At 37.8% G+C, this 72,089-nt stretch overlaps 1 protein-coding gene across 1 annotated transcript; it reads right to left on the bottom strand.

The window, feature by feature from the left end:
- Positions 1 to 23,262: 23,262 nt before the first annotated feature.
- Positions 23,263 to 59,477, bottom strand: LOC131034810 (protein SYM1). Its single transcript, XM_057966409.2, has 5 exons — positions 59,002 to 59,477; positions 24,455 to 24,610; positions 24,134 to 24,266; positions 23,994 to 24,033; positions 23,263 to 23,725 (listed from the first exon to the last, which is right to left on the bottom strand). Exons 1-5 carry the CDS (start codon positions 59,257 to 59,259, stop codon positions 23,635 to 23,637), a joined length of 678 nt encoding a protein of 225 aa, XP_057822392.2. The 5' UTR covers positions 59,260 to 59,477; the 3' UTR covers positions 23,263 to 23,634.
- Between the last annotated feature and the right edge of the window lie 12,612 nt (positions 59,478 to 72,089).

The following is a 72,089-nucleotide window of genomic DNA, read 5'->3' on the forward strand; positions in this document are numbered from 1 at the left end:
ATAAATCTTTATTTATATAATTAATTCATTATCTTTTTCTACCCATGACACATGTCATTCATCTCTTAATTCATACACTACCTACCCCTCTCATTATTTTATTATTTCTTTTACCTACCCTCTAATCATAGACGACCTCTTTTTACACCTCTCAATCTTATCCCTCCATTTCTTATGGTGTCTTCTATATAAGGAGATGCTTCCTTCATTATCAAACCCTGGCTAATCAATTTATTCATTTGACTACACTACGCTTTTCATATGTGATCCTACTTGCAACCACATTTTCGTTCTTTGTTGAGCTCTTGTGCACACATAAAATCTGAGAGCAAATATATCAAGCAAGATCAATGGAGATAGGAAGAATGGAGATTCAAACCCTATTGGACATGTGATGGTATAATCTTTGTGATTTCATTTGATTTGCATTGTCTTAGGTAATCTTCATATGTTATGGTGGATCTTTGTTGTTGTTAGGCTGGGGTTTTGTGGTTGAATTCATTTAGCCTTTCAATATTGTTGTATCCATTTTCACCGTAAACAGTATGTAATCAAACATTGTGTTGAGTTGTAACATTATGTAACTACTTTTTGGTATATTGAGCATAATGGATTATTCAATAAAGTGAATTCTTAATTATGTGTAAAATTGTTGTAATTATGCAATTAAATATTTTGATAATATGGAGGCCTCTGCATTGATAATATATATCATTGATGTTTTATTTAATATTACATCATAATTTACAGATTAATTTAATATTATTTTATAAATAAATAAATAATTTTTATTTTAGTTAAAGCAATTAGAGTGTAGAAGAAAATTGTTTAGTAGAGTTTCATATAAATGCCTTGAAATGACTTTTTATGGTTGTAAAATATGCACAAAATGGACTTGTAAAAGTCGTTGGAAACTCTCAACCAAATAAAACATTTAGCATGTATAAAATTGGTCCTAAAAACCCTTGCATATATTCTATTCTCTCTCTATTTCAAACATACCATAAGCCTATTGGTAATGGAGTTATATTATCTTTCTCATTTTTCAAAACCCTATCAGAGGATACATAGTTGATTTCAAACTACCACTTCTCCATTGATACATTTTTTGCAAAACATCATTTGTTAAATGATCTACCAATTAATGCCATGTATTACATAAATGTATACAATAATTTTTTTGCAAAACATCATTTGTTAAATGATCTACCAATTAATATCATGTATTACATAAATGTATACAATAAATAGACCATTTTTTCCTAATTGACTTTCCACACTTGTTTGGCGTACCTATTGCACACCAAGGTGCAATTGCTAGTTTTAAATAAAATGTTTGCATGTTTTTTATTAGTTTTTTAACTAAAAAAAACTTCTTTGATTGCATGTATTTTTGGATTTTTTAAATCATTTTTTTTTGCATGTATTTTTTTGATAAACAAATTGTTATTTTTATCTTTTTTCAAAAAGTTTTTTTTACATGTGTTTTTTTGGTTTTTAAATCAATTTTTTTTGCATTTGTTTTAAAATAAAAAACATTTTTTTTTCTTTTTATCAAAAAAATTTTTTAGGGGGCATTTTTTATTAAGAAAATTTGGGAACATGTTTTATTTCAACTAACTTGTAGGCAATGTTCTTCAACCGGCAACCTTGAGGGGGGGGGGAGTTTTGGCTTCCTTAATTTCACGCTTCGCTATATTCTAACCAGAAGACATATCATCTTCAATATTTCTATAGGACATTATTTGGTGGTAGCCTCATCTACATGTTTTTCCAGTTTTGCACAGTTGCATTTCATGTTGGATCTTCTTCTTTGAGCTATGTTGTACACGCACTATCATAAAGTGCCACACCTCTTTGTCCTTCGTCTTTTTTATGATACATATGATGCAATCCTTTGGTATTGTAGATTAGGAATTTGATATCAAACCTTTGACTTGTCTCCTCTATTGAGCATGTTAGTATGTTTGTGTAATCGATGGTTCCCATACTCGGTCTGCATGTCTGATCTTTATCATCTGCAGCAAGTGATTCATCGCCATCGACATTGGTACCTGGTTTTGTCACACTTTGGCATTTTTGGTGCAGCATTAGTTCTCATTCTTCCTATGGAGGAACATTTACAAGAGATTCTACATTTTTTGGAGGGCTTCATGGTCTTCCTTCATCTCTTTTTGGAGAGGAATTTTGTTCCCCCTGGGTTTTCTCCTTTTCTCTACTTTACAAAGATTTTCATGTTGTAATTGGGTACTTCATCGGGCCTTGATGTTGGGACCCAAATTTGCATGTAGTTGTCTTTGTTGCATGTAGCTGCATTCATGCAATTAGCTTTTTAGCTACACCCTAAATTCATCTTAAGGGGGCGTGTTAGAGTAAAAGGTTTTATTTACTTAATTAATTTAATCATATTGATTAATTAATTAAGTCACCTTTTCTTTTTTCATTAAAGCTAAATTTTGGAAGTTTTTCAGGCATTTAATAATCATTTAATATGCATGCATCTCTTAGGTATATTAATAATTAATTAATTATTAATTATTAATTGATTTTTAGGGTTTCTATCTTTAGAATTAGATTTCTTTATAAGGACGACATATCCTTCATTGTAAATCAAGCAATATTCAATCAAGGATTCAGTTCTTGTTATTGTCTTCAATATTCTTGTTTGTTGTGCATTTTCTCCTTTGTATGTAACATGTATTCTTGCAGATGATTATCTGGGCTTGTGGGAATACAACATTCATGAATTCTAACATGGTATCAAAGCTCCAGACCTGATGCACCTTGTTCGTCAAATTTGAGATTTTTCTTAAAGCGAGGTTTTTTGTGCATCTTGGGTCAATTTGAATCTCAAAAATCAGATCTGTGAGGATTTGAAAATTCAGATTTTTGCGATCTAGGGGGGCACCTATTTTTTTGGAGCATTTTGGGCCAAAAAGGACATCACTGTTGGCTTCCAGAGGGCATTTCCAATCTTTTTGACATATTACTCGACCTATTTGGGCTACAACAGCTTATGAGGCAAAAAAAAATTACCCGCGGGTCGTACAGGTACGGAATTAGCAAATTTTGTCAAAAAAAAAAAAAAATTGGCTCGTAATCGACTTACTATCGACGGTTAGCAGCAGCTACCACAGCAGTGAGCTCGTTTCTTCCACAACAGCTGCTAGGATAGCCGCTAGCAACTTTCCAACAACCACCATCGACGGCAGCCCAAACTGCCAGCAGTCAAAGAACCGTCGCCCAGCCTGTCGTGCTTCGCCCCGCCACTCCACCACTGTGTCGCCCGCTCTCCGCTCCGTTGGGCCGCTCCGCCAAGTAGCCACCAGGGGGTGGAATTTTTTTTTACCAAGTCTTATTGACAACCAAGTGGTTTTTTCGCGATATCTTGAGCAAACAGAGGCGAAATTGGACAAACCATATATCGTCAGAAAATTCTTTCCAAGATGGATCTAAATTTGAAGGTAATATTTTCTAGTTTTGTCATTTTGCCCCTGGTTTTTTTTCAGTCAAAGTCAAAACTACTTTTTGGCGCTTCCGGGGGCATATCTTTTGCAAATGAATAGGCGTTGGAAAGGTGTTGGAACGCTCCATTAAGATCTACAATCAATTTTATCAAAAAATTCATCAAGTACACAGAGATCAGCCATTTGTGTTTTTTGTTTTTTCGCACTTTCCAACTTTTAGATTTGTGCTAGGGTTTGGGTTTCTATATTGTGGGGGGCATTTTTCTTCTATTTCACATGGCAGACCTTTCCTCTATTGAGTGGCTCACTCCACACAGTTATTAGACCTGGAAAGAACATATGACTCGCCTTCTCATGGCGAAGGGGTTATGGTCCTGTTTGGATGAGGTTCAACCTCAGTTGACTCGTGCATTTGAGATCATGCGGCATCAGAACCACATGGATGAGGCCATGGGGATGATTTCCTTGAATATTTGCACTTCACCTCGGGCCATGTGGATCAAGTTTCAGACTCTCTTTGGCACCATCAACAAGTTTTGGGCTCTACAAATTGAGGCAGTTGACTTCTTGGGCACCTGATTCCTTTCCTACCATTGATGACTTCCTAATGAAGCTCAAATCATTGCGATCTTAGTTGGAGGGTGTTGGTACTACAAAGACAGATACAGAGTGCATCTACCTGATTCTCACTAAGCTTCAATGTCATTTTTAGTTTTTCTCTTCTTGTTTTTTCTCCACTATGGATGCTATGGGGGCACGTCATACCATGCCCACTTTTGAGGTGACTTGTGATTGTCTGACTCGTGAGCAGGCCTAGAAATCCCAATTGGACTCTCACACTAGATCACAGAACCATGCCTTGGTTGTACAGTCATCTCAAGAGTCACAGAAGCAGAAACAGAAGTCGAAGACCAAAGAGTCTGGGAAACATTCTAGTTCACAATAGTCCTCTAGCCCACCTCCTCCTAAGGGGGGGAAATCGAAGAAAGGTAGACCTAAGTGTGCTTATTGCAGCAAGTCAAATCATGATGAGTCTCAGTGCTATGAGAAGAAGATTGATGGATATGCAGAACAAGTTTCAGATTTGACAACTCTTCTTCAAAAGAGCAACATTGATATTCCTTCTTCTTCTACTTCTTATAGGTCTTCTTCTTCATTCCAAACAAATGGACAGGATAGAAGTAAGGGTCATGCATTATGTGCCACAGTTAGTCCACCTTCTTCTAGATGGTTACTTGATTCAGGTGCTTCACATCATATGGCATCTTCTCAGGATATTTTCTCATCTTTTCAGGGTTCTCCTACACCACACATTTTGATGGGTAACAACACTGTTATAATTGTATGTGGGAAAGGTTCTATCAACATTGATGATGGTACATTTCATGATGTATTATGTGTTCCATCTTTGTCCTCTAACCTTCTCCCCATCTATTAGATTACTTACAGTGGGACAAGGAAGACAGTTGAGTTCACCCGAGATTCAGTACACATCAGAGATAGTGAGACTGGTAATATTGTTGCAACATGGACAGTTGATCATTCTTCTCGCTTGTACTCTTTCTCTCATTCTGGTCCACCATCTCCACTGCCGGAGAATCACTCTCTTTCTTCAAGAGAGCATGTTGAGGTGAAGTCAGTCACTTGAACTTATGTGTTGTTCCTGAGACCAGTGTTGTGACTTCTACACATCCACCTCATGTTGAGATTGCTTCTATTCAGTAGGATTCCTCTTCAACATTGCCTGACATTGTAGCTCCATGCATCGAGCCACCTATTCCAGTTGTTGAGGATATTTGAGAGGATGTTCATTCCCTCTCAGATGACAAATTAATCACATCTGTTGTTCCACCATCATTGGGGATTCCATTACAACATCATCATGCATTCTCCTTTGAGCATCATCCAGGCCTTCTAGTTTCACTTATTGTTTAGGGGTATCCCCTTCTTTGTCCACAACCTTTGTTTCTTCCATATTGGAGACACATTGGTTTGACTATCGACATAGGGTTTCTATCATTCTAGGGGAGCTTTGGAGTCTCAAACCTCTCTCATGGGGGGATTGGTTGTACACATGTTCTTGAGACATGCACTTGCATATGTACTTTCTTTTTTCCATCTCTTTTTGGAGAGGAGTTTTTTCCCACTGGGTTTTCTCCTTTTCTCCACTTTACAAAGATTTGCATGTTGTGATTGGGTACCTCATCAGGCCTTGTTGCCAGAACCCAAATTTGCATTGTTGCATGTAGCTGCTTTCATGAATTTAGCTTTTTGGCTACTCACTAAATTCATCTTAAGAGGGGTGTTAGAGTAAAAGGTTTTATTTACTTAATTATTTTAATCATATTGATTAATTAATTAAGTCGCCTTTTCTTTTTTCACTTAAGCTAAATTCAGGAAGCTTTTTTAGGCATTTAATAATTATTTTATTTCATGCATTCAACCCTTAGGGTTTTGATCTCATTTATTAAAAGATTGATCTCAGTGTAATTAATTCATTCTAGCAAGTTAATTCAATTTTGATTCTTCTTGCAATTGTCTCCAATTATTCTTGCACTCCCTTGTTTGTAGGTTTTTCTCTTGTACGTGGCAGGTATTTGCATGCAGGTGATTATTGGGCACTGTGGAATTCATCAATCATGAATTCTAACAAGTGTAATTACTTTAATTGTTGGAAATTAACTTTCAATTAGTTTTGATATTTAGAAACGTTCGTTGTGTTCATATGTTTTACTTCTTTGAAACTATAAATAACTTTATACATCAATTATAACAAAAAAAATCTAAATCATAAAAAAATGGAGGGAACACAGAATGCAGTTAGAAATTTGAAATCGAGAAATGGAGGGAACAGCGAGGTTAGATCCTCTGGTTCTGAATCCACCGCAGCTTAAGGACAAGCAATGGATGATGAAGATGGAAGACAGGATGGGGACCCACGGCTACAGGGCCCTCCTCCTGACTGCAAAAAGATGAAAGATTCCCAAGAATCGAGCCCCGAGACGATGAAATTTGACTCAGAAAACAACAAGGAGGGACAAGTATCCAAACCCTGGAGTAGTCTTTTTGCAAGGAAAGCATCTGGAAAACCGACTGGTAAATCGTCTTTCCCCTTTGTGAAAGATATATCAAATATTAAAACGGGTAAACTTGCTATTGAGATTCCTGATTTAGTTATCAATCATAGTATTTCTTTAATGGCTTTTACTCTGGTGGGGAAGTTTGTTGGACCTTGACCTAATATTGAGGATGTTAGGTCTTTTGTTAAGAGAAAATGGAGAATGAAGGTCAGGTTGATGTCTCTGCCCTATCCAGAGGTTTTTTTGTATTCTCTTTCTCTTGTGGGGAAGATATGGAAGCTGCTTTAAGTGGTGGCCCCTGGATGTTTGGTAAATCTTCTTTATCTGTTAGAAAATGGTCTCCTAACATGGAACTCAATGACTCTTTCTTTGAATCTGCTCTGGTTTGGGTAAAGCTGCCAGGGTTGCCATTGGAATACTGGGTGGAGGATGTTTTCTCAGTAATCGCTAACTCCTTTGGGGAGCTTGTTGCAATAGATCCAATAAAAGTAGCTCGCAAGAGAGTGGTTTATGCGCGAATCTGTGTCAACATTTTGCAGAATATGAACCTTCCTAGTACTATTGATATAAGCTCCAAACCTGGATTATGGGAACAGTCAATAGAGTTTGAATCACTCCCCTTTGTGTGCTTTTCTTGCAAAAAAGCTGGTCACTGGGCTAGGACCTACCCCAGCAACCCTTAAAAACCTGTGATGACAAACATCCACAAACAGGTTTGGAAAGAAAAGAATAATAACAAAGAAGGTAATAAGTTAGAAGGAAAAAGCGGAAGCTCTGTCAATATATCATAACCATCAGAAGGAGATAGAAATGACCTTCCTAAGAATCCCCCTATGAAGGAGAACAAAAAGAATGAAATTAGGGAGTTTGAGATCAAAACAACCAATACCTTTGAGGCTCTACAGACACAGGAGAAGGAAAATGAAATCAATGAAGAGACACTTGAAGAGGGTGAGATTGAGAATATCACTGATTATCATCATGAGGCCTCTCAAGATTCTATATCCAAAATAGATGAACAGTGCCTAGATGAATTTGAAGAACATGAAATTAAATTTGGAAGGAGTAACAAGTTTGGATCGCCTTAGGTAAATTTAAATGCTTTCTTCTAGAATATTGGAGTTGATACGCCCACATCATCCCAGAAAAGAGAACTATGGAGTAATATGAAAGATGAGCCTAGTAAGGAACAAGAAGAAAACATAACAGGAAATGGAAAGAAAATAAAAACCAAGAAGGTAGGAGGCCTTAATGGGGTGAAAACTAGAACCAGGTCCAAGGCTGATTTTGGTGCTTCAAAATCCCCACCAGGACGTAAAACTATGAAATGGCATAGGGACCATGAGAGCAAGCAAAACATAGCTGATGGAAGGCAGCGAACTATAAAGGAATCCTGCCCTCAGGCTTCCAGATGAAGGTAATATATTGGAATATCGCAGGCCTAAATGGTCTCAATAAACAGGATATATTAAGGAACCTCACTCGAGATGAAAATCCGGATATTATCCTGGTACAGGAAACCAAAATGAGTAAAGAGAAAGTGGAGAAATTAAACTTCTTTAAAAATGGAGGAGTTTGTGGCAGTAGCTCAAATGGAGCATCTGGAGGGGTAGCAATTTTCTGGAACAAGAAAATCATCTCTGGAGAAATGATTGATGAAGATGGCAATATTTTATCCCTGAAAGCTAAAAGCATCTATGATGGAAAGGAATGTGTCATTACTAATATCTATGCCCCTAACTCCAAATCTGCTAGAAGCAAATTCTAGGATAAAATCTGGCAAAAAAGAAATTCTTTCCCTTTGAACAGCTGGGTTGTGATGGGAGATTTCAATACTCCGCTGTAAGACATTGATAAATATGGGGGTACTCAAGCTCAACCAAACAACAGATCTGACTTGATGGACTTTATTAATCACAATGCTCTCATTGATATGGATCTCAATGGGGCATCCTACATTTCATCTAACGGAAGGGATGGTGAAGATCTCATTCAGGTAAGACTTGATAGATCCCTTGTCACTAATGACTGGATTCTTTCTCATAGATGCTCCCTTTCTGTTATTAATAGAATTGGTTCGAACCATTATCCCATCTCTTTTGTTGCTGATAATTTTAAGAATAATCAGAGCTTCCCTTTTCGGTTCGAAAAGATGTGGATTTCCCACCCTAATCTTGAAAAATCTATTGCCAACTGGTGGGATATTGATGTAAATGGAACTGCCATGTATAAAGTGGCCAAAAAACTTAAAAATATCAAAGTCAACATTAAGATATGGAACAAGAAGGTCTTTGGTGATATTTTTGATGCAAAGAAAAAGCTAAAGGAGGATCTGGTTCAGATCCAAAATTCTATACAGAAAGATGGCTATAAAAAATACTCCAAAGCCATGGAAGATGATGTTTTAGTCAAACTTCACAACATTATTTCTAGGGAAGAAATCTATTGGAGGTAGAGATCCAGGGCAATCTGGCTGGAGGCTGGGGACAGAAACACTAAATTTTTCCACATGACATCTTTAAAACATAAAGCCGGGAATATAATTTCAAGACTTATTGTCGAGGACAAAACTCTTCTCAATAAGGATGAAATCAAGGATGAAGCTGTCAATTTCTTCAATCAGCTCCTCACTAGTAACAAGGACATTGATCATACCCATCAACACAATTTGGTTAATATCATTCCCAAGATCAATAATCCTTTTCAGAATAAGGCCCTATCTGTTATCTCGTCTACTAGAGAAATTAAAAAAGTTGTCTTTTCGTTTCAAGGGGATAAAGCTCCGAGTCCTGATGGCTTCCCTATGTTTTTCTTCTAGGAATTTTGGCATATTGTGGAAGAAGACATGGTTAATACAGTCAAAGAATTTTTTGGATCTAGAAGAATTCTTAAGGAACTCAATTCCACGTTTATTGCCCTAATCCCTAAAGTTGTTGGGGTGGATTCTATGGGAAAATTTAGGCCAATAAGTCTATGTAACTCTTTCTATAAGATCATATCCAAAGTTTTGACCACTAGAATTTTGGTTGTTCTACCCTTCATCATCTCCGAGGAGCAGAAAGGTTTTGTTCCTGGCAGGCAAATATTGGACTCTATCATTCTTGTGCATGAGAACATTCATTCACTAAATGCTGGACTCTATCATTCTTGTGCATGAGAACATTCATTCACTCAATGCTGCTAAAAAAGAAGGCTTCCTGATAAAATTGGATCTGGTGAAGGCTTATGACAGAGTGGATTGGCATGTTCTTTTCAGAATCATGGAGGCTTTAGGATTTGATGAAAAGATAATAAAAATTATCAGAGAGTTGATCACCACTCCTATGTTTTCCATTCTGATTAATGGATCTTCTACAAAATTCTTCAAGTCATCAAGGGGGCTCAGACAAGGAGATCCCATATCTCCTATTTTTTTCACCATTTTGGCTGAGAGCATGAGCAGATTGATTTACAAACTGAAATTGAGTAAAACCATCAAAGGCCTTCAACCTTCCTCTGCTAATGTTTTTTGCTCTCATCAACAGTTTGTTGATGACACTGTCCTCATGGGATATTCCTCCGTTAGGGAGGCTGGGGCCTTCAAAACTGCTCTTAATTCCTATGCTTTGGCTACTGGTCAGCAAGTCAATTGCGACAAATCGGCTATATATTTCATGAATACTCTGATCATAAGACAATAGAAGATTGCTAAAATTATTGGGTACAAGGTGGAAATGCTCCCTTCCACCTATCTGGGTCTTCCCTTGGGTTTAACTCCCCCAAATTCTTTTTGGAACATGCTTACTGATAAATTCAACAAAAAAGTAGCTGGGTGGAAAGGTTCCATGTTATCTCAAGCTAGGAAATTGCAGCTCCTTCAAGCTACACTCCAGAACCTCCCTATTTATGCCCTCAGCTTGTTTGGCATCCCGGCTAAATTTGTTGAAGCATTGAAAAAAATCCAGAAGAGATTTTTATGGTCAGGAGTTGAAGAAAAAAAGAGGATATCCTTGGTTGCTTGGGACAAAGTTTGTAGACCAAAAAACAAAGGAGGGTTTGGGATTAAAGCTCTAAAAACATTTAATAAAGCTCTTCTAGCAAAACAATTATGGAGAGCTTATGATACCAAGAAAGATTGGAATCAAATATGGTTTGATAAATATATTTAGAATCAACCAATCCAAGGGTTCCTTAATTCTGAAGACATTCCTATTGGATCCTTTATTTGGAACAATATTATCAAATCCATAAAAGTGGCCAAAGCTGGAGCTGGATGAGTCCTAGGAAAAGGCGACAGAATAAGGTTTTGGGAGGACCCTTGGATGAAGAATGATGCTCTTTATGATCAAGACAACAGTCAAGTTATTGAGGAATGTAAAAGGAGGTTTGGGCTTATGGTGTGTGACTACTGGAAGGAGGACAAATGGGTGAAGCTTGATGTTATTCACTCTAGTTTTGCCTTACTCCAGAAGGAGTTGTTGTCCTTTTCTCCTAACAAAGACTATGATGATGTTTTTCTATGGAAAAGTAATCCTAGAGGTGAATTTACGGTTGCCTCTGCCTACAAAAACACTTTTTCTCAGACCAGTAATCCCATTTGGAGTAAAGTTTGGAACAACATTCTGATCCCTAAAGTCAATATTTTCTTTTGGCTTGCTTCTCATAATAATACCCTTACTCTTGACAACTTGGTCCGAAGAGGTTTCAAATTCCCTAACAGATGCGAACTATGCCAGAAAGAGGAAGAATCAGTTGATCATCTCTTTTTTCACTATTCCTTTACCTGGGAAATTTGGTGTAAGATGTGGGAGAAATGGAAAGTTAATTGGGTTATGAATAAGAGTAACAAGGATATTATTTGGCAATGGAACTTCCCCACCAAATGCCAGCTTATCAGAAACCTTTGGTCTTTGACCCTCCCCATGATTTGCTAGGGCATTTGGAAAGAAAGAAATAATAGAATATTTAGGGAAGCTAAGTGTAACTCTCAGGTGGTTTTTGAAAAAATTTGTAGGGCTATAAAAGAGAACATCAATATTCCTCACAAGAATAATAAGCAATGGTTTGTTACTGATGTGAATGATATGGAAAAAAAAATCCTCACTGAATGGAATCTAATACATAAAGTCTATAGATCTGACAATAATAATAGGAGAGATAATATTGTTTGGCACTTTCCTGATCATGATTGGATAAAGGTGAATTTCGATGGGGCGGCTAAGGTCAACCCTGGGAAGTCTGGTGGTGGAGGAGTAATTAGAAATGCTCAAGGAGTCTGCATTGTAGCTTTTGCCTCTCCTTTTGGGGTCCAAAATAATCATGTGGCCGAAGCTTTGGCCATGTTAAAAAGCCTCCAACTTGCTCAGGGATTCAAATTCAAAAAAATCTGGCTCGAAGGGGACTCCTTATACAACATCCAAGCCCTCAAAGGTACAAGCTCTATCTCTTGGAATATTACTAACTTAGTTAAAAGTGCTAAATATTTGTTAAATAACTATGTTAGTATAACTCATACTCTAAGAGAAGGCAATAAGGTTGTGGATCTCTTAGCAAATGAAGGGGTCAATTTAGAGAATGATGTTAAATATATTGGAGAAACTCATTGTAAAAGGGAGGTTAAAGAGCAATTATATTTTGATCGTATCAATGGGTCAAGTTAATATCATGATTATATTTTGGGGAATGAATTCCAAAGACAGATTTTGGGGGTGGATTAACTGCCAGTTAATGAGTGCTTTTTGGCATCATTTCCATGATCATATGTGTGAGGAAGATTATAATCATAATTGTTGGGTTTGTGCGGCCATAAACATAAGTTTCAAAACAACAAAAGAGTCTTTGTTATGTAACTCCAGAATTTACAAGCATTTGGGGTTTCATCTGCAGACTGTGAATTATAGCTGCTAGTACTTCTACCTGGAGCTCAAAATGGGTGGTAATTTAAACAAGAACGAGCCCCCAGGATGCAAAAATTGGAAGAGTGAACGAAAAGTCTGGAGAAGACTTCATAGATATGGCTTTACTGACTATATGGAAAAGCTTCACGGAAGCAGAAATTCTATTTCTCACGGTTTTGCCAGATGCTGGAGTAACAACAGAGTCACCTTGTTCGGGGAGATATGGCAAATTGATGAGAACCTGGTCGCAGAGGTCACGGGTCTTCAGAAGGAGGGCACCAAATTCTACAGAGATCAGAAGTATGCAGCTAAAGCATTCAAAATCTTCCCGAAATTGGAGGATGAGAAGGGCAAGCTTGTGAAGAAAGACAACATTTCCTATTACATTCCCCAGCAGGTAAATCCCTTTTGGCAAAAAGTTTTAAGGGTTTTAATGGAGTGTTTAACTGTTGACAGTAGATTTACAAAATCTATAACTATCACTTTGCTATTTTGAACCACTTCTGTCATGGGGCCAAAATATCCCTGCCTTTTTATTTAGCGTCCTCTTTGAATGAGATTCGTGTTGACCACGCTAAAAAGCCTAACTCTTACCCTATAGCCCACCAGGGGCTTATATTGCTCATTTATGAACATCTGAAGGACAAGGCTAGGGCGACCAAAGATGACCCTTTGATCACGAATGCTCATATCTCTGAGAGCGGCAAAGATTCAGATTCGGATGAGGATCAGCCTAATGCCTCTACCCACAAAAAAAGGAGAGCTGACATAGATAATGTGGAAACGAAGGTGCACTGTGATGTGGAGGAGGAAAAGGGTAAGGATTTTGAAACTGATATGGAGTATGAAAAGGATGAGAAAATTGGTGAAGAGGATGAAGGGGGTAATTCTAAAAACCCTCACTCTAACCCTATGGGCTCGGACAGCAGGAATGTTGCTCTGAATTCTAAGGAGGATGACAATCCTAACTTTGTGGGCACTGAACAAGGTACGGATTCTGTGAACACCATCTTGAATACTGCTGTAACTGTACTCTGGAGTCCTTCAACTTCCAGAAATGGGTTGTCGACAACATTACTAGCATGCAAAGTAAATAGAGGGAGTTGGAAAACAAGATTAATAAGTTGATTAAGGACTCTGGGAAAAAGAATGATGAGACGGAAACCAGTGAAGCTGAAGAGGAAATCGAGATGGAGGATTGGCTGGAAAAAGATTTGATCAAAGGGGATTTGAAACACCTGGAGGATGTTATAAGAACTTTGAAAGAACAGGTTGAAAAGGATAAAGACAACATCAACACCCGGGTTGCCCGTACCGAGAAGGCTCTAAACAACTTCATGAACCATAGTCTCCAGGTCCTCAAAGTCTCATCACAGAACATGAATGCTTTGGTGGATCATCTGGAAAGAAAAAATCAGGAAAAGAATCTAGTTATCATTGATGATATTCCAACTTCCAGCACCACCCACCAGACTCCCAAGCGTAGAACAAGGCAGAACACTACTTGGATGGAGATCAATACAAAAGATAGCCAGCTGAGAGGGGAAAACAACGACCTGAGGGAAGTGGCCAAGGCGATGATGCTCTTGGTTCAGAATGCTGAGGAATCTATTAAAGTTTTCAATTAATTTGTAATGCTGGGTTTGGAGCCAACTTCTTGTTGGCTTCTTGTTGTCTTTTTCTTAGCTGCTGGTTTTTTGCAGCTATTTTGTTTCGTCTCTTTCATGCTCATATTTCAAATTGTAATCGGGTTTCGGGCCCCCTAAAACCTGTTTTTACTTAATCAAAAACTTTACATGAAATAATTCCAGTACTTCTTACATAATAAAATTATATTATTCCATATGTCCAAGGGATTGAGCTTAACTAGTTAAAACGCGAGGTTCTCATTGTGGAGACCCAAGTTCAATTCCCAATAGGGACATCTAAAATGAATTATAAGTTGTGACTCTTGGCCTTCCATAAAAATGGGGAAGGTCTAGGGTCAATCTAATCAAACATAATAATAATAATTCAAAATACTGCGGCTTCGACCTATTATCTACCAAAATATATATATATATTATTCCATATTATTAAATTACATTGTTTCATATAATTTAAAATATTTTTAAAAATTTTAATTCATTTAATTTAAATTTCATACATAAATGGTTATGGACTTTTTATAATTTCATAATTTTCATCTTATTGTAAATAAATTGTCTAATCTACTAAAAGAAAATTTATATAAAAAATAATATCTTATTCTTTAAAATAACAATTGCATTTGTCAAGGTGCAAAATCGATATTGAAATCAATTAGATGGGATACAATAAATTGTATCAGCTAGTTTAAATTGAAAAGAAAAACTCCATACTACATTATGTAAAAATGGTATTGAAATCACTTAGAAACAAAGACAAAGAAGACGCAACAAAGGCAAGGTTGGGAGAATGATCAAGAGGGAAATATGAGAAAATAGGATAGAGAGGGATAAATAAAATATAGAGAATACTAATTCAAGGAGTAAGTCTATATTTACAATGAATTTGAATACAAAATTGAAACTAGGTGATTAAGGATTTCTAAAGGAAAGAGGTGGACTATGGGATGAAAGGAAACAAAATAAAAATCAAAAGAAACAAAATGAAAGCCAAAGGAAACAAAACTAATGAGGGGTAGAAAATATTTATTTGGTATAAAGGTGAAGAGGTCCAATGAAGGAATGAATGAAAGTTGAGCTACAATGCCCTAAGGCTTGTAAAGGAGCAAAGGGAAGATGGGAAATGAAAAAAATACAACAAAGTAAAAATGGAAATAATGGGAAAGGTATGGCCTCTAATAAGGAGAACTAGAGCAAGGGCATAGGTAGATTAGAGGGAAAATTAAGGAAAATTGTTAGTAAAACCAAACAGAAAATACTTAAATAATGTAAAAATATGAAAATCTATACTAAAACAAAGAGGTTTTCTATTAAAAAAAACTTGTAGACCTTGATGTGAAGGATAACTCACTCTAGAGTTATGGTAAACACCAACACTGGCTCACTCCATGTTCAAAATATTCCTCAACTAATTTCTTAATTGAAAGCTTAGTATTTGCCATTTAAAATGAGGGAAAGGAATTTGTTTCATTAAGTTTTTGTGGGGAATTTTGGCAAAGAAACTAAATCACTCTAAGCAACCTTACTAGATGAAAATTATATTAAAATTTGAGCTTTTGGAGAAAAAGATCAAGTCAACTAGTAATTACCTACAACCAAGGATTGGTCACTAAGTTCAAGGAAGTTTAATTTTCAAAGAGAAATCAAGGGTAAAGGGGATTATCTAAAAGTGGTTATAAGGAAAGTGTAAAGGGAAAAGGGAAAAAACAACTAGAAAAGGAAAAATAAAGGGGGAAAAATTAGATTGAAATAAAATCTACAAGGAGGAGGTTGGGATGACAAAGGAGAATTAGAACTAGTACTAAACACAAGAAGCCAATAGGAAAAGTTAAAATATATAACAACAGACAAACTGAAACAAGTATAAAGCACAAGAAATGCAATTGTAGAGTATGCATTTTATAATCTTATAGTAAGTTGGTCAAAGACCACCCATTTGTCCAAGAAACTACTTTATTTCATTGTAAGTACACCAATGAATGTAGAATTTATTATAGCTCAATGCAAGTGATGCCTTGGATTTAGGATCCGTAAAAAAATGCATGTTTTGTCTTTTGTTATTTCTTTTAGTTTTAATTTAGCATAGAGTAATTTTGCCACAAGATTAAGGGCAATATTCCCTATATATTTTTACACTTATTGATATTACTTGTCAACATATCAGCTTGGCCCATCAATGATTCCAAGACATTTGCCAATGATGCATGGTGAGGGTTTGATGTGGACTCTTTCAATGTCCTAACCAATTTTTATGTATTCTCCTTAGGTCTTCTTTGATTTACAAAGGGTTTATGAGAAGTGTGGGAGGACATTCATTGTGGGATTTTCTTTTTCTTGCTCTTCTTCCACATTTTTCTCAAGTTTAAGGTTTCAACGTGTTTATTTTTAAAATTTTTAAAAATAAGTCATGCGATCATTTAGCACTAGAAGAATTTAGTGAAATTACAACCTTAAAAGAAGAAAATGGAATAAATTTACTTTGTATCCAACACAACAATGTTGAATTTGTGAGATAGGAAGTTGAAGGAAAACAAGAAGAAGAAAAAAGGGTTTATGATGGTTTTTTTTTGTTTTTTTTTCAAAATAGTATGATTATGTTATAAAATGAACTAATTAAGGCTTTATCAAGCTTTTAGTAGCATGAATGCATTATGACTTAAAACATGCTTTTGGCCACTCTTTGCCTACCACCATGAACATCATATGTTTCTTTATTTTTGTGGAGATTTATTGCATTACAAACTCACATCACATGAGCTATATTGCATTTTCCACATCAAAGTGTAGATTGATCATAATGTTGCATCACACATTGCATTGATTGCATTGCCCACATTGTGCGAAGCACCATAACTTTGCCACATCATGTGGAATTCTATCACAAATATGGATTGCTTGAATCCACACCACTTACTACATCATGGAAACTATTATTGTATAGATTTCCATACATGTGGAATTTCTAATCCTTCTCTCTACTTGTCATTTTTTATTGATAGTAGAAATTACTTTACATATTTGTGCTTATTTTGATCATGATGTGATATCTACTCAACACCTTTTTGTTATTTTGTAGATTTGAATGGAATTTTCGTACCAACTATAAGACGAGAAGAATTATTATATCCTTTTATAAGGGTATTTTTTTATGTGTTTGGATATTGATGATTCATCTTTGTATTATGAGAAGAAGGATATAGAAAATAAAACTATGAAAAGGGACATAATAGTGAAATTTGTATTATCCATACCAATTCCCATTTAGTTTTCTGATCACCTTCAATGAATGTCTTAATTGTAATTACATATTGACAAGTGCCATATTCTTATACTTGGTTTGACTTGTAGCGCAATATCTACCTACTTTTATTTACCCCTATTTACACCTATTCCCACACATTCCTCATTTACTCATACCTTGTTTCAACTACAACTCTTTATGTGTGACCTTGATGCTTCTAGACATTCCCCTTCATTTCGAGCCTTTTCTATCATCTTAGGATTGCTGAGGAATTTTCTCAAACTCTATTGTGAACATTTAACACATGTTTCTTTGTCAAAACAAGATCCTCTATGTGAATGTTGCAGCCCTTATATAAGTCTATTTCTCAAACCTCACAAACTTTTGTATGTGTAAAAGGCTCCCATTAAAGCTTTCATCTAACTCAGTACTTATAGATCAAATTGAAACATTTTCGAACATTGTTGTCATAACTTTCCGTGTTTGAGAACTATCAATAACAACTTATTAGTTTCCTTGGGATTTTCATTGTGCAAATCTTGGCTAAATAAGTTTGTGATGCATGATCTTTTTGTATTTAGCTTACTTTGCATTTGCATCTAAATATATCCTCAGGCATCTAGATCTGCACTCAACATTACAAGATAGAGAAAAGGGCAAACACATATTCCCACATTAACGTTATAACCTGCAATTGCATAACTATTACAGAAAGTTAAATCCGAAAGGATTGAAGAACATAAAAATTCTGAACTATCTTCTTAGATGTTTTAATGCATTAAAAAAGTGAGAAGTTGCAAGGATGGTTTCTTACTCCTTTGTTAAATTAGTTAACAGCCAAACAGGCAAAGGTCATTTAGGAAACATTTGCATCATAAGTTGCATTCATCCTTATTGCATTAGAAAACACAAAAACACAGATCTAGTAATATTTGCAGATTTCTTGCAAGGTAAATTAGCTTGCTTTACCATACCTTTATCTGTCCATAATCTTCAAAATTCAAAAGCATCAAATTACTACAAAACCAAAAACATTTCAAAATTTACTCAGAAATAAAACTGAAACCTAAGTTATTACACATTGCATGTACTGCAAGTTTATGCAAGACCCCCAAAGCTACTTGTATAGCAACCGGGGGTTCCATGGTCTTAGACAAAACTCCTGGACTGTGGGAGAAGGCATTTGCTTCCACCCCCATCCCACCTCTTATTATTAGTCAAATAGATATCCTAAATACACAAGGGAGAATCACAAGACGTCAACAACTGCTTGAAAGTACTCCTTGAGCTGAAGCAAAGGCATGACAACTTCCACATGCTCCTGCTTTAGATTCTCAACTAATTAAGCTTACTCAAACCCCTTGTTGCTAGACTTGCTTCTGCTCTGGCCCATCTCTAAGTCTAGCATTGTAGTCATTTTTCATTTACTCGAAGACACAATGTGATGCTTAATGCATAGTCAAGTGATACAATTGAGGAGAGTATGTAAAGGAAGATTTGATCCAAATTTTCTTTCGGGAGATGGCCTGTGTGTATAGCCATCTGCTATGATTAATATTTTCACAAAGCACAACTACAATCTTGTGCAACATTTTGCCTATCAATACTACTGTGGCACCAACAATGACAATGCAGGTATTATACTCTTCACAATTCCTACTTCAAGCATGACAACAGTTGATTATCTGACAAACAAACTGAACAGATCAATAGTGTGAATTTATTACCACATTTATGAAGTAAGAATCATTGTGCATTGTAATTCGGGAGTGAGACATCCTATGCCAAAATAAAGGCTACCATATCATTAAAAAATAAAAATTGAACAGTTAACACCCTTAGTTATTAGCTCAATGCATGGTATGATTGTAGTTTTGGTTAAAAAGGAAGACAAACAAAAGATTGGAAAAAAACAGTGGAACCAAAAGAATAAAGAAAGAAAACAGATTACAGACAAAAAAATCACTTCGAAATCAGTTGAAAGTATGACACAGTGTGACATGAAGAATGGACAAGGAAAAGAGCGTTGGAATAAATTCTTACCTTGTACAACTTGAATAGGAAAAGGAGCACAATTAACTCATCTTAAGTTTTCTTTTATTGTAATTTTCCATTTAAGCAGTTTTAATATACAGGAACTACCAATATTGGGAATTTTGCAAAGAAATTACATGATGTGGTGGTGGATATGGAGATAGAGGAAAGTCTGGAAGCTCTGCTTATTCATCTGGATTCTGGATTTGAGGAGGAAATGGAGAAAAAATGAACTTCCTATTCAGAGGTGAGATACAAGAAGTTGTTTACAGGAGTTGGAATAGATTTGCAACTGTTAAACATGAGGACTTTAGCACTGATGGAAAATGTCCATTCCTTGGATGCCTTCAGCAAAGATACAAGCTTGGTGATGAGAACCTTGGTAATATCTCTACATAAAGGCATGCTAAAAGTTATTTGTGGGCATACTCTGCCTGTTTTGGAAGGTGGGAATATCGTTCGAGCCTTGAGGTGCGCCAAGGTAAAAAAAGTATCAAAAATTCATGGGTTGGAGATGGCAGAAGGATCTTGTCGAACTAGTAATGTGTTTGGTAATTGTGTGCATAATAGAGTTTACAAGCATTGGAAATCTCCCTCACATGGGATGGGTATAATGCACGCAAGCATCCTAGAGCTTCCTTAATGGTGTTGTCTTTGTTTGGTTTTTTTGGTATAGGTGTCTCTGTTATGTCTTGGTGTCTATCGCTATGCTATGTGTATGGTGATCACATAGTCTAAAAGTGGATAATATAGAGATTTTGTGAAATGTCTATGTGTTGCAAGCTTGCCAAATTATGTTGCAGTTCATGATCATGTGCATAGATATTGATGTTGTAGTCAAAGGCTATCATGATTGTATCGTTTAAATGTAATGAGATTGTGGATATGATGTTAGGTTCAATTCACTAATGATTTGATGCTTTGGTTATTGATGTTTATATGGAGCAAGTACACTTGATGTGTGTGTTAAGTGGTAACATGTACAAGGTATTGACTTCACCTAACAGGTTTGATCATACCCTAGCGTGGCCGCAATTACTTGCCTTATCCGTCGTACTTGATATGAGTGTGATACCCTATTTTTTATCCATATAGACCTAGATACCATTTATGGTAGGAATCTAAAAGACCCAACCCTATGTGAATGCCAATATATGTATATGTTTTAATATTTGGTTAAATTCATATTTCCATAAATTAAATATAAAAATATGTTTTTTATAGTTTTAAATGAATTGTTGGGTCTAAGCAAAAAGAACATGAGTAAATTTAGATTATTATATTTTTGAAAGGACTTTGGGGTCAAGAGTGCATGTTACAATTAATTTGGAAAAACTAGTTTTCACAATTTAATTTAATTTTTGTTTTTAATAATTTAATTTTGAAATAGGCTTATATCATTATATGGGCATAAATGATAGATAGTAATGCTGAATGTCAATATATATATATTTAAATCTCTGTTTTGGGTTCCAAGGTGAAATGGAAGGAAGATTAAATTATAATATTTTATTTTATTTTTGGAAATGAGAAGAAATAAAAGAAAAAGGGCTTTGTTATTTTGTATATTCTTTGTTTTGGAGATAAATGTGTGTGCAAAACCCCTCTTTTTATCGGAAAGTCTTTTTTTTATTGAGTGAGGAATTTTAAGCATAATTGAGTGAGGTCAGTTGCATTGGGTTAGGAAAGGATGCATGGACGCGTGTCTACATGGAATCCCTCATTTTCATGTTGTATGAAAAGAGTTTGTTGATTGAGTGAGGAATTTTGAGTGGAATTGAGTTAGATCAGTTGCATTGAGTTAGAAATGAATACATAGGCGTGTGTCTGTATAGAATCCTTCATTTGTTTGTCGTGTGCATATTATTTGTCAATTGATATTTTTTTAATCAAGATTGAAGTATTTTGCTCATATCTTCTCAATTTTTCTTTGTTTCTATTTCTAAATGTTTTGAATATGATTGGGGAGGTAGGAAAATTGTCCCCATTGCTTTCAAATTTTAAGTAGATGTAGGATTTTATAGGAGAAATTTTTCAAATTTTCCAAATATGGGGGCTATTCTACCCAAATTTTTGAGAATTGAATAAAACATGAATTTTATGGTTTAGAATGGGTGTTGGGCATGTTTGTAATGAAAGCGTATCTTTAGAGTTTTGAGATTTGAAAATTAATTTTTTAAGCTTTTCTTCAATGGATTTTTGAGGAATTGTATGTGTTTTAATTGAAAATATTTTATAAATTTTGAAATTGTGAAAGATCCATGAGGAATTTTAACATGAGATAAGAAGTTTACTTCATGAAATGATGAATCAAACCAAATGAAATTATGTTGTTACATTTGAATGTTAAAATTATTGTGCATTGTTTTCTGTACCGATTTTTAGTTTGGAAATGAGATGTTTTCTTGATTTGGTCTCCTATCCTTGAGCTACTCTTGGGAATTTTGTTGGTTTTTCACCTCTCGTATTCATTGAGTGACCTAATATGATTGTATTAGTAGCTTACCTCTTCTCTTGTGAGGGGTATTAGTGGTGCTCTACTTGGCGGGTACGTAAGACCATTATGATGGCTTTGCTTCTTCCCATCTCCCAGAGTTAGCTCATTGGATGCTAAGTGAAACCCTATCCTTTACTTGTGTTGAGAATGTGAATATGATGCAAATTTGAATGCCATGTCTACTTTGCGACTAACGTGAGTGTATACCTTCTCCCTGTGTGTGTGATTGGGCCTTGTGACACCTAGCATGGCGGGAGTGTCTTTTGATTCCACATAGTAGGGTGGGATGAAAACCATGGTTGGGGATTAGAGATTTGAAGATTGTGGATTAAGTTGGCTCTTGGATTCTTCTTCCCTTCTTGCATTTACCTCATGCATTTAGTTTCATTCAAATGTTGAAAAGTGTAAGTGAGGACAGTTGAGTCTTATTATCTTGTAATCATAATGTGTAAATTGGACCTCCTTATTGGATGGAATGTAATCATGCCACATATGTGGAACTAATTGTATAAATATTTTTACTTGTATCATTGTTGGTGTCGAGCATACATGAACTCTTCAATACAGTTTACGTTTTCATGAAATTGAATAAAATGAACTAAGGAATATTTCAATTTGGCTTAAAATGAATGTAATGAGTCTTGGAGTTGCCTTGGGCGGTGTTGTGTACCCTTCATGTCCTTGTCTTGGTCCTAGATGCTCTTTCCTAGGATCTTGGGAAGCTTTCATGCCAAATCAGGCCCTCTTGTAGTGTATTGTAAAGTGTTGTTCGAGTCATAATGTGTTGTGTTGGTCTACCCTTGTGTCTTTGCTTAGGGCAGCATGTACGAGTAACATTGGCTCCTAAGCACCTCTTCACCAGTGTCAAATTCTAAGGGCATTGTCAAGTGTTGTTAAGCTTGGTTTGATGTGAACTGGAGGTTGATGATTTCCTCATCCTTCTTAATAGAGCCCTTATATTAAAATAAATAAAACATATATACATGAACTAAATCAAACTCAAAAGCATAGTTTTCAACCTTCATGATGTCAGACTCTTTTTGATAGTCCTAGTTTGAAGTTCCCTTGTTTGTTGTTGGGCCTCATTGATAAATCTGTTTTAATCTTTGTATAAAGGTTTGGGCCCTTTCAAAAACTCACTTAAACCCTCTAATAAAAAAAAAAAAAATTGAAAACAGGGAGATTATCTGAGCTGCCCAAAAATGCAAGTCATATAATAATGCCAAAGAACAAAAAATGTTTGTATTTTATTGGCATGTTCACTTTTATAGCTATTTCATTATCAGCCTGATAGCCATGTTCTTTCCATAGTATTTCCATCATTTTCACCTTTTGGCATAGCCAAATATCAGAAAAAACTCAAGTTACAAATTATTGCTAACAATAAAGAATCAACAAATGAAGTCAAAGACAAATTAGTATGACACCAAATTATCATGAAATTACCACCAGTTATGAAAAGCTGTAAATTTAGATCCCACGCCCCAAATACGGTAGTTACTAGTCAACAGGAATGCAAAAAGTAACCAACCCAATTCTGAGACCAGTTTTTTGAATATCGATCAAAATGATGTGGTAAACCTTACAATATACCAAGATATGTCAAAGCCATACCACTAACACAAGTGTTGCAGCAGCAAGTCAAAACTTGAAGCTTTTGTGAAAGTCTAGTCACAACAGCTCTCAAAGAACAAGAAATAGTGGAATACTTCTACAACTGTATTCCTACTTTTCAGGTATAAAAATCTTCCTCTTATGCATCTAAAATGTATGAGACATTACCCACACATGCTTCAGGATCTCCCCATAGTTGTTGAAAGGTAGAAATTCCAAAAAATAGAACAACATGACATGAATGCCACACGTGCTTGAAGAGGTACAGCCCTGGAAATGAAAATAACAAACACGTCAGGTTTAAAATGCATATATTTCAAAGTTAAATGTAAACATTTCAAAGTTAGATACATCAATATAGGCATAACCAGCTTCCATAGCAGTGATGATAGAAGTGACAATTGATTCATTAAGTGAATGCTGTTGTAAGCTTCATAGGTATGAAACATACAGAATATATTTATAGGCATTCAACAGGGTCTGCTTAAAATGAAATGGTGGAGAATAGGTCTAGATTCCATCTCTAGGGAAAATTTACCCGAAATTCAACACGCTAGCAGGAATCCAGAACTTCCATCCTGCAAAAGAGTAACCATGATGTAAAGTTCGCAAAAGCTAAACAAATTATTGATGCAAGGTGAAAACACTTGGTCCCTTAACAATGACAATTTGACTCACCATAAATGAGTGTAGGGATTGCATCCTTTTGATACTTTTTAGGAAGCTCTTTAAGCTTCCCTTGCCATAGGCTATTCCATGCAAAGACAACAGCAATCACACAAGGACCAAGTACAATTTGATTCAAAGTAACCTGCACTAAAATGAAATAATATAAAATTAATATACAGTAATTTCTCAAGCGAAACATGTAAGTCCGGAAAACAGTTGGAAACTTTTCAATTTGATAATCACAAACAAGAGTTATTAGCCTAAAACAAGACCGTTTCTGGGCCACAACTCCAATAATGAGGAAAATGACTATTAAGGAAAAGCTCTAACCTTAACAGAAAGGTTTCTCAAGGTTTGCTCTGGAAGGGCCCTGTCAAGTAGCTCATACCATGCCTGTGAACCTGGACCATACAGAAGAAATCCATATGTTGTCATCCGCAGAGCCCTTAGCCAATCATGTTTTATCAGTTTCGCAACCACAATATCCTGTGTACATTTTATGCTTAGGAAGTCAGATTATGACAAGAAATATTTCAATAGGGTATCTACTGAAATCATATATGTTACATCAAGAAATAGTTTCAAACCAACACCACAGTGGATACATGTATAAGATAAAATCAAAGCACAGACACCAAGAGAAATGGGATGTGGGTAACTTCAATTCAAAATAGAGTAGAGGAGTCTATGATTAAGGATATGGCTATGGTACTTCACATAGTCCCCAGAGATGTAAGCATATGTGGATGGATTCCTTGTCCCTGAACCCAAATTTCCTGGTGGAATGGTGTAATGAACACCTATAACAGAAAAAACTAGATAAAAATTATCAAATAAATGCTTGAAAGACTAAGAAGTCCTCGCTTAACAGGCTGTAAAAATTATAGAATGGTGAAAGCCCAAAGACAACAAATGTTGCTGGTTTACAAATTACCTAAGTTGCCGGGTTCTTCCTTAGGACCCCCCGGGTCCCAGTCTGGTTTCCCCTGGGTCTGGTTCTCCCTGGGTTTGGACAAGGTCTGGCCCAAACACTGTGGGTTTGTCCCTGCTGAACCCAGAAGAACCCGGGACAAAATTCAGCATATTTCGCAGAACCAGTCAGGAATTTGGCAGAAAAGGTGATTTTGTTGACATTTTAAAATTATTTTTTAATGCCAGAAAGGCAAATCTGACCCCCCCCCCAACCCTAATTTGACCTCTTAAAACACTAAAAAGGTAAAACCTACTTCATTTTTGCACAATAGAATGAAAAACATAACTTCTTTGCTCCATTGCTGATCTTCGTTTTTGGCTTGCCATTGCTTAAGGAGAGTTGAAGATTGATTGTTGCTTGTTCCTAGTTGGTTCTTGTGCTACTCCTACATGGTTGCAATGTAGATTTGTTCTCGAAGACATTGAAGAGGAAGATTTCAACAAAAGAGGTAGGTTTTTGTTGTTCTTTGCTTTTTTTTATATTCCTTGCATTTTTTTGACAAATTGAAATGAACTCTCTAATTTTGTTTTATTTTTTCATTTTGGTTTGTAGAAGGGCAAGTGCTTCTAGTACTGGGAATGAACCCCATTTTAAAATGGACCCAAACTCTCCCCGTTGGAAATATGTGGAAATGGTAAAACAACTTCCAAGTGGAGGATTTTATTAGATTTGTTCTCATTGCAAAGAACCATATAAGAGCTCATAGCCTCGTATGGTCAAGTGAAAGCACATTTGTTCTTTATTCCTCAAAAAGGCATCAAATTTTGTCCAAGAAAGCCAAATGGTAAAGGGCTTCTTGACCAGGCACAAGTTTTGGCATATATAGAAGAGCAAAGAAAAGCAGACGAAGCAATTGGGAAAGAATCTTCTCATCCTTTGGTAAACTGTAAGAGTAAGAGTAAGAAAGGACCAATGGCCTCTCCATCACATCTCAATCTTGACAATACAAAGGGCCATCCATTCTTGTCTATACCTCAAGAACAACCTATTTTGTCGCATAAGAGAGCAAAGGGTCCGTTGGAAACATCATTTCAAAATGAAGTTAGCCAGATTGCTGAGCAAGACACAGCTAGATGCATCTATGCTAATGGATTGGCATTTAATGTTGTTCACTCACCTTATTGGCAAAAAATGGTGAGATTGATTAATGAGGCTCCAAAGAGGTGAAACATGTAGAGAGTTCCTTGAAGCCCATCAAGGATTCATGGATTGAAACAGGGGTGTCCATTGTATCTAATGGATGGAAAGATGCAAGAATTCGCCCATTGATCAACGTTGTTGCAGTGTCCCCTAAAGGGGCAATGTTTTTGAGAGTAATGGATTGTGAAGGGCAGGTGAAGAACAGTCCATTCATTGCTAATATTCTTTTCCAAGCCATTGAGGAAGCTAGCCCTCGAAATGTTGTTCAACTTGTAACAAACAGTGCCAAAAATTGTAGGGCGGTTCGGTTATTGGTTGAGGAGCGGTATCAACCCATTTTTTGGACACCTTGTTCAGTCCACTCACTCAACCTAATGCTGAAAAAAATTGGCAACAAAGTTGATTGGATCAAAGAGATGCATGTTGAGGCCGAGGAGATCCACATGTTTATCACTAGCCACCATATGTCACAAGGCATATTTAGACAATTCTCAAGATTAGAGTTCTTGAAGGTAAATTAATTTTAAATTTAGTTAAATAATAGAAATGTTTAGTAAACTTTTTAATTTAATTTTAATTTTAATTTTTCCTTATTTTGATTTTGAAATAGGTTGCTGAGACCCAATTTGCTTCCAACACACTTGTGTTGAGACGAATTTTGAAGGTTCGTCTGCCATTAGCTAGAATGTTAATCAACCCTAATTGGATCATATGGAGGCAATCTACCACTACAAGGGCAGCAAACATTAAGAGAACGATAATCAATGACTCTTGGTGGGATCGTGTTGAGTACCTCATGAAGTTCACTGAGCCTATATTGAGCATGATCCATTACATTGACATGGCTAGGCCTTGTTTGGGTGAGGTATATGATGGCATCGACTCAATGATTGAGAAGATGAAAGTTGTCATAAATGCAAAAGAAGAAGATCCAAAAGAAAAAAAATTCAAACAAATACAACTAATCATTGTGGAGAGATGGAACAAAATGACCACTCCATTGCATCTCCTTGCCTTTGCATTGAGTCTAAAGTATTATAGTTAGGATCTCCTCACTAAGAATGACACAAGAGTTGCCCCATATAGAGATCGCGAAGTTGCTCGAGGGTACAAGGCATCCATTCCTAGATTCTTTCCCCAAGACCTATGGCCCAAGGTGTGGGCTCAATTCATGAGTTTTTCAAGCACAAATGATTGTGGTCTTGAAGCTCTTTAGGACAAGAATAAGGTTCTTGCTCATAGTTAGAGGTACTTCCATGGAGAAGCATACCAACACCTACAACCTCTTGCCATCAAAGTTTTATCGCAAGTAAGTTCTTAGTTATTAAAAAAAATCTTCTATCTTGTTTATATTTTAAATTTTAATTTATAACTTTTAACTCTCTAATTTCAAAATCTTGATAGATTGCTAGTTCATCTTCATCCGAGAGGAATTGGAGCACATACTCCATCCACTCAATAAAGTGCAATAGACTACACTCCAAAAAGGCGAAGAACTTGGTCTTTGTACATTCAAACCTGAGGCTCATCACACACAAAGAAAATGCCTACAAAGAAGGGGAGACAAGGTAGTGGGAAATTGATCTAGAGCATGCCGAGTTGGATGATTCAATTGCCCGCCTTGCTGCACTTGGAGTTGATGATGACCATGAGCTACCTAGTGATCATGAGACTAACTATGCTAGTACCACTGCCAATGCTAGTGCCACTGCCACTGCCACTGCCATTGCCACTCCTAGTGACACTGTTTGTGGTTCTTCTAATCTACCACGGCAAATGGAGGATGATGATGATATTTTTGATGACCCATATGATATTTGATCAATGATTGTTGATTGTTGTAGCTTGACATTATTATTTTTGAACTAAAATATTGATATGGTGGCGTGTTTACTATTTTGCTATGTTATTTGAACTAAAACTTCAATATATGATGGTGTATTTGTCTATGTTATTTGACTATTAGCATAGTGGTGTATTTTGAAATTAATTATTGTTGCATAGATGTATATATTTTATTTTTTTATATGTTTTTGTTCTAACGAATCGAAAACCCCTGAAACCCGAACCTGAGCCCGAACCGGCAACTTAGCAAATTACAATAAAGAAACAATAATGAAAAAGGACAATTTTACAAACAGTACTTCTATATACTTCTCCTCCCCAATCCAGACACACATATCCATGAATTGGATACTCAATATGGATATAATACTCCTAGATACTTGTTGTGACCATTTCACACATCGCCCCATTAAAATGGGGACCCCCCTCTTTTTGCTTTTGTTTTGCCTGTTCTTCTCTCTGTTTTTAGGGTTTTGAGTGAGTGAGTTGTCTGGGCTAGGGCTAAGCCTTGGGGGTTTCTTTTGGATATTTTTCAAGCTGAGTCCATTCAAATTTTGAAAGTTATTAAGCGTCCTCCCGAGGGTTGATTATTGAAGTAAGATAAGTTTGTCAGGAAGTCAGATATGTCTCAAGTTAGGTCTAGTCAGGGTTTTTTGAGGGAAAATTCAAATTTTGTTTGTGTGTTAGTATTTTGAAGATGAAATTGTATATTCTTGCCTAGGTAAATTTTGATCAAATTTTGGAGGCAAGATGATGCCTGAAATAGAGAAAGTGCTCCTGTCCTTCACTAGAGGCCCAGGGCGAATTTCATTCTAAGTGCAATTTCTTGTTTTGCGAGAGCTTGCTAACTGATTCCAGGCCTTGATGATGACCTAACTCTGCCTTGTGAAATGATTGGAGACCTAAATTTTGAATATTTTAGCCAGAAAGGACAAAAGTGCTCCCGTCCCTCTCCAAGGGACCAGAGCACTTAACATGTTATCTCGCCTTTCTCACCAATTTTGGACAAATTGAGGCCAAGGCGCAAGTTTGAAAAAGTGTTTAAAATGCCTTGAAGTGGAATTGAGATGCGAGAGTTGCAAATTTTGACGACAACTTGCAAAAAGTGCTCCCGTCCCTCTCCAAGGGACCAGAGCGCTTTTTTCAAATATGACCATTTACCTTGCATTTTGAAAGGATATTTTTATTACCAAGGCTCAAGATGGAGAGAAATATGATATTCTACGCCTTGAGGGTAAATTGAAGATTAATGTGATCAAGAATTCATGCAATGGACTCAAAAGTGCTCCCGTCCCTCACTGAAGGACCAGAGCACTTTTTATAAAATCAACAAATTCCCTCCGAGATTATGCTAAGGCAAAGTTGTGTGAGATGGTAAGGATCCTCTAAAACATGGTGAAGAAAGGTTTGACTTTAAAAATTGAGAATCCTAGCCTAAAAATGAAAAAGTGCTCCTGTCCCTCTCCAAGGGACCAGAGCGCTTAACATGTGCATTCATTATTTTTTGCCATATCCTAACGTTGACATCCTCCAAATCGCATGAAATGCCAAAATCATCAACTTCGAAATATTTGAAAAAAATTTAAATTAAATTGGCATTTAATAAAGGTGCATGGCATTTAATAAATTAATTTTTAGCCTCAAAAAATCGATTTTTTTTTTTATTAGAAAGGCATTTAAAATTAATTTTTATTAAATCAAAATTGAAAATGGAGCGCTTTGGGGTATTATTTTTATCCATTTTATTAGGTCGGCCTCTTGTTTTTGCAAATTTATTTATTTTTTGGCCTATTTTGCCAAGTCGGCCTATGGGGAGATGAAATGGTGAGCGCCCTATATAATGAGAGTATTTTGAGCAATTTTAATCATCATTCATTCATTATTTCAAGTGCGATTTGAGGAGCAAGGAAGGAGGTGCGAAATCTGGTCTAGTTGAAGCGAATTATCCTAAGTGTTAAAGGCTTAAGGTGGTGGAGTTGATGCTTGAGAAGACTAAAGGAAGGCGCATTTTGCTAAAAGGAGGACTTCGATTTGCATTTTGCCTAGCCAAAATTCACCTTATTTTTGCATCATTTTTAGAATTAATTCTCGAGTGGAGGTATGGCGAGATCATCCTAGTCCCAATGATGAGATTTTGAATTTTGAACTTCAAGTTTTTGAAAATTGCGTAGTTAATTAGGAAATGATAACTCAAAGATTTATCATTACGTTTCCTAATTAAAATCTTAAATCTTCCTTTCTACTCTATATTTCTACGTTGCAAAATATATTACTCATTATGAAATGTTGTGTAGGTGTCAAGATGGCAACCCCAAAGCCAGGAGCATCCACTAGTCGTCCAACCCTCATGAAGGAAGATCAGAGGAATGAAGAATTGGAGACTAAGATCGTGTCCAAGTGGAGCAACATTGGAGATACCAACTTGGGAAACTTCAGTGTGAGGAAGTTTTGAGAGGTCCCTTACATTGGCAAGCCATCACCCGTCGCAAGGAGAATAATTGAAAGTGGCATCATCAAGGCGGCTGGTTTCCCTCCAGCGGTCCAGTGCCATGAGCTGATGATCGAGTGTGCTCGCCATTATGACCCACAATCAAGATCGATCGTGTCCAAGGAAGGGAACACTTTGGCTTACCTTTCAGAGGAGGCTATAAGTGAGGCTCTCCATCTTCCAAAGCATAAAAATATGATTTACAAGAGCCTAGAAGGAGCCAGGTCCATGTATGAAGATGATCCAGACTCTTGCTTGAACATCATCAATAAGAGTTGGTTACTCAAAAGTCGTCCTCGCCTGAACAAGATTCCCAACACACCACATAGGATCGACTTCCAAGAGGAGTACAGAGATTTGATAACTTTGCTCAATCGAGTTACAGGGGCACCTCAAGCCTTCTATTTTGAGAAGTGGATGTTCTACTTCATCCAAGTGATAGTTCAAGGAAAAGGAACGATTCATTGAGCTAGAATTATTAGCCATTGCTTGGACGTGCAGTTAAGAAGACTGAAGGCTACCAAGTCATTTCACATGAGCTCATACGTCATATATGCCTTGATCAGGAGTTTCGAATATGCAGGACTACCTCACAGAGGAGTGATCGGAAGAGGACCCGGAGAAGTTAGAGTTTGTGAGTCTTATGTTCATTTGCATCATCCACCAGGAAGTGACTACAAGTTAGTCAATGATACCTTCACGATGAACATCACTAGGATATTACAAGTCGGGATTCACAATCGACTATCTCAAGATGCACAAGAACTTATAAAGAGGTACGGTGCTTGGTTCATCCAGTTTCAAAAATTTACATATATCAAAGTCCATGGATGTCCTTCACCCCCCTACATGTTGCCGAGGTATCCGATAGACAAGATAGTGCTACTTGAGGTGGCTAGGCAGTTGGCAGACTATGCGAAGACATTCAAACACAGGCATAGAAATGGAGCTCCCGTGCCCATCATATTGGGGAATTCAGTTGAGGTATGTCCTAATGCTCTAGCCTTAGATGATGTAGAGAGGGAGTTGGCCTCATATTCATTCACGTTCTTTGCCTCAAGGGAGAATTTTGATCCTTATGGGTATATAGAAGAGACATATGGCAGAAAGTACAAGCACGAATTTCAGGTAGAAGACTTTTGGATGAATCTCTCAAGTGATTTAGAAGTGAAAAGAAAGATGCATTCCAGATTACCTTTAGATTTCATCAGGAAATGCAAAGTTTACAGAGTGGCCGATCAAGCTCAGGACAGTGGCAGACATCTCCAGTCATCCTATGATAGAGAGGACAAAACAGTGAAGATAGATTGGAACGAGCTTGAGATTGCAGACTTGAGGCTTTGATGGCTCCAGTTTTGTCATGTACTCGCAGATGGGTGGATGTACAACATCAAAAGTTAAGAGAACAGAACGTACCAATGACTTATACTTTGGAGGAAAGACCAGAAGAAGGAGGAGCAAGTGCAAGTGAAGACAATTCTCATCCTAGAGGCACGAAAAGGAAAGAAAGACCCGAGAAAAGGGAACCCTCCAAGAAGAAGCAAGAGGCTAATCGAGATCGCTCATCAGGTGCATCATCTCCACATGAGAAAAGGACAAGTCAAGTTGAAGGACAAGAGATGGCGAGGCCTGAGGTAGGTGAATCCATGGAGTCAATAGTACAGAATGATAGACCTGAAAAAGGGAAGGCACCTCAGCATTCATCAAGTCAATCTCCCCAAGTCAATGAGCTACGTGAAGACAAGAATGATGATGAAGTGACATCTCCTCTCCGAGAAGAAGAACCATTGCCTAAAGAAATACAAGTTAGAGAGACGAGATCCGCCATTCCAGATTGGTTGAAGGAGAGATTGACAAGGGTGATTGTGATTGAGGATGAAGATAATGTGATTGACTTAGAGAGCCTTGTAGGGAATTCTCAGGAAGTAACGGAGAGGAAGAAGGCCACCAAGATGTCCAAGATGATCAGAGATGAGACATGGTCCAGGAAGTTACAGATAGCTACACCAGCAGTGGACAAGTATGAAGGTAAAATCCTTGCAGAGGAGTATGATGTAGAAACATTTGAACTTGGTCCACTCACCGTTGAGCAGGCACTGGATGAGGCAACCGATTCATTTGAGGCACTTAAAGACAAGCTTAGGGAAGAAATGGAAAAAAATAGAAAGCTTGAAAGAGAGGTCGATGCTTGGAGAGGCTACTTTAGCCATCTCAATCAGCCCTTGGGACGTCAAGATCCAGCAGTGTCTCCTGTGCAAGCACTTCCCCTTGAATCAGTTGGCGAGGCAGAGAGAGTCAAGAGCTTGGTTCAGCTTATGAGCTCTTGGATTGACAAATCCCACACAGTTGTCGTTGAATTTGCAACAAGAATGATGCAGACAATCCATCGAGCTATCCAGGTCCTTGAGATCATCCACAACCTGATGATAACAATGGCCGCTTTCACTCACACTAGAGATGTTACCATTCCTGTTCTACAAGTAATCAGGGAAACACCAAGGAAGATCCTAGCACAAGAAAAAATAATGGATGGAGGAGCTCATAGTTTACTTCAGTGGTCAACTCTACTCCAGATGAAGGAGGTTCTTTTCGAAGACATCAGCACCAAATGCAATCAAGTTGAAGGAGTCATCCATCCAATTCAGGACAAGGTGTTTGAGGTGTTATGTACCATTCTTGGCAGGAGGATCGAAGTTGAGACAGATGTGGACCTTCAAGAGTTGGAAGAAAGGGTCAAGGTCATCTTTTGCAAGGATGAGAATGTCATCACAGATGGGCAACGGGATCAAATGTTCGCTATTATGCTCCTGATTGAGAAGATCAAAGAACTCGAACCTGGATGGGATGCGGCTCTTCTCAAGGCCTTTGATCAGGTTATCCACTTGGAGGAACTAATGAGGAATCTTCCCGAGATTCCTATTGCTGAGATTGAAGGAATTGTGTCCAGATTCATTGCATATGCTAAGAAAGAGCATTGGAAAGGGAATAAGGTTCTAGAAGAGAGGTTGTTGTAGATGATGTGGCGCCTTAATTATCATTGGTCTATGTTTCCTAGATTTTTGTGCCAATTAAATATTTGGCTATGCATTTAATATTGTTCAATAAAAGGGGAGCTTTTTGTAACAAACCCTAATTAGGGTTTAGGTGTCAGAATCTCAACCGTTGATCTTCTTTTGATCTGGGTCGTTCATTGTAATTGAGGATGCTATATATACCCTCACTCATTTTCATTTTGTCATTAGAAATTAGATATTAAATGTTAGATGAGAGATTAGAAATCAGATTTTAGAGAGAAGAAAGTTATTTTGTAGCAAGATTGAGCATTGAAGAAGGAATTTCAAGCAATTGTTGTCTATTTTGGCTTTGAGATCAATAAAATATTTAAGTTATGGTGTTTTATTGCAATTCTTGTGGCTATCTTCATGGTTGTTTACTTTCTTGAATCACTCTCAATCGAAATAGCATTTAAGTTTGAAGGACTAAGTGTTGAGTTTGATCTTTGGTGAGATTCACATTCCAAACCACTAGCTTCTTACTGATTGTAAGAACGCCTTGTGTGGTCAACTGGAAATATTTGGATTGCTTAAACTTTCAATCATTATTGAACTATTGATATGTACCTTCATGGTAGTGTCTATAATTCTTGATGATTTGAAAATCATTAATCACCTTAGAAGATTGCATCAATTTCAGTAAAGTTGTAATCCCTTGGCAATACTGAAATTGGTAGAATCTTACCAAGTCTAGCCTACATTGAGTCATTCGTAGGATTAGATTAGAACTCATCTCTTGCAAATCCTATCTTTTGATCTTTTTTGAGAACTTGTTAGTTTTAGGAAATTTATGTTCCTGCAATTCGGATACGTAAGGCCCCTTGATGAAACAGCATTCACAACGACCACTGGTGCTTATCCACACGTAGAGACCCTACATCGAAGAACCTTGGAGTCATCCTGATTGATCCTTTTTCGCGACATCTTCAGCAATCAAAGGCTTTATTCAAGAGAGGATAAGGTACCCTTGGGTATTTTATTCTGTGTTTGATAGTGTACAAAATACACGTCAACAATACTGTAATTTCCCCACTTTGAAAAATAATTTAATAATAAATGATAATAATAAAATTAAAATACAAAAGAATAAAAATAAAAATAAAAAATAAAAAATAAAATATAAAAGAATATAATAAAAATTTGATTAAAGTTAATGAATGGTCAAAAGGCATGAAATGATAAGTTGTGACTCCCCCAAATATGAGGTATAAAAGGGAGGAGAGAACTCATTTGAAGAGGGGATAATTTGGGAATCAAAAGTGCAGATCTGATTGTGAAAGGTTGTGTCCCTTTCAAAGGGCAGAAATAATGAAGAGTTGCACTCTTTCCAAAGGGTGGGGTATGGGCAGTAATATCTTTGTTCTGGGTGGTATGCATAGGGATGTGCTGAATATGTACGCTTAGTGTAGACGTATAAAAATGACCATATTCCTAAATGAATATTTTATGTTCATTCCTCTATTTTAGTTAAATCTAATTTAACTAAATCACCTACATTCCTCTATTTAATTAAGTAAATTATTCAATTTATTTAGTTAAATTCACTTAAGCCCTTTATGTCATTTAATTGAATAAATCATTTTATTTAATGAAAACCCTTCTTCTTACCTTTTAATTAAATTTACATTTAATTAATAGTTTACCCCAAATTGAATAAATCTAATTTATTCAATTTCCCAAATTGCAACCAAATTGAAATAAAGTAATTTATTTTAATTGATTCTATTTTCCCTCACCCACTTGCATTTTCCTACATCTCCCACTTGCATCCTAACCCTATTCCTAATTTCTTCTAGAATCCATCTAATCCTAATCAATTAGCCCAAACCCATCCATTATCCCTTTTCCCTAAATTTGAGAAGGTCACTTCTCAAATTTGGAGTAAAGTCTTTATCCATTCATACCCCCAAATTTGGAAGGACTCTTACAAATTTGTCCCCAAAGTCTTCAAACTATTAATGGTTAACTAACCCTTAGTGGTACGGTTAGAAACTTTTTGACTAACTTAACCTCTATCTAACCCAAGGGTCTCATCAAGCATTTATTGCTTTGACCATGGTTATTCCTTTAAACTTTGCACAAGAGTTTACCCCTTGGGTAAAAGCTTTATCCAATGGATAACCCTAACCTAACCTTAACCCTTACCTCCTAGGGTAACCATGAGGTCTTCGCAAGCATTTAATGCTTCTTATCTCTCCTCTCAACCAGCCTTATGTTGACAATTGTCACCATTTCATTCGTGAAAATTGAAAACATGGATTGATAACTTTCAATCCTGACCCTTGATTGACTCATTCAATCTTGACCCTCCATTGCCCTATTTTCACTATAAATAGAGCTCTCATTCCTCCATTTTAGGATCCATGCAAGCTTTAAGTATCTCATTTATGCTCAATTTTATTAACACATCTAGCTTCTCTTTGTAATAGGAATTAATCTAATAAGCATTTTAGACTATTTCCTTTATCATTAGCTTAACTCATAAACTAGTATATCATGTTAGGATAGTATTGCTACTAATCTTGTCATCTTATAATCTAGTTTATTACATTTGTAGAATCATGCATAGATAGGATGCATTTTCATAACTAAATCAATCATAAGCATCCCTCGTTCTTGCATTTGTCATCCCTAAGCCACTTTGCTCAGTGATCTGAGAGCAAAGGCATTGGCTTGAGGGACCTTGTGAGATAGAGAACCATGGAACCAACCTTGGGAAGTTGAGTCATTCTCCATGACTCCATAACTTGCACCAAGAAGCCCTGTGGATCTGTGGACAAGCCTCTTTGAACTTCATTTATTTTACATTTTTAGGTTTCATTGCCCTGCTTTTCCCGCATACACTTAGTATATGAAGTCTACTAATGTTCTTATGCAGAATTTAGTAGTAATATTTAGACTACAATATGTATGACAATCATAATATGCATCCATAGTACAAAGTGATATTGCCATAACTTTGTCCTAAGTCATAAATCTATTCTAATTCTTCGATTCCCTAAGGGAGATGGGTGCTGCTAGGGAAGGGCAAAGTAAAACCATTTCAATAGAAAGCCCCAATGGTGAAAGGACTCCTCCTGAAATTTGGGCTGCAAGCCCCAAAGGTGAATGGACTGAGTTCCGGTAATCTAGGGTACATTAAGGAGGTGGTGTCAAGCGCCATAGGCAGCCAAGCCCTCTTCTGGGAACGGGGTCAGATTGGTTTGGATTTAGGCATGGTTTTAATAGCATCATAAGTTATATTACAAAGAATTAGTTAGTTATGCTCAATTGATCATGATAGAAAGTGGTAACATTGATGTTGCTCTTTGGGAATTGACAGCCTCCTAATAGGGGACATTACAAATACGGCGCGGATACCATATTCCGACAAATCCATAAATAAGCCCATATTTGAGTCAAATCTAATGTATTTGGATACATCCAGTTTATGATTTATGCAAAACATTCAAAATTTGCCCAAAAATAAAACAAAAAAGCAACACACAATATATATCATAGTTATCAAGAGACCAGTACTGGTCTGGTAGCGGTATGGGACACTGATACCAATACTGGTACAACTATTTTTCAAAATAGGACAGGGATACTTGGAGACACCTTTTTTTTAATTTCATTTCATAAACCAGTCAACCTACACTAACAGACTCCCCACGCCTATAGAAGGAGATCACAGGACAGCAAGGAAAATAAAATGCTCAGGAAAAAAGTAACACCCATCCTACGTCTAGATAAAAATTGGTCTTTTTTTGCATCAAAACAACAGCAATCGACCTTTTAGGGTTTTAATTGCCACATTTTAGCAAAAAAATTGTCTTTCCTTCTTTTTCCAGAAAACAATGTTTCATTTTCTAAGGGAGATGAGAGGAGACATCGGTATTCTTTTCGCAGAGTTTCTTGCATTTGGGTGCATCTCTAAGGACGTCTCCGTATATATATATATATATTGTAAACTAGAAAAAATATTAATATCGATACATATTTTAAAACTTATGTGTTGATTTTAGGATCAGACTGTAGACAATTCAATACACACAAAGAACACCTAACTACCCTGGGAAAACCTCCCTCTTGGAGGTGAAAAACCCAGCAACAAATCTTAGATCTTTATTAGTCAACAATCAGAAGTAATTTACAATATGCTTCAGCACTTGAAGCAATCAGCATAGAGATGAATCACAGTAGAATGATTCCTTCACACAAGAGCAGTCCACAAGAACTTATCTGCAATATAAGTGCATGCTGACACAAGAATGAGGCACGCTGATTCTAAGGTGAAGTTTGCTTAGCCTTGAATGGAGTTCATTCAGTCTTTAGTGGAATTCGCTGACCTCCAAAGGATGTTCGCTGCCCCCATAGTCACTCAGTGATGTTCGCTGTCATCTAGATAAGGTTCGTTGTGCTCTCAATGATGATTGCTGCCTTTAGATGAGATTCGCTGATCACTGAAGGTAATTCGCTGATCACTGAAGACAATCGCTGCACTTTGATGTAATTCGCTTGATGGCAAATAGAAGGTATTCACTTAATTGTGTATATTAACAATGATGTTAGTATTACATATATATGAGACTCTTGCCTTCCAATTTACCTTTGGTCGGCCTTACAATGTAAGAAATACAAAACTTAAAGTTGACGCCAATATGAATAGGTCAAGGTTAACCACAAGTTACACATGCCACCCCACTTGGGGCACAATTCACACAAGTTGATTAAGCCTTCTAACGTCGGTAGGGCCATACACATGCTAAGTGTGCTAGGTCGGCCCTAGAAGGGATCCGACCTAGCTACAAATATCAACATACTTAATGGTTACAAGTTACATAATGCGTTTGGGTCCAGCCCAATACAAGTAATACTTATATTTGATCCGAACTAGCTATTATTTCAACACTCCCTCTTAGCTAGGGAGGATTCTAGCCAAATAACAAATCATCGTGGACCTTTCCATGATATCCATCTTGCATTGCCCACAAAGGATCAATCCAAAACTTTATTATGCACACCTACAAGAAATGAATACACACAAATATATAAATACACATCATGAACTTCTTTCATGATATCCATTTTGCATTGCCCGCAGAGGATGGATCCACCTTGCATTGCCCGCAGAGGGTGAGAATAGGTCTTACACCTCAAAACTTCTCTACTGAGAAGAATAACCTGCCACCTTGCTTTCTGCAGAGGGTGGTTCCACCTTGCATTGCCCGGAGAGGGTGGAGGAGGTCTTTCACCTCAATCTTCTCCCAGAGAAGGATCCAATGTCACCTTGCATTGCCCGCAGAGGGTGACTCAACCTTGCATTGCCCACAGAGGGTGGAAGATGCAACTTAATGCATCACTAGGACTGAGACTCCCTATCAGCCAAAGTTGTGCTCTCCACAACTCCAAGTCTCTCTTTGAAGTACACAAACTTCACTCAAGCAAGAGGCTTGGTGAGAACAGCTGCAATAGTGTTGACATATTTCAACTGAATTGCACTTTTCTGTATCATATCACAAATGTAGTGATAATGAGATTCCACATGTTTTGACCTGTCATAAAACACAGGATTAACAAACATCTTAATACAATTTTGATTGTCACAATTAATGACTGTGGGTTCCCAAGGTTGCCCAAACAACCTAGCAAGAAGCTTTGTGAAGCCACATTGCTTCATACTTGATGCAATGTACTCAACTCCCACTATACTCAATGCAATTGAGGACTGATACCTGCTGGCACAAGAGATCACGGCTGAACCCAACCTGAAACAGATTCCTAAAGTGTCCTTCCTGTCAGTAATGCATTCTTCCCAATCAGAATCAAAGTAGTCTTCCAAGGAAATGACAGTGTTGATTGGATAATTCAACCCGTAGCCAACTGTTTCACGCAAATATCTCAGGATATCATTGGTTGCAACAAGATGAACATGCTTAGGTTTGTTCATGAACTGGTTGAAGGGCACTCACTGCATAACAAATATTATGTCTGGTGTTAACTAGATTCATTGAGGATCCAATCAACTACCTGTACTCCGATGGATCTACAAAATCAGAGTTAGTTGCAGATAAACTCAATTTCTATAGGAGTAGACATAGGTTTGCAATCCATCGTATCAATGGCATATTTTTCTTGACTAAGGATAAGATCTTTGCCATACTTCTAGTCATAGACAATAATGCATTAGGCATAGATCCTTCATTCCAAATTTAGTGGCTAATTCTTTCTTACATCTAATGATGAGACTTTCTCCAACAGTTAAAAATAAATCATCCACATATATAAAAAACAGAATTAGCATTTCACTATTGAATACTTTTAAAATAAAGGTTAGAATCAACATTATTCTTGAAAGATCCTAAACTAATCGAATACTTATCAATTCTTTTTGTTCCAAGCTCGAAGAGCCTGCTTGAGGCCGTATAGAGCTTTCTTCAATCTACACACATGAGATTCTCTATCTTGAATCTCATATTCTTCTGATTATTCAATTAAGAAAAGTAGTCTTTATATCCAACTTCCAACCTTTAGCTACAACATTAAGTATAATGATTCTAATATTAGTATATCTAGCAACAGGAGCAAGTGTTTCCTTATAACCAAGAGCTATACATCTAGCTTCATATTTCTCAATACTTCTATTAACAAAATTACTGAGGATTGTAAGGAACATGGAACTCCCTCTTGATTCTTAATATAAGATTGTGATAAGAATCAACTAATGAAAGCAACCAACTAAATTTCCATAAAAATGAGAAATGCCAATCTTTTCCTTACTTCACTTTTACGAAATGGAGCCATAGCACAATCTTATGATCATGGCATACCTTCAAGTGATTGAATGAACTGAGAGTTTGTGTAAGCTCTTATTACCAAGCTCCCTCTGAAGCTTGAAGGCGTGATAGTTCAAGACTATCTTGAATAGAAGCATCAATGTTAGGATCAAACATGATTCAATATCCCAATAGAATGAATTAACAACATATGCAAAGATTGCTCAAAACAGTTAGTATAACACAAGAATTTTGTACATTGCTAGTCCAAATAATATGATCAACTTCACTCACTACACAACATTCTTTAATGTAAAAATTGTTTTCCATAACATAGAGATAGTCGTGCCTGATCTGATCAAAAAATTAAGGCAAGTGGATGACTTCAGAAAAACTTTGACAATCCAAAAGATTACAAAATCCATAAACAAGGTATATAAGCCAAATTGCCTTTCCAGCCAGTGCGTAAAATCAAATATGAGTATCAACCACTCAAAAGATACACAATGTAGTTGAACACAAACATGTGATCAAAACAACTAAGTTAGATACCTCATTGATCTTAGGTTTCATCATCAAGAGAACACTTATTTCAAAATGTAATAGGCAGTATTGAAGAGATAGATATCACAATGAATATTATGTAAGGAGGACAATGAAAGTCATGACAGAAAAATACATTAGAGCTAAAAGCAATCCTCTACACAAGCAACAGAGCAAGGCTACAATGAAAGTATAACAAAGATCATGAGAGCTTTACGAAAAGTTGATGAGAACCAAGAGTTGCACAATCACAACCCTACATGACAACCTTATCCAAACATAAAACACTCATAGAGCAGAAAGTACAGTCCATACGATGTTAACAGATTTGATGCAAATCAAGAAACACCATATAAGAGTATATAATTCCAGAGCAGCAAGACTATTGAGCATTTTAGATAGAATACAGTGCATCAGAACTATGCAACAAGTATCATAAAGGATCAGATCATAATATGAAGATAGTAAGGCCATCATTAGGCATAGCTACTGAATAGGATGACTAAGGCATCTTACCTTTACATGCCTATCACACCAATGATTAAAGGACACTATTCATTATATGTTTTCCACTAATGTTCCATATTTCTAAATCTCCTATAAATTTCATTCATCTTTCAATCTTCTTATTTATGTTTGCTGGTATATCTGTCAGGATACTCCTAGATTTATATCCGCAACAAATGCTGATAATATTAAGTGTCAAGGATGATATATTCTGTGATGTCCCCTTCTAGCTAGAGACATCACTCTAGCTTGGGATTAGCCTATCAAAGACCCTCGTAGGCTAGTAGGATTGGATAGAGGGTCACCTTGGCGTGGAGATCTTCCGGGGGCAGAGCAGAGTACACTTCTGGGTTGCCAGAGTTTGTTTATGATGAGTTTTGCTTTGAGTTTTGCTTGGTCAGGCTATTTTTAGCAGTTGGAGATGGACCCCTGCTATTTTTAGCAGACATCACGGTCATATGGATGGTCAACTGGTGAGCTCCAGTTTTAGACGGCATAGCTAAATTCAAAGTATTCATGGAGTTAGACAAGTTTGAATAACTTAGCATTTATTATTAAGTGATTTAATAATAAAGTTATAAAGTGACTTTATATTATAATCACTTAACTTGAGGGTCAACTCATCATTAGACGAGGCCATGTTTTTAATTAAATTATCTGAGTCAGACTATTGAAATATTAAAATTAAATGCCCATTTAATGATTAAAATCGTTTTGACACCCAAACTGAAATTAAATGAAACTACAAGCAAAATTGTAATTAAGAGGATTAGGGTACGATTTGCAAAAAGGATATATAACGTTGAGTTTGGAAAGAAGGGGAGGGGATTGCTATTTTTGCTATTTTGACATTGCGAAATTGAAAGGGTTTTGCTCTGGAGACTAGGGTTTTCAGCCACCATTGGAGGACGTAGTTGCTTCAATGTTCACCATCTGAGCTGATGAAATATTCAGTGATATTTGGTTTCAGGAAGACTTCATTCAGAGGTCTTATTTGCATCTAATTGTGCAGAATTGAAGAATAAATTCACGGGAAATTATTGCAGATTTATTGAAGAAATTTTGGTGATTAACAAGTACGGTACGGATTGCTACAGTACCGCCGTACGGACTGCTGCAGTGCCGCGTGGACAGTGCCACCGTACGGACTGCTACAGTACCGCATGAACAGTAAAAAAATTTAAGATTAAAATTTGCAGTTTGCAGATTTTCATCTATTGGGACAGCAAAAATCAGGTTTTTATCTTACATTGTAATGAATTTGTTTTTCAGGCATATTGGCCACAGAACAGAACAAACATTCCCTTGATAGTCTCATAAATTAATTCCAGCAGTAATATTATTGTTTCAGAATTATTTTAAGCATAGGAGTTTATTTCAGTATTGTATCATTGCTCATTATTACCAAAAAACACAAAAAAAATCCATAAACATTCAAAAACCAAAACAAATTCAAATCAATTGCATTCAAAAGAAACAGTCAGCTGAGGAGAGCCAAGTTGGGTTCTTACATCGGTATCAGAGCCGAATCCTGCCATCCTGAGGGTTTAGCAATCACATGCAGTCGCCTGAGGTTGGCTCTCACAGATATTACACTCGCAGGCGAGCTTTGTTTGACAGGGAACAAGAATTTGACAGGCAGCCGAGCACCATGGGTGACAGGCAAGAGGGTAGCCCACCCAGAGGCAATAGGAATGAGGAGCAAGAAACAAGGGAATTTTTCAGAGCAATGGCTACAGGACAGCAGCAAATGACTCAGGCCTTGCAGGCACTCACCACCATGATTGAGCGCATGAACCCACAAGACAGACAGAATCAGGAGCAAGGGGATAACAGGAGTGCAGTGGGGTCTCCTAGAGCTCATAGGACTCATTCCAGGACAGCAGACAGGCCTACACGTCCTACCTTCATTAGAGATGAGCCTGAGGTAGCACCTATAGAAGAACCAGGAGAGGAGATGTTCGCAGATATCCTCATGGCTGCGAATGACAAATGGGATCTATCAGCTCCACAGGTGCGAGAGAGGATGACATTCGAGAGGTTTGTTAATCAGAGGAGAGAGCATTACAAGTCACTCAGACAGGATAGGAGGCCTAGAGGTCAAAATAGTGAGCTGAATAGGGTTACAGGCAAGCTTACTATGCCTACATTTGATGGGAGTGGTAAGATGACAGCTCAAGCTTGGATTCATAAGCTTGACACATTTTTGGCACTGAGGCCAATGACAGAGATTGAAGCTATCAAATACGCCACTTTGCATTTGGAGGGAGTAGCACATGATTGGTGGTACCATGGTATGGTAACACTTCAGCATAATCAGGTGACAGAGTACCAGGACTTCGTGGATAGGTTGGTTGAAAGATTTGACAAGAAAGATCCAGAGGTTTACTTCCGGGACTTAGCACAGCTAAAACAAACAGGCAACTTGGAGTATTTCATTGGTGAATTTCAGCGGTTGGCAGTCATGGTGCCAAACATTTCAGAGCGTAGATTGATAGTTCTTTTCATTGAGGGCCTATCCGAACCATTGAGAAGTTGGATACAAGCATTTGATCCTATTTCTTTACAGGAAGCTATGAAAAAGGCAAGAAGTATGGAACATGCAATCCCAACAAACAAATTTCAGTCCAAAGGAGCATCTTCTAGTAAGGATAACAAACCATTTTATAAAAAACTAGAGAGGACTGATTTTTAAAATGATTCTAAAGATAAAACTTCAGCACCTTTTGACAGGGAAACATTAAATGATTTGAGGAAGAAAAAATTATGTTTCTACTGTAAGGGACCCTATGATGCAAACCATGATTGTCCTCTTAGACCAAAGGGCAAAGCTAATAGAGTTATGTGGGCATACTATGAGGAATCAGAATCAGATAGTTCAGACCAGCAGTCTGATATAGAGGAAATAGATGGTGAAAAAGAGGAAGACAAAGCTGAAAACTTGTCTAAAATGGAGTCCAAGGATGGGGAAGGAGATGGGCAACTTAGGGAAGCTCGTCTCACTAGTATTAGGCAGGAAGGGTCATTCCGGATGAGACGAGTGCTTGCTGGACAGTGAGTTATAACTTTGGTTGATACAGGTGCCACTCATAATTTCATTGATGCTAGGATGGTGGAGAAGCGTGGCATACAAACAGAGGAGTTTGGGGGAATTAGAGTGAGGGTAGCTGATGGCTATGTCCTCAAATGTGATCGTAAGATCACTGGACTCCCATTGAAAGTTAATAATTATGACTTTAAGGCAGATTTCTATGTTGTGCCTATGGGAGATACAAATATAGTCCTTGGGATGAGTTGGTTGCATGATATTGGGGAGTTCACTCTTAACCTCAAGGAGATGGATATGAGGTTTAAAGTGAATGGGAAGATACATATTCTTAAGGCAATCAAGGACAGTGATCTCAAGATGGTTTCTTTCCGGAGGATGGCTGGATTGATTCGACATGATCAGGTAGAGTTGGCAGCAGAGTGCATGTTGATGCCATCACAGGAGGGACAGCAAAAGACTGAATATCCTCCTAATATTCAGGAGCTTAGAGTTAAACAAGTTAAACACTCTAAGGTGTTCAGTGACATTCCACCAGGTAGACCACCAGACAGGGGTATTGAGCACATCATTGAGTTAGAGGAGGGGGCTAAGCCCATCATGATTACACCTTACAGACATCCAAAGAGGTTGAAGGATGAAATTGAGAAAACCGTAAAGGAGTTACTTGCTATGGGCCACATTAGACCAAGTAAGTCTCCTTTCGCTTCTTTAGTGGTCTTAGTGAAGAAGAAGGATGGGACATTGAGGATGTGCATTGATTACAGGGTGCTTAATAGGAAGACAATTAAAAACAGGTACCCCATTCCTAGGATCGATGAGTTGATAGATGAGCTTCATGGAGCTTGCTTCTTCTCAAAGATAGATTTGAGATCAGGTTATCACCAGATTAGAGTTAGAGAGCAGGACATTGAGAAGACAGCCTTTAGATGTCATTGTGACCATTTTGAGTTTGTAGTTATGCCATTTGGGCTAACTAACACACCTGCTACCTTTCAGGCAACAATGAATCGGGTTTTCCATCCTCAGTTGAGGAAATTTGTACTTGTCTTCTTCGATGATATCTTGGTGTACAGTAGATCTTGGGAGGAGCACTTGGTTCACCTTGACACGGTGTTGGATATATTGGGCAGAGAATCCTTGTATGCAAAGGAGTCAAAGTGTGATTTGGGCATGACAGAGTTGTTGTACTTGGGTCACATCATCAGTGCAGAGGGCGTACGCATGGATCCTGAAAAGATTTGTGCCATTGTGGAGTGGCCTTCACCGGTGAACCTTACACAATTGAGGGGCTTTCTGGGATTATGTGGTTTCTACAGGAGGTTTGTGGATGGATATTCCAAGCATGCAGCACCCTTGACAGATTTGATGAGAAAGGGAGCTTTCTTGTGGACTCCTGAGGCACAGGAGTGTTTTGAGAAATTTAAGGAGTTGATGACTTCTTGTCCAGTGTTAGCATTACCAGATTTCAGCAAACCTTTTGAGCTACACTGTGATGCTTCCGGAGAGGGCATTAGAGCGGTGCTTATGCAGGAGAAGCACCCTATTGCTTATGAGAGCAGGAAATTGAGAGGACCAAAGCGGAGCTTCAGCATATATGATAAGGAGATGTTAGCCATTATGCATGCTTTGGCTAAATTCAGGCAATATTTGGTAGGTAGCAAATTTTGTATCAAAACTGACCATCATAGCCTAAAACACTTTTTGGGGCAGCGAGATCTCAATGATAGGCAGCAGAAGTGGGTGAGCAAGTTACAATCCTATGACTTTGACATTACATATTTTAAGGGGACACAGAATGTAGTTGCTGATGCCTTATCACGTAGGCCCCATTTGAGCTTATTGACAGACATATCGGAGGATTGGAGACACTTGATCCTTGCAGAGTATGCAAAGGATACTTGGGCAGCTGGATTCATAGATGGGACTATTCAGGACAGCAGATACACCCTTGTGAATGAGCTCATCATTTACAAAGGGCGAATATTTTTGGTTCCAGGATCAGCAGTGAGGAGGATGGTTCTAAAATCTTTTCATGATTCACCTATGGCAGGACATCCTGGTTTTTACAAGACATACTAGCAGATTAGAGAGCGCTTCACATGGAAAGGGCTCAAAGCAGAGGTACTTCAGCATGTTAGGGAGTGTCCCACCTGCCAGCAGAATAAGCAAGAACACTCCTATCCAGCCGGTTTACTTCAGCCACTTCTGATTCCTGATAGGAAGTGGGAGTGTTTGTCTATGGACTTCATCACAGGACTGCCTAGAGCCCAAGGCAGGGACTGCATATATGTGGTTGTGGATCGCCTTAAGAAGTTTGCACACTTCTTTCCGATCACTGCTACATACACTGCTACATAGGTGGCAGAGTTGTTCTTCAAGGAGATATTCAGATTACATGGCTTACCTCGGAGCATTGTGAGTGACAGGGATAGCAGGTTTATGAGTCACTTTTGGCAGGAGCTATTCAGGTTGTGTGCGACAGAGCTCACTCCGAGTACTAGCTACCACCCTCAGACAAATGGTCAGACAGAGATAGTGAACAAATGGGTGGAGGGATATCTCAGAAATTATATAGTAGGGCAACAAAAGGCATGGGTAAAGTGGATTTATCTCTGTGAGTATTGCTAAAATACCACTTATCACATGTCTATTCAGATGTCACCCTTTATGGCCCTGTATGGGTATGAGGCACCCAATTTTATGGATCTGCTTTTGAGTGACAGTAGAGTGCCTAGTGCAGGTGATTTGTTACAGGAGAGTCAAGACATTGTTAAGACTCTCAAGGATAATATAACTAAGGCACAGAATCAGCAGAAGCAGTATGCAGATCAGAAGAGGACTGAGCGGACTTTTGAGGTTGGAGATATGGTGTATCTTATGTTGCAGCCTTACCGTCAATCCACTCTCAAGAAGAGTGGTGCCGAGAAACTTAAGCCACAATACTATGGTCCATTTAGGATTATCTAGAAAGTGGGAGAGGTGGCTTATGAGTTAGATTTGCCGGCGGAGAGCAAGGTGCACAACGTTTTTCATGTGTCACGCCTCAAGAAGGCGCTAGGACATCATATTGTGCCTTCTACAGTACTACCACCCCTGGATGATGAGGGAAAACTTGTTTTGATACCGGAGGCTATCATTGATTTCAGAGAGAGGAACTTGAGGAGACGTACCATCCGAGAATATTTGGTGAAGTGGAAGGATTTGCCGGTAGAGGATGCTACTTGGGAGAGCGAGGAGATTTTACAGCATCCAGAGTTGAGATTGCTTGTCCTCAAGCAATTTCAGGGAGGGCGGACTGTGATGTCCCCTTCTAGCTAGAGACATCACTCTAGCTTGTGATTAGCCTATCAAAGACCCTCGTAGGCTAGTAGGATTGGATAGAGGGTCACCTTGGCGTGGAGATCTTCCGGGGACAGAGCAGAGTACACTTCTAGGTTGCCAGAGTTTGTTTATGATGAGTTTTGCTTTGAGTTTGGCTTGGTCACGCTATTTTTAGCAGTTGGAGATGGACCCCTACTATTTTTAGCAGACATCACGATCATATGGATGGTCAACTGGTGAGCTCCAATTTTAGACGGCATAGCTAAATTCAAAGTATTCATGGAGTTAGAAAAGTTTGAATAACTTAGCATTTATTATTAAGTGATTTAATAATAAAGTTATAAAGTGACTTTATATTATAATCACTTAACTTGAGGGTCAACTCATCATTAGACGGGGCCATGTTTTTAATTAAATTATCTAAGCCAGACTATTGAAATATTAAAATTAAATGCCCATTTAATGATTAAAATCGTTTTGACACCCAAACTGAAATTAAATGAAACTACAAGCAAAATTGTAATTAAGAGGATTAGGGTACGATTTGCAAAAAGGATATATAGCGTTGAGTTTGGAAAGAAGGGGAGGGGATTGCTATTTTTGCTATTTTGACATTGCGAAATTGAAAGGGTTTTGCTCTGGAGACTAGGGTTTTCAGCCACCATTGGAGGACGTAGTTGCTTCAATGTTCACCATCTGAGCTGACGAAATATTCAGTGATATTTGGTTTCAGGAAGACTTCATTCAGAGGTCTTATTTGCATCTAATTGTGCAGAATTGAAGAATAAATTCACGGGAAATTATTGCAGATTTATTGAAGAAATTTTGGTGATTAACAAGTACGGTACGGATTGCTACAGTACCACCGTACGGACTGCTACAATGCCGCGTGAACAGTAAAAAAATTTTAAGATTAAAATTTGCAGTTTGCAAATTTTCATCTACTGGGACAGCAAAAATCAGATTTTTATCTTACATTGTAATGAATTTGTTTTTCAGGCATATTGGCCACAGAACAGAACAAACATTCCCTTGATAGTCTCATAAATTAATTCCAGCAATAATATTATTGTTTCAGAATTATTTTAAGCATAGGAGTTTATTTCAGTATTGTATCATTGTTCATTATTACCAAAAAACACAAAAAAAATCCATAAACATTCAAAAACCAAAACAAATTCAAATCAATTGCATTCAAAAGAAACAGTCAGCTGAGGAGAGCCAAGTTGGGTTCTTACATATTCAGATCAATGCATCAATTTGGATCATTGCATATTCATAGAAAATCACATCAGGAAGGCTGAGAGATAAACATACTCAAAATAGAGAGTAAGACAATCCGAATACCAACTTCAACAATCCGAACTAAGGATTAGAACAATTTTTTAAGAACAAAGCTCGAAATAGGATGATAGTTACAAACCTTAGGATGACAATTATACCGCCCTTAATGGAATAAAAGAAATACTTGAGATTTGAAACTAGAAGGAAACAAGTGCACAAACCAACATATGAAGGCACTCTCTGATGATATAGTTAACAAGCAAGAGAACCCTGTGCACTAATTAAGATCCCAAACTAGGGTTGTAGAAAAGAACTAATACCAATAACGACAAGGTAGGCAGATACAAGTCTCCAAACCTTTCTTAGCAGAGGGAAGCAAATGAGGGTAGAGGAGTAAGAACAATTTATGCAAAGATTGAACCCTTCATATTGTTGTTATGGCTCCATCGATGCCCTCAATTTGACAAGCAGGTATATTGTCCAGATTCGTTGCTGATTCATGCTAGCCCTAGTCCTACAAAAGAAGTAATACAAGATCTACCTTCAAGTTGTTAGGCTTCATAGAAGGAACCTGCTCTAATACCATGTTAGTTTTAGGATCAGACTGTAGCAAATAACAAATAGACAATTCAATGCACACAAAGAACACCTAGCTACCCTCTTGGAGGTGGAAAACCCAGCAATAAATCTCAGATCTTTATTAGTCAACAATCAGAAGTAATTTACAATATGCTTCAGCACTTGAAGCAATCAGCAGAGAGATGAATCACAGTAGAATGATTCCTTCACACAAGAGCAGTCCAAAAGAACTTATCTGCAATATAAGTGCATGCTGACACGACAATGAGGTGCGCTGATTCTAAGGTGAAGTTCGCTTAGCCTTGAATGGAGTTCGCTCAATCTTGAATGGAATTCGCTGACCTCCAAAGGATGTTCGCTGCCCCTGCAGTCACTCAGTGATGTTTGCTGTCATCTAGATAAGGTTCGCTGTGCTCTCAATGATGATTGCTGCCTTTAGATGAGATTCGCTGATCACTGAAGGTAATTTGCTGATCACTAAAGACAATCGCTGCACTCTGATGTAATTCGCTTGATGGGAGATAGAAGGTATTCACTTAATTGTGTATATTAACAATGATGTTGGTATTACATATATATGAGACTCTTGCCTTCCAATTTACCTTTGGTCTGCCTTACAATGTAAGAAATACAAAACTTAAAGTTGGCGCCAATATGAATAGGTCAAGGTTAACCACAAGTTACACATGTCGCCCCACTTAGGGCACAATTAACACATGTTGATTAAGCCTTCTAAGGTCCGCAGGGCCATACACATGCTAAGTGTGCTAGGTCGGCCCTAGAAGGGATTCGACCTAGCTACAAATATCAACACCCTTAATGGTTACAAGTTACATAATGCATTTGGGTCCAGCCCAATACAAGTAATACTTATATTGATCCAAACTAGCTATTATTTCAACATTATGCTCTATACTCTTAGATATATAAACAGTTGAATATATGTATATTGTACAATTATTATATCTAGCTGTATTTATATCAGTAAATCTTGAAAATTTGCCTTGAAAATTTTATCATATCCATATCTGATACCATATTGGTTTCCATGCAACTCTGTTTGCAATCTAACAAAACAGATAAAGTCTAGATTCATATGATACTTTTCCCTTATTGATCCCATCACATTCTCTTGCTTTCTACTTTCAGTAACAATTCCTGGCATTATTTGTTGTCAAACTTTTGCATACACCATAAATTTCTAAACTGTATTTTTTATTAATTGAATAAACCTGTTCATTCCAAATGTGCAACCTTTCAAAATTTATACAAAAAGTAAACATTTGAAGTGGTGCAGCCTGTAGTTTCTTGTCCTTTTTTCTGTTATTATTGCACTTTGGCAGCTTAGAGTTTGGTCCTTTTGTTCAATTTTTGGCCTGTGTTTTATTATATCTAATGGCTCTACAACCGCTGTCTCTAATCCTTCTCCGCTTGCTCTGAATGGGGTTTTGTCAGTTGAAGCAACCATTGTTCAAATGTAATAGTTTTGGGTCAACAATTCAATTTACATCAAGGCAAGAAAAATTCAAATAATAGTAACTGCTTTAGAAAGCTGCATTTTCAGTTGAGAACATCAAAAGATATGCAGCTGGAGCACTACATAACAATAGAGACAATGTGTACCAAAGAAGGCAAGAGCAAATAAGAACATGAAGGCTACATACATAATAAAAAAATACAACGAAAAAGTTAATAGCACTGAGAAAGGAGAATCTATCACACCAAAGGCAAGAGAAATGATATTTTGTACCAGCCAAACAATGCAGGCTGAACAAGAGAAGAAATAGGGAGCTGGGGGGTTCTCTCAAGTTTGAAGATCTCACATATTACAAGAAAAATTGTGTTACACATTTTTTACTCCAGATACAAATGAACAAATAAGAACAGACACATACAGTATGGCAGCCATTTATGATTTCTTGCTTGTATCCCAAAGGGATTCCTACTGCAAGATGCCAAGAACTATGCCAGCCACAGACTTTTTCTTAAGAGTTTTCAAAGCATGCCTAGTTTAAGCTTTTATTGTTTTTCATCTTTTGCCAGCATGCATCTTATATTTCCTTATAAGGTAGATAAATAAAATAGTTGTACAAATTCTACAAATAGTCCTCTAGCAACGCACAGGATTATGAAAAGCCTATGTCTAACTCCTTGCTCCCGTATCATGGGAATCTCTACCTTTTGTAGCTGACATCTGAAAAGCTAGTTCTGAATGAGAGGGTCAAAATTCTTTTACGTAGAGACTGGGAGGATTCTCATTAAATATACCTCTGCATCTGCCTCTTCAAAGTTGAGATATTTCAACAAGGTGAAAGATTACCAAAACAGTAAAACCCCTCCAATGTTGTTAGATGCTCCATTATTTACCCAAAATAACTCCACTCCATCAGTATGAGACAGTAAATTACGTGCATTGTCAAAACATTTCCATTTCTAAAAGGTAAAGGTTACTCTGTACTGCACAATTACCAGTGAGTCCAGGTAAGGTGAATCTGGTTTTAAGTAGTAAGATGCAGTCATAAACTACGCAGCCTAAGATTTGAAGGCAGCTTTTATCTTTAATATTGCCTAGATCTCTTGATCCATATTTAGTATCATGGACCTACATCTTAAGTCTAGTCTTTGTTCAAACAGTGGTGGGAATGAAACCTCTTAGAGAAATTTGCAGGAAAGATTTACACTAGCTCAATCTTGGAGCCAACTGCAGTTTATTTAATCTGAATTGAGGATCGTACTACAGAGCACAAGGAAAGTAGACTTAGCAGAAGCAGGAAATCTGAGTTCTATCCATGGTAAAGCTGCATGAAAGTGGATATGAATATCAACAAAGATACAGTATCTCATATGGTAACCACAATAACCTTTTTTTAATTTTTTAGAGAACCAGGTTACAACACATGTAAAAATGGATGCACAAAAACAGTAAAACAGAGAAAATTCAGAACAGAAATTTCTTAGCAAAAAAAGAAAATGCAAGTGTGCGGAATGAGGATTTTTGCTTCTATTTATAAAAGGTAAATAGCTTTTCCCTTTATTTTTTAGCTTTTTAATTTTCTTGTTTTGCTTTCAATGTGGGACATGACCTGTATATTGTACCAGCCATGATGGATACTGACCCCATCTGTATCAATCTATAACATGTTTTCTGGCTCCAGACAATACTCCCGTGAATGAAAAGTACAACCTCTCTTTTCCAACCTCTTTCCTGCAAGACTTGGTGCACACATTGGGTACCCTTAGAATGAATGCTAGCAAAAGCAGAAAATGCAAGAGTGAGAAATGAGGGTTTTTTTACTCTATCTATAAAAGGTAGTAGGTTTTTTCCCTTTATTTTTGAGCCTTTTAGGTTTCTTGTTTTTCTTTTAGTGTGGCAGGTGACCTGTCTAATGTACAGCCATGATGGATACTGATCCCAGCTGTGTCACAGTCAATAGAATGTTTTTTTAAGGGCATCAGCCCATAGCTCAAACGGTTGGTAAGGTTGTGCCAAGGTTTTGGGTTCTTCCCATGAAAGTCCAAGGTTCAACTCTCACCAGCTGGGTTTACCCAGCAGTTGGGTTGTTTGGGCCCGCTCAGTCATCCATCAAGGTATTCTCACCTCAGCTCACCCCTTCTATACCCCAAATATCGACAAAAAGTAAGATCAAGGCAAGGTGTGGTTGGGTCACTGGACTGAGTCACTGGGTTATCTCATGATATCAAAAAAATCTATAACATGTTTTCTGGCTACAGACAATACTCCCATGAGTGAAAAGTAAAACCTCTCTTTACTAACCTCTTTCCTGCAAAAACTTAGTACACACGCTAAAAACCCCTTAATTAATATTAGAGTGAACACTCCAAGTTTATCAGGCCGCCAAGTCCATCCATTTCTTAGTCCAAATGTAATTCCTTATAACTAGTTTTCAATGAACTCTGAACACTCTTGGGAACAGCGAAGTCTGTAAGTGTAAAATATGATGGCTGGAAATTTTTGAGAATAATCCTCTCATAGTTGCATAGATTCAAATACAACCACTGCTACAACTAGTACCTAATGAATAGAAAATCCCTCCCTTACTGCGGGTACTTCCTCCTCAATAGGTGATTATAAGTAACAAGTTATCAACGACACGTTGGAGCTGTTAAGTGATTGAAATCCAATTAATTTATACTTATATGTAAAATCATGGGCCATATCTTTTCATAGCATAATTTTGGCCAAGGCTATGCTGAAGGGAACAAATTTGCTGAAAGGGAACAAAGCTTCAGGCCTATCACTTTATAATGAGATTCTGCTTAATGTTCTGTTATCCATACAGTTACTAATTAAAAGAAGACGATACGTTCAGCTGTGATGCAAGAGCATTAAGACTCGTAGGCATTAGGCATCAATCAGTTACTTTTAATTTCAGTACTAAAGCTGTATGAAAAGAATAATTATGTCCCATTCAGATCTACATGAGAGTACAACAATTATATTGAGGGTCTCTATTTGGCATTTGCAGGTATTTCTATAAAAGGAGTGCTGGAGTGAGCAAATAGGAATAGATATCAAATTAGGGTAAAGAACAAATATAGAAAGGGAGGATGAAGATAGACAGTTTTATTCATTCAATGTTCTGAATTCAAAAGCTAATGGAAGATGCAGACTCCTTTATTTAAGAGATGTGGATATAATTGTCAAAGAAAAATATATTTGTGCAAATTTTAATTTTTTTAAATTGAAAATGAGAGAGATCTATGATGTGAGTACTTTCCTTGTGGGTTACTTCTGATCTATAACGGGCTGCTTTCTCTGTAACGTCCCCTTCCCATTAATTCGTCCTGCAGCATCCCATAAGCCTATTCCTTTAATTTTCCCAATGTGCTGGTAAAAAATTCTCTTTACAAGAGGAATTACAGTTTGGGAAAATTGACAATAACAAATAAATAATATCTATTTGGCATTTTCTATTTTATTTCGTCAGTTTCTAGCAGTGCATTATGGAAGTTACAAATTGACGTTTTAAAGAGGGCAGTTATGCTGTCAGAGTGAGGGCACTAGTTGTGGTGGCATTTAGACTTGAAAAGCATTAGCTATTCTGGGACTGGAAGCAGTGTATTGGAGTACTAAGATTTAGGCCTCCTTTGTGCAATAAAATGAGGCATTTTGGTATTAGAATTCTCTCCCTCTTTGCTGTTCTATTTCTGCATTAGTGTTCTGTAGCTGATTTGAGGAAAAAATTCCTTGAATCTCGAAACCAAAGGATGAAACCCCTTTGGCCCCCTTCGGCAGTCTCATATAGGGGCTGTAACTGTGCTTAAGATATTCTCTTTCTTCTTTTTGGTGCATGTTTGGTGGCGTTGAGACATGGACCAGCTAGGACTCGAACCTAGGACCTTCCATATGCTGCTGGAGTGCTCTACCACTGAGCTACTGGCCCCTCTTGGACCAGTCCATCGTCAGTCCGGGTGTGGCTTGTTTCCAACACCAACACCCCCCCTTAAGCCACACCTCTCGTGTGCTTGGGGCTCCTAGCCTGGACCTGGCTCTGATACCATGTTGAGACATGGACCAGCTAGGACTCGAACCTAGGACCTTCCATACGTTGCTGGAGTGCTCTACCACTGAGCTACTGGCCCCTCTTGGACCAGTCCATCGTCGGTCCGGGTGTGGCTTATTTCCAACACCAACAGGTGGTCTGTCACAGCTATATACAGTACACACAGAATCAATTTTGGAGAACCGTTTGCAGATCATTGCATGTGTTGCAGGCTTGGCATGGTAATATGCTGTTATCTATCTGTGTAATCCAGTTTTATGGTGCCGATAAAATACATATTTTACTATGGTGTGTTGTTTATAAATTTGGATGATTAAGTTAGTTATAGAGTTTTCGTAGAGGTTATCACATTCTCATGTATTGAAGGTGATATCAATAACCAGAACGGCTCATTTGAGGAAATGGAACAGTTCATGGTGGAGTGGATCATTGAGTTGTAAGAAAAACCATAAGGAATGGCCAAAAGAAAGAAACTATTGAGTAAGAGTGCACTATTTCAAATAGCCAAAGAAGTGGCAAAGAAAGTTGCGTGTGTCAATCCAAACTAAAGGTTGGAAGAATTGAAGGAGAAGGTAAGGTGCAGCCGCCAGGGGGAATGGCTAAAAGAGATAAACTATTGAGTAAGGGTGCACTGTTGCACATAGACCAAGAAGTGGAAAAGAAAGTTGCATGTACTAATCCAAACCAAAGGTTGGATGAGTTGAAGGAGAAAGCAATGCACAGAAGCAATCAAAAGCATACATTTTAGAGTTCAAAAGCTCAAAGACACCCTTTGTAACTATCTTTGCCATTTCTTTGGTTATGTGCAACACTGCACCACTTTTCAAAAATATAACTCTTTAGCCACTCCATAGGGCTCTACTTACAACTCAATAATCCATTCTACATTGACTGTAACGTCCAGGACTTGATCTCTTTCTTACTCACAAAGCAGGAATTTGTCGAATCTGATACCTCTTAAAGCAAAGGTTTAATGAGTTGAAAGAGAAAGCCAGCTGCAAAAGAAATAGAGCTAACATTGAAGAGATAAAGAAGTTGAAGACACCAAAAAAATTCAAGAAGATACCAAAGAAATGTTCGTTTTTAGTGATCAGATTACCAGTAATTAACAGAAAATAAGAATGCAAAGTAAAGTAAACATATAACGCGATGATACCCTGGGAAAACATCCCTCTTGGAGGTGAAAAACCCAGCAACTAATATCTCAGATTATATTGAACCAATCTCAATGACAGATATACAACGTGGACAACAAGAACAACTTATCTTGTTGTAGATGCCACAGTACACTGAAGGTTTTATCAATTTGCTGTCCTAGATCGCTGATAATGTGCAGAACAAACTCGCTGACTGCAGCTAGGGAGATAACTCACTGAATGTGATCTCTAGATGAGATTCGCTGGCACCTATGATCAGATTGCTGACTTTGTGCCTGAGTTCGCTAACTTCAGAATGTAGTTCGCTGATCTTTGGAGCAGAACAGATCACATTAAGGCAGATGATATTCGCTTGAGTTATATCACTTGTGACCTCAAGTCACTTCCTTTATATACATGCCCTTAAACCTTATGCCTAGGTCGTCTTTGGCACCAAATTACAAATTCACAAGTTACATTATAGGGTCAGACCCATTTATAACCACAAGTTACATTCGCCATTATAGGGTCAGACCAGTATCACAAGTTACATCGGTTAGGACCTGACCAATAACACTTTACAAGTTACATATTAATAGGTCTTGACCTATTGAATTTACAAGTTACACAATATCCCAAATAGGCCCATACACAATAAATTTTAAGGCCGAAGGCCACATTAAAATTTACCAAGCTAGGTCGGTCCAATCAAGGGATACGACCTAGCTACATTTTCAACAAGAAATTAGTGAAGAATATTGCAGAGATGGGAGAAGAGCAAAGAAGAAAAGACTAGCAAGGTACATTTATAAAAGGTCTTGGAAGACAAAGCAAAGGAAGTAAAAGCAAGTTTGAAATCTCCAAATTAATGAGAAGGTATATTTTGATAATTTAATTTTGTGAAATTTTCACCAAGGATTATTTTTAAATTTGAACACTCAATGTTAACTTTAGTGATCAGATTGCAGAGAACAATGTGAATGCAAGAATACAAAAGAGACAAGACACACAACACATACCCTGGGAAAACCTCCCTCTTGGAGGAAAAACCCAGCAACAAATCAGATCTAGATCCTTTTATTAATTGTAGAATACAATGGCAATAAAGATCAGATTACTTATCTAATATAACTGTCAACCTAGGGCAGAATTAGAGTTACAGTCGTAACCCAGCTAGGGCACAATGTAACAGCAGAAGATAGCAGACTTATCTCTTTCTTATATAAGAATATCATCAGCATACAGCTTCCAGCTCTTCGTAGTTCTTCACTGAAGATTGCAGACCTAATGGTGTTTGTAGACCTTCAAGAGGAACTCGCTATCCTCTTCAATGTATTCACTGTCCAAGATCGCATGTATGGCAAATGCTGATGGCAGAAGTAATTCGCTGATTCCTTGATCAGAATTCGCATTGACCTTTTATTGCAGAGCACAGGTTCTTCACATTGATTGTCTAATATTCGGATTGCTTGATTGCATTTTCGACTAGTGATATGCTTGTGCATATATACAAGAGGTGAGCCCTATCTTGGGTCGGCCCAATCCATCCTTGGGGCCAACACTATAATATTAGTTCCACACGCCACCATAAGCATGGGACCTAAACAATATAGTTTCCACGTTACAAGAGCCCGCGCTACATAGAGATGTGCTAAAATAAGATATAGGACCACACGTTTGGAGAAGGGATGCGTCCTTTTAATAATACAATCATTTGGGCCCAGCCCATCATAAATGATCAATACATAAGACTATACGCCACAAAATGTGTGTACTGGAGATAGGTCCACACGTTGGACCTAGAGATGCACCCCTTTACATGTTAGGTCCAGCCCTTAATGGTTTTACACATTACATATAAATACAATAGATAGGGCTCTGCCCTATCTGGATTCGGATGATGCCTTAGGGCAATCCAAATCCTATTTATTTTCCTATCCTAGTTACACAAAAAAACAACACTCAAGTCATAGCCACAATAACTATTTTCCATGAGTCGTCACTTCTCTGTGACCTTTTAAATTTAAACTCATAATGTATATTGGTGAATAATGAAAAGGCGAGGGGATCCAGAAAGCACCTGATGATTGTTTTCCATGAGTAGTCATCTCTATATGCCCTTTTTAGCTCGTTAGGCACATTGGTGAGTTAAAACAAGGCAAGGTAATCCACAAAGCACACCAGCAATGGTAGTGATGACTTGAGTATCAAAAGCAATCCCATGTAGTGTAAAATCCCACAAAAATATTAATCTAGGAGAATACTAAGTGAGAGCTAAACGAGCAAGAATGTCATACATTTGAAGTTGAGGGTGATATGAAAATTGCATACATAACATAAATGTGAGAAAGATGAAGAAATTGGATTTCGAATTAGAAATATTCTCTTGAAGCAGATTTTGAACTAGTATTCTTCATAAATTGGACTTTGCGATGGTAACAACAATTTACAAAGCATTGGAAAGAGAAGTAGCAGCACAAATGATGTTGTGTGCGATCGACAATGGCTAAAGCTTCTTATATCCTACCCGGGTATCTATTCTATTTTAGGTCTGCCCCGCGAGAATAGCATATGAATAAAAGGATGACTTTGCCTCAGGAGACCACTCAACCCTGGCAGCGAAGTGCCCACCATCTTGCTAAAATTAAAATTAAAATTAAAATAGAAAGCACTAACCTTAATGTCGGAGGGGGTGGGATTTTGGATGTTCGATTCGGATTTGTTGGGATCTCTGAACTGAGCAATCGTATCACCTGTCAGAGCAAGGGATGCTGCAGTCATGGCTGACTTCATGGGAAATTGCCATTCTTTTCCTCTCGTGTTAAAATTTGCATCATTGCCACCTGCAGGCCTATGTTTGGGATTCCGTTTTGGAAAATGCTGAAACCCAAAGCTAAAATTTCCGCCCCCTCCAATAAATCTTATGGCTCCCATTACAATTCAAGACTAAGTGGTACAAGGAATTGCCCGCTTCAAGACATTTTTTCAGTTGGTTATTTAGGGCCTGTACATTTGTACAGGTGAAAAGTGCATAATCCAAGTGATTTTGTTCGATTTGGCACTCAGCAACCAGAGACTAGCACTCATAAATATCATTTTAGCTGTTCAGATTAATCTTAATTTTCAGATTAGTACTTTTGTCGTTACGGTTGCCTTCTTCTCAGTGACAATTTTAAATTTATTCTGATCTTCAGGCGGCTTTATACTATTAGTTATTGTAGGAGGTAGGCATATTCATGTATTTGTTTATTTATTTAATGATTATTATATAGAATTAAGAAATTTGAATAATAATATTATAGTTTTATTTTTTTAATTGGTGTGTGTAAAGATTGAGACGTTTATTACACTAAAAGTTTCAAGAAGGATATTACACTTTTTATTACATAACATATAAGACATTTAATGAATTAGGGTTAGGGATAGGAACAAAGATAGAATTGGGGTTTAGGTAGGGTTAGGGTTAGAGATAGAATTGGAATTAGGGCTAGGGATAGTGATAAAATTATACTTTAGGGTTAGGGTTAAGGTTAGAGATAAAATTAGGATTATAAGGTTAGGGTTATAGTAAGAATTCTAAGAAATGGAACTAGGATTAGAGGTAGGGTAAAGTTATGGTCATAATTAAGATTCGGATAAGTGTTAAAATTAAAGATAGAACTAGGGTTCAAGTTAGGGTTAGGGTTGGGGATAGGGTTAGTATTAGAGTTAAAAGTAGGGTTAGGGTTAGAGATAGAATTAGCTATGGGTAGGTGGTGCAAGAGCACCCTTCTAAGGTCTTCCACCATTTGATTTTGTTGGGAGTTTGCTTCTTTAAGAAGCCATGTAAATGTAATAAGAGCCAAGAGCTCATTGGTTTTGTTTAGGTCCTAGTTTAGGTCCTAGGTTCACAAGTCTAGGTTGAGTTTTCTTTTGGAGTAGAGGGTATGTGTGCCCATTGATGAGTTTGGGGTCCTTTTAGCATGGTTGTGTCCATAGGATAGCCCAATGTAGGCCTAAAAGTCAAGAAAAGCAACATTGCAAAAGTTGCTTAAAAGTTGCAAAAAGTTGCATGACAGCTTTTCAAAGTTGTCATGTAATTTTTCCACCTAATAGGTCATAACCTTAGCTTGGCGATGGGAACCCTAACCCTGGTACATAGACCGAGGCAAAAACATTATAAATTGTTGCAAGCCCTAAAATGAGGGGTTGGATGTCAAATTGTACGGCCAAAGGAAAAAGACTTTGACTGTGACTGTGTTTTTGTTGCTAGTCGGCACAAATAGAGCAATGAAGGATTGTTAATGGATTGTTCTGGAACCTAAACTGTGTTGAGAGTCTTGTATAGTGTTTATACTTTCATTTTAAGCATTTAGGTTAGGTTTATTGTGCAAGTTTTGTGTGCTTTGTTAATATTTTGTGAGTTATTCTTTCACTGTCCAGTTTTGGACTGTTTTGTGGAAATGGGCTGATAACTCCTATCCCCATTGTGGAAACACCATGAAACCATGGGGTATAGGAGTCAGACCCTGTACAGTATCTCAAAAGAAGCAGGACCCTTGAAGATGCAGGAAATCCTTTCAAAGACCCACTCCTAGGCGAGACTGGAATGTGCCCGGCTAGGAAGGGTTGAGGTTGCAGAGGTCCGTGAGAGCAAGGAAGGACAAGGAAGGAGGCACCCTTTGGAGGAGTTGTAGAGGGGTGTGTGGAGCATCATTGGTGAGAAGGAGGATCTTCCACCAATCCAGACAAGGTGGTGAAGATAGCAAACCATCACTGTGACCCTGGTAGGCCTAAAAACCCTCATTAAAACCCTAAAAAACCCTTAAATTCACCTAGGGCAGTGTACGGACACTTGGAGGCCCAAAACCAGGAAAATCTTTGAGCCTTTTCCAAATGAATAGCAGTCCCTTTGGAAAGTTTTACAAGTTTGGGCATTGTTTGCAAGAGGGAGCCCTAAAAGTCCGGAATGGAGGCCTAATAGGGGCACATTCCTTGTAGCCCTATTTTGTAGGAAAGAAGCAAAATGGTGAGATCGGTAACAAGTAGGAAGGTCAAAACCTCTTGGGGGCACATGAATGGATGGAGAAATATGTCAAAGACCTGTCCTATCCTTGCTAGGACCTGAGAAGGTGTAGGAAGAGTTAAACCCTTATTAGCCTATGTAAGGGTTTTGGAAGCTTGTGAGTAGGTGAGAGCTTAGGAGAAGAATCACATGTTGTTGGTAGGTGGATTGGGCAAGGTCAGGGGATTCCACAAGCAAGGGAAGTCCTAGAGACCCTAGGGTGTGGTTGGAACACCTGGTGATCCAAGGGGAGGATCAAAGAGCATAGACTAGGCTAGTCTATCCCAAGCCCTTACCCATCAGATTGGTATCAGAGCAAGTTAAAGATTTGGTGGACCGTGCATGTCTCTATATTATGGTGAATCAGTAGGGGAGAACATAATGGTCACTAATGCAGAGCTGGCTAGGGAGGTAGAAGAGCAAAAGGAGAAAAATAGACTCCTCGAAGATGTTATGAGTGAGATAAGGAACAAGCTGCAAGAAGTGGTTGATCAGAGAGCACAAGAACTCTGGGGTGCGGATACTAGTGACAGAGGCAAGAAAGCTATTGATATAGATGACATCATACCTGAACCAGACCCCTTAATCAATGAAGAACCTTTTGTAAAGGCCATCAAGGCTTTGAATACAAAAGTTTTTGAACGATTGCCACATTTTAGTGGAAGGATGGATATTGACACCGTCGTGGAATGGATTGAAGGTATGGAGAACCATTTTGAGTGTGAAGGTGTGACAGAATCCCAAAAGGTTAAGGTTGCCAAATCAAGACTAAGGGGAGCAGCCTTGACATGGTGGAAGTACTTGCAAGAGGAGAGAATTAGCATGGGGAAGCTACCTATTGCAAACTGGAAAGCCATGGTGAGTAAGATCAAGGAGAACTACTTGCCAGAGGATTATGAAGTCCAACTTCATAAGAAGAGACAGGGATTGAAGCAGAAAGATCTTGATGTGGCCTCTTACACAAAGGAGTTTCAGAAGCTTTGTCTCAGATCCAAAGTCCAAGAAGAGGAATCTATCAAGGTGGCTAGGTATCTAAGTGGCCTAAAGTGGAACATCCAAGAGGAGATAAGCCTATGGACTCCTACCACTGTCCAAAAGTGTCATCAGCTTGCTGCTAAGGTGGAAGAGAGGAATAAAAGGAAGGGAGACTCCAACCACAGGGGTAGAGGCAGAGGTAGAGATCAAATGAGTCACCGAGGTGGTTACCAAAGCAAGGCAAATGAGCAAAGGAATCAAGGAGAGTCCAAGTTGACTGAACATAACAGTGAAACCAATCTCAGAGGAGGCCATTCTAGAGGAAGAGGTGCACAAGGGGGTCCAAATAGGGGCATAGGTACCGGCAGGGGTAATTCCTACTTTGTAACCATGAAATGCTACAATTGTGGTCAACTGGGACACCCGGCCTATAGATGCCCTGACAAGCCTACCTTATCAAACAGTGGAAAGAGGGTTGCTTATGCCCATGAAGACACATCAAGCAGCAAAACACCTGAGGTGGACCATATTGAATTAGAGATTGGAGAAAATCTGATGTTCAATAGGGTCTTGATAAGACAGCCGGTTAAGGATGAACCTAAGCATAGGAGAGCATTGTTTAGGGTGAGATACAAAATCCTTGGTAAAGTTTGCAAAGTGATAGTTGATTCAGGGTCAACTGATAACATCATATCAGATGAGGCAGCCAAGAAGTTAAAACTCACAAAGATACCCCACACTAGCCCTTACAAGGTGACATGGTTGAATCAAGGATAGAGTGTGTTTGTCAATGAACAAACTTGGGTAGAGTTCTCTATTGGAGGATATAAGGATAAGATCCTCTGTGATGTGTTACCCATGGATGCTTGTCATCTGCTGCTAGGTAGACCCTGGCAATTTGATAGGAAGGTGATCTATGATGGAGAGGAGAACTCCATTTCCTTCAAGAAGGACAGCAGAACCTATAAGATTCAGTCTCTGACAGAGAATGATGAGGGAACCTCAAGAACACCTAGTGTCTTACTTAATATTGGTAAAGAGTTCTTACACCTGCTGCATGAAGAGGAGACAGTGGGATGTGCCATCTTTGTGAAGCCAAAGGAGGAGGAAGATAAGTTGCAGATAGAGGTACCTAAGGAGGTAAAGCAAATGTTGCAAGAATATAAAGACATAGTGAGTGATGGAGCACCTACAACACTTCCACCAAGAAGGTGTATAAGCCATCAAATAGACTTTGTCCCCGGTGCATCCCCGCCCAATAAAGCAGCATATAAGCTCACACCTGATCAAAACAAGGAGGTGGCAAGGCAAGTGCAGGAGTTGTTGGATCAAGGACTGATCAAGAAGAGCATCAGCCCATGCGCAATCCCGGTAGTACTAGCAACAAAGAAGGGAGGCAAGTGGAGACTTTGCACTGATTCAAGGGCAATCAATAGGATCACCATAAGGTACAGATTTCCTATTCCTAGAATAGAGGATTTGATGGACTGTTTAGGAGGTGCCATGTATTTTACTAAGTTGGACCTTAAAAGTGGTTATCATCAAATTAGGATTAAGGAGGGTGATGAGTGGAAGACCGCTTTTAAGACCACAAAAGGGTTGTATGAATGGCTTGTGATGCCATTTGGACTTACCAATGCCCCAAGCACCTTCATGAGGTTGATGAATGAGGTGTTGAAGGACTTCACAGGCAGATTTGTGGTGGTGTACTTAGATGACATACTCATCTATAGCAGACCAGAGAGGAGCACCTAGAACATTTGAGGTTAGTCCTAGAGAGGTTGCATGAAGAGAAGTTGGCAATCAACTTAGAGAAGTGTGACTTTTTGAAGCAAGAGTTAGTCTACTTGGGGTTTGTGGTGTCTAAGAGAACCTTGAAGATGGATCCAAGCAAAGTGGAGGCAATCTTGAATTGGCCTACCCCTAAAACAAGGACTGAAGTTAGGAGTTTCCATGGTTTAGCCCAATTCTATAGAAAGTTTGTGAGGAACTTTAGTGGCATATGTGCACCAGTACTTGACACCATAAAAGGAGGCCTTAAAACTAATTTCAAATGGACTGAACAAGCTGATGAAGCTTTCCAATTATTGAAGCAAGAAGTAGCCACAAAACCCATCCTACTCTTACCTACTTTTGACAAGCTATTCACATTAGAATGTGATGCAAGCGGAATTGCAGTAGGGGGTGTATTGAGTCAAGAGGGAAGGCCTGTGGCATTTTTCAGTGAGAAGCTTAATGAGGCAAAGAAGAGGTATTCAACATATGATCTAGAGTTGTGTGCACTAGTTCAGTCTCTCAAGAAGTGGAGGCATTACCTGCTCCCAAAGAATTTGTGGTGTTCACAGATAACCAGGATTTGAGTTACATTAACACTCAAGAGAAGCTTAGCAATAGACATTTGAAGTAGATGGAGTACCTCCAATCCTTTACCTTTACCATCAAGCATAAAAAGGGGCAGCTTAACAAGGTGGTAGATGCTTTAAGCTAGAAGTTATTGACTGTCCAAGAATTACAATTGCAGAGCATAGGGATAGAAGGTTTCAAGGATCTCTATGAAGAAGATGAAGACTTCTCATCAGCCTACAAGGTCTACAAGGAGTTTGAGAATCATTTCCATGGTGAGTATGCAGATTACACTCTTCAAAATGGACTCTTGTTCAAAGGCAATCAGTTATGTGTGCCTAGAGGATCCATGAGAGAAAATCTCATACAAGAGAAACACAATGGAAGTCTAAGTGGACACTTTGGAATCAATAAAACTTTGGATCTAGTACAGAGATACTACCATTGGCCTAGGTTGCCAAAGGATGTGAGAAGGTATGTGGAGCACTGTGGTGTGTGTCAAAGGGCAAAAGGAGGATCAAGCAATGCAGGCCTCTATCAACCATTACCGGTCCCAAATAGGCCTTGGGAGTGTGTGAGCATGGACTTTGTGGTAGGACTGCCCAAGACAAAGACAGGTATGGATAGCATCTATGTGGTGGTAGACAGATTTTCTAAGATGAGCCATTTTATTCCACGTAGAACTACTCATGATGCTAGTTATATTGCACATCTCTTCTTTAAGGAGATTGTAAGGATTCATGGACTCCCATTAAGTATTGTTTCAGATAGGGATAGCAAGTTCATGGGCCATTTTTGGCAAACCTTATGGAGAAGACTAGAAACTAATCTATCATTTAGCTCAGCTTACCATCCACAAACTGATGGTCAAACTGAAGTCATTAACAGGGTATTGGGCAACTTGTTAAGGTGTCTAACCAAGGAGTATGGGCAGACTTGGGATCTAGTTATTCCACAAGCTGAGTATGCCTACAATGACAGTGTAAATAGGACCACTAGAAGGAGTCCTTTTGAGGTTGTCTATGGTAGACACCCTAGAGGGGTGTATAAACTAAGAGAACTTGGTTCCATGGAGATGAAGAGTGGGCAAGCAGAGGACTTCACTCAAACCATCAAGGAAGTCCAAGAACAGGTCAAGAAAGCCATCCTAGAGTCTACTCAAAAACTGAAAGCTAAAGTGGATGAGAAAAGGAGAGAGGTTCAGTTCAAAGTGGGTGACTATGTGATGGTCCATTTAAGTAAAGCTAGAATACAAAGCGGCAAGCCTACTAAGCTACAAATGAAGAGGGTAGGACCTTGTAGAATTCTGTCGAAATATGGTGAGAACGCCTACAAGGTGGATCTTCCTTCAGATTTGGCTATATCACTAGTCTTCAATGTTGCTAATCTGATATTATACAAAGGTGAAATAGCAGGGCAAACTAAGAATCAAGCCAAGGTGCTGCAGGACTCGGATGTGAATGCCTTGCCTCAAGTGAAGCAGCCCATAGCAGAGGAGATTTTGGAGTCAAGGGTGAAGAATTCAACTAGACACCAGGTCTACATGGAACACTTGGTAAAGTGGGCAGGTCAACCTGAGTCTGAAGCCACTTGGGTTGAAGAGGGCAGGTTCAAGAAACTTGGTATTGACCCGGCTCTTATCTCTCCCCTAGTTCCTTAATTTTGTGCAGAGGGGGAGTATGGTGCAGGAGAACCCTTCTAAGGTCTTCCACCATTTGATTTTGTTGGGAGTTTGCTTCTTTAAGAAGCCATGTAAATGTAATAAGAGCCAAGAGCTCTTTGGATTTGTTTAGGTCCTAGTTTAGGTCCTAGGTTCACAAGTCTAGGTTGAGTTTTCTTTTGGAGTAGAGGGCATGTGTGCCCATTGATGAGTTTTGGGTCCTTTTAGCATGGTTGTGTCCATAGGATAGCCCAATGTAGGCCTAAAAGTCAAGAAAAGCAACATTGCAAAAGTTGCTCAAAAGTTGCAAAAAGTTGCATGACAACTTTTCAAAGTTGTCATGTAATTTTTCCACCTAATAGTTCATAACCTTAGCTTGGCGATGGGAACCCTAACCCTAGCACACAGACCAAGGCAAAGACATTATAAATTTTTGCAAGCCCTAAAATGAGGGGTTGGATGTCAGATTGTAAGGCCAAAGGAAAAAGACCTTGACTGTGATTGTGTTTTTGTTGCCAATCGGCACAAATGGAGCAATGAATGATTGTTAATGGATTGTTCTGGAACCTAAACTGTGTTGAGAGTCTTGTATAGTGTTTATACTTTCATCTTAAGCATTTAGGTTAGGTTTATTGTGCAGGTTTTGTGTGCTTTGTAAATATTTTGTGAGTTACTCTTTCACTGTCCAGTTTTGGACTGTTTTGTGAAAATGGGCTGATAACTCCTATCCCCATTGTGGAAACACCATGAAACCATGGGGTATAGGAGTGCAGACCATGTACAGTATCTCAGAAGAAGAAGGGCCCTTGAAGATGCAGGAAATCCTTTCAAAGACCCACTTCTAGGCGAGACTGGACTATGCCCGGCTAGGAAGGGTTGAGGTTGTAGAGGTCCGTGAGAGCAAGGAAGGACAAGGAAGGAGGCACCCTTTGGAGGAGTTGTAGGGGGGTGTGTGGAGCATCATTGGTGAGAAGGAGGAGCTTCCACCAATCCAGAAAAGGTGGTGAAGATAGCAAACCATCACTGTGACCCTGGCAGGCCTAAAAACCCTCATTAAAACCCTAAAAAACCCTTAAATTCACCTAGGGCAGTGTACAGACACTTGGAGGCCCAAAACCAGGAAAATTTTTGAGCCTTTGCCAAATGAATAGAAGTCCCTTTGGAAATTTTTACAAGTTTGGGCATTGTTTTCAAGAGGGGGCCCTAAAAGTCCGAAATGGAGGCCTAATAGGGGCACATTCCTTGTAGCTCTATTTTGTAGGAAAGAAGCAAAATGGTGAGATCGGTAACAAGTAGGAAGGTCAAAACCTCTTGGGGGCACATGAATGGATGGAGAAATATGTCAAAGACATGTCCTATCCTTGCTAGGACCTTAGAAAGTGTAGGAAGAGTTAAACCCTAACCCTAATTAAAGACTAATTAAATCTTAACCCTAACTCTAATGGAACCCTAGCGTTAACTCTAACCTTACTTGAACCTTAACTCTAACTCTAGTCCTAAGCCTAGCCATAATTTTAGCCCTATTTGTAATCATAATTCTAAAATTACCCATAATTCTAACTCTAACCCTAATCAAACCTAAACCCTATCTTAACCTTAACCCTAACCCTACACTTACCCCAAGCTTTATCATATATACCTAATCAAACCTTAACCCTACTTAAATCATAATTGAATCTTAACCCTAACCAACCATGTAAGACATTAACTAAATACCATGAATGGCAATATTGATAAATGTAACCTTAACACTAACCCTGTTTGAATCTGAACCCTAATTGAATTGTAACCTTAACATTAACCCTAGTTGAACTCTAACCCTAAAATCATAACCTCAATCATTATCCTAAAATCTTAATCTTAACCCTAATGAAATGATAACCCTAACTTCAACCCTAATTAATTCACAACCCTAATTGATCCCTAAATCTAACTTAAACTTAATGGGCTAATTGAACCCTAACCTAGCCCTAATCATTATTAAATTCCAACCCTAACCCTAATTGAACAAACCTAACCCTAATTAAACCATAATTGTAATTGAACTCAATCCCTAACTTTGAACCCTAGCTAAATCATAAGTCTAATTGAAACCCAAACCCTAATTAAAACTTAATCGAACCATAATTCTTATCCTAATTAAACCTTAACCGTAATCGCATTTGAAGCTTGATCCTAACCCTAATCCCAAGATTTATCATAGAATCCTAACCCTAGTAACCTTAAGTGAACCCTTATTGTAAACCATAAGGAACACTTCCGCTTGTTGAACCCTGACACAAATTAAACCCTAACATGAATTGAACCCTAATTTAATCATAACCTTGTTAAACCCTAATTTTATCCAACCTTAATCCTAATAGTAACTCTAATTGAACCTTATACCTAACGATATTTAACTCATAATTAAATCATAATCTTAATTGAATTGTAGCCCTAAATGAATCTTGCCATAACCCTAAGCATATTAGAGCCTAAATATTACTCTAATTGAACCCTAATCATATCCCTGATTCTAACCCTAACCCCAACTCTAATTAAAACCTAAACTTAATTGGATGCTAATTGAACCCTAACCCTAATTAAATCATGACCTTAATTGAAAATTGATTGATCCCTAACTCTAATTATACCATAACGCTAACCTTGAACCCTAATTGAATCATAACTCTAATTGAACCCAAAGCCTAACACTAATGGTAACACTTCTTATTTGAACACTAGTCTCAACCCTAACCATATTTGAACCTTAACCTTAGTCGTAACCGTAATTGAACTTTTATTGAATTGTAACCCTAATTGAACCCTAATCCTAAGTGAATACCAACCCTAATTAAACTCTAATATTAACATTAATTAAATGTTAACCATAATTGAACCTTAAACTTAATCAAACTCTAACCCTGACTGAAATCTAACCCTAACCCTAATCTTAATGACAAGTTTAATTCTAATTAAACGCTAATATTAAGCCTAACTCTAGATGAACCCTAATCCTAACCTTAATCTTAATTAAACCCTAAGCCTTATTAAACCCTAACCATAATTGAACCATGATTGAACCCTAATTTTGATTCAACTCTAGTCCTAACTAATCTCTAACCCTAATTAAATTCTAGCCCTAATCCTGATTGAACCATAACCATTTAAAACATAATTAAACTATAACCCTAACACTAGGCCTAACTCTAATCCTAATTAAACTCTATTCCTAACCCTGACTCTAATTGAACCCTTACACTAACCCTAAACCTAATTGAATGTTAACATTAACATTAGTTAAACCTTAACCCTAACCCTAACTCATGTTAAACCCTAACCCAAATTGAACCCTAACATTAACCCTAACCTTAATTGATCCAACCCCAAACCTAACCCCAACCGTAACCTAATTGAAACTTGATTAAACCCTAACTCTAATTGAACTCTAGTTATAATTAAACTCTAGTTGTAACCATAACCCTAACCTAATTGAACTTGAATCTTAACCCTAACTCTAACCTTAATTGAACTGGACAATCTTATTCATATCCCTAACTCTAACCCTAATTAAACCATAATTGAACCTTAACCCTAATTATATCATAACCTTGACCCTCAACTCTAATTGAATTGTTATAATTGAATCTTAACCCTAACACTAACCCCAACCCTAACCTTAACCCTAATATGAATTAAACCCTTATTTAATCATAACCCTAATTGAACCCTAACTTAAAGTGTATACTAATTGAACGCTAACCCTAACCCTACGTGAACACTAGCCCTAATTGAACTCTAACCCTAACCCTAATTAAATCTTAACCATAATTAAATTCAAATATTAACACTAATTAAACCCCAACCAAAACCTTAATTGAATCCTAATTGAGCCTTATTAAACCCTAACCTAAATTAAACCCTAAACCTAATTAAATCCTAGTCCTAATTAAACTCAAATCGTAACTCTCATTAAATCCTAGACGTAATTGAACCCCAACCCTAAGTATAACTATAAGCATAGCCCTAATTATAATTATAATCACAATTATAACTCTATAGTTGACCCTAATGTACATGCTAATTCTAAACCAAACCATGATGTTCATTCTAAGTCTAACCCTACCCATAACCTTAAATGAACCCTAATTATAATTAAACATTAAGCCTAAGCCAAGTTCAACCTTGACTATTGACCTCCAAAGCTTGTGCTTATTATGACAACAGTCTAGAAGTTTCACAAATGTGGGACCTGATGCAGCTTATGAAACAACCTTTGAGATTTTGGAAGTCGACTCTTCGGATTTTGGATTGGGTGGAAAACAAAAGAGAAACAAACATCAATTGAACAAAACTAAGGCAATATGCCAATGCAAATCTTTTACTACAGTTTAAACCTCTTTTCATGAAACTACGAGGGACTACCATTTTAGTATTTGAGCACATCACAACACAGACCCTTCATTGTTGGCAGGAGAACTAAATAGACAAATTTGCATACACACATGGTATAAAATTTGAATCCTCGCCATGGGAAGCACCCATCAAGGCTCGGTAAAATGTGTATGTCCTTGGGGTTTTCACAATAATTAACCATTTTAAGAGCATAGTCTAATTTACTAATTTGGGAAAATGAAAGAGTAAAATATTCTTATATGATCTACAATTCACAAATTGATTGGGAATAAGAAATGCTAGATTGAGCATTCAATAACTACATACATGTTTAAATGACACGGAGCATTTTGTAAAAATAAAACAAAAAAGAGGCAAACAATGGCATAATCTTAATTTTTCATTTAAGAACAAACATGCTAAGGTCTAATCATGCCTGCAAATTACTAAGCTTTAGGGAAAAAAAAATTCTAAATGGATGTTGAAAGAGTTGACACATATTATAGAATTCTTGTCGACTTAAATAGAATTGCTTCCCCAAACTATGAATACTTTTTTGCAACTAAATCCATGTCTGCATATTTGCCGCATGTCACTCTTATCATAACATCCGTTGTAACTGCCTCTGCATGAGAGATTTTTGCATTGTTGCCCTTCTTTGAACATGAGGCATGAGAGACACTTAAATTTCTCATGATTTTATCAAAACGGTTTGGGCATGGAATCTTCTTTTTTTTCATTTTTTCAGTGCCACCTTTTGCTTTAATCACATAGTGCATCTAGTTTCATCTTCATTTTTCTTGGCCAATGGCGTGTTGCTTCTTCCTTTGTTCTTAAGATCTTCCACTTGGTCGACAAGTGGCACAATCCACTGGCACTTGAAACGCTTCATATAAGTTTATTGGGCCCACATGCACTTCGAGCATGTGGCACGTAGGCAGAGATTCTCGGGGTGTTCCATTTGATCCAACTCTGAACCTCGACAAAGTCTCCACGTGTCATAATCCGTTGCAGATGTTATTTAATTGATGAGGCATTTTCAAAATAAAGTAAGGAACCAAGTGTCATGTTTGTAGGTCTTTGGGTTGATGAACGTCACGCACTCTCATGAGGGAGTGTCATGCTTCCACGTGGCGATATTTCAAAAAGGGCTACGCACCTTAAAGGCATGGTATTTTAATAACTCAGATCAGGGATTGACCCAATTGTTGTTGATGGGATCTACAACTCTAGTGAATCACAAAGAAACTTTGCCTGCAGAGGTTTAACGCATGATCTCAAGTTTGTAGACGAACATTTCAGAGGACACTACCTTGTCAATTCTCTTGGAATTCCTCAGATCGGATCTCAATGCTGAAATTTAAGGAA

This window comes from Cryptomeria japonica, chromosome 3 (genome assembly GCF_030272615.1).
Source record: "Cryptomeria japonica chromosome 3, Sugi_1.0, whole genome shotgun sequence".
NCBI classification, from domain to species: domain Eukaryota; kingdom Viridiplantae; phylum Streptophyta; class Pinopsida; order Cupressales; family Cupressaceae; genus Cryptomeria; species Cryptomeria japonica.

What these genes read in the sequence shown, in the direction of transcription:
- LOC131034810 (XM_057966409.2), bottom strand. Translation starts at nt 59,259, where the DNA reads ATGGGAGCCATAAGATTTATTGGAGGGGGCGGAAATTTTAGCTTTGGG. An exon ending in AATCCCTACACTCATTTATG is followed by an intron (nt 24,034 to 24,133) that starts GTGAGTCAAATT and finishes ACTCTTTTGCAG; the next exon opens with GATGGAAGTTCTGGATTCCT. An exon ending in GCTAGCGTGTTGAATTTCGG is followed by an intron (nt 23,726 to 23,993) that starts GTAAATTTTCCC and finishes TTTCATTTCCAG; the next exon opens with GGCTGTACCTCTTCAAGCAC.